Source organism: Nelumbo lutea, chromosome 4, assembly GCF_056320005.1.
Source record: "Nelumbo lutea isolate HS-2025 chromosome 4, American lotus-T2T, whole genome shotgun sequence".
In the NCBI taxonomy this organism is placed as follows: domain Eukaryota; kingdom Viridiplantae; phylum Streptophyta; class Magnoliopsida; order Proteales; family Nelumbonaceae; genus Nelumbo; species Nelumbo lutea.
The window spans coordinates 32,959,012-33,031,100 of NC_142687.1; the positions used below are offsets into that span (position 1 = coordinate 32,959,012).

Sequence of the window (72,089 nt, forward strand, 5' to 3'; positions counted from 1 at the left end):
TAGGTGAGGTTGTCTAACAAATTTGTTTAAAACCTTTTCAAGGGTGTTTAACAATGTGAATGATTTTGTTTTTGAAAATAAACACCTGCTATATCAGTGGCAGTTGTCTTAATTTGTTTTAGAAAACAACATCATTCACATCGTTGAACATCCAGTAGAAAAAACAAATCAATTTTAATGCTTTCATGCTAAAATGTCTGTGGTTGTTTGCAATTTTCAAAGTATTGGTATGAGTGAATGACAGCCTCTCCAAAATCACATGTAAATGTAATTGTGAAATAGAGTCTCGTTCTGTTATTTACGGCCTAGGATTATGATGACACATCGGTCCACTTTGCTAATAAATCACATCTAAAATTGATGGTCGTGCCAATAGAATCATCATATTACAATAATGGGCTTACTTGGACTTTGATACACTTGGACCCTTAAACCATGGAATATATCAAAACATAGACATGGGCCCTGGGCCCATGGAGATTCATATTAATTTGGGAGGTGAGAGGAGTACCCTATAAATTAAGGCGGTGTTCGATATCGTGTTCATCTCATGGACCGTCTACAGGATGAACATTTGTTTAGCTGGCTATGGACAAGTCCCGTCCACACCCCAATTTCTCATGCACGATAAAAATCTCATGGTTAGGGCCCGTCCACAGTCTATTTTTAATTCCCTACTTCACACTCTCCCTAAAAAGTTGAAATCCTATTGTCTGTTTCACATTTTAATATTTCTATCAATAAAATATTAATTATTTTAAATTTTAAATATTTTTATTAATAAAATAATATTTTTAAATATTTAAAATATGTTTTTTATTTTTAATTATTTTAATATTGTTTTTATAAAAAATAATATTTATTGGCTAATATTAATTCATTGATGCATTTTTCAATATATTTATCATATAAAATCTAAAAATTAGAAATTCATGATTAACTGTGTAGATTATTCACAAAATGTATATGAGATACATTGAATAAAAAAGTGTGGTGTGGATTGATCCACATCATGCCTAAAGAACGCCACTATAGGCAAGGTTCAAAGTATCGGAAAGGCGATTTTAAGAAACGTATTGGGATACGCCTTGGATAAGCATGCGTATCGAAGAAAAATTAAGATACACATAGATACGCTTGGAAACACTATAAATACTTTAATAAACCATAAAAATGCATCAATAAAACTAAATATAAGACCTTAATGAGGTGTATTCACATTAAACTAATATATTTTAATGGTTTTATGAAGAAATATATTATAGTTAATTATAATTTCATTAAAAATTATATGCTTAACTATAATTTATAAATTATAATTCTTAAGTTTTAATGTTTTATGGGATGGAAAATCCAACTCTCCTATCAACCATAAAACATGCATTGGCACAACTTCTAAGTGAAAATATAATCGATAATTATTTATTATTTATTTCCAAAAATTATAAAAAATAAATAAACATTATATAATATATTCAAAAAATAGTTATTAAAGAATAAATTTCAATTGCTTTGTGGATATGATAGATCATCCATAGAATTATAATATATTCAATCATTGTGATCAGATGATAAAATATAATTAATTAATTAATTATTTATTTTTTAATTCTAAAAATATAAAAATGAAAAATATTTATTAAATAAGAAATTTCAATTGGTTTGTGGATATGATAGATCATCCATAGAATTATAATATATTCAATTGTTGTGATCAAATGATAAAATATAATTAATTATTACTTATTTCTAATTTTAAAAATAAAAAAAATAAAAAAAATACTAAAGAATAAACTTCAATTGCTCTATGGATATGACAGATAAATCCATAGATCTAAAACATATTTAGTCATTATAGGCAGAGGAAAATTACATTTTCAAAATTTTTATTAATTTATATTTCCCCAAATATCTTTATGAAATTTCCATAAACTTATTAATAACACAAAAAAATTATGATTTTGAATATAAGAAATGTAGACCAACATAAATTTAAACATTCAAGAAAAAAAGAAGTCACAAGATATTATAAAAAATTGAAAAAACTTACCTATTTTTGCTATACTTTTAAAATTTTAAAAATAAAAAAAAAACAATTCACACTTGTTTCTTGCAAATCTAGCACTCTAGGAATGGGGTTTGGAGTTTTAGAGTCATTTGGGGGTGAAATAAGGCTTATTTTAGGGAAATAAAACTTGTTTTTCTCCTTTTTTTTTTTAGCTTTTGGCCATATTTTTTTTGTCGATACTCTAATCGATACGCCCCGATATGGGTCCGATATGCATGAAAAAAGATGAGACATCCGATTTCCATGCATATACGGTATCTATTTTTCAAAGATATCATATGATATGCCTTGTATCGAACATATCATATCGATATTTTATACCTTGACTGTGGGTGTGGCCTGGTCTAATCCACACAAATTGTTCACAATTCATAACAATTGTAGACTGTGGTATGGTGTGGATTGGTCATTGCCATAGGATGTGGTGTGGACCAATCCACACCCACCAATTTCTCATGCACACTAAAAACACCCCTTAAGCCAATTAGTCTCGGTTACAAATTCACATGTAGGGGTGGATTTGAGCCAAGCCAAGTCGAATAGTATGAGGCTCGAGCTTGGCTCGACTCAACTTCTCTATGCTCAACTCGAGTAGATTGTGAAGAGCTCAGCTCGTGGCCACCCCACTGACTATTGACTCAAGGAAGAAGAGGTTTGACGCCCCGATCAATGCAAAACGCACTCAAATCTGGTTGGTGGGTAAGGGCTGACGTGGACGACTTGGCCAAGGGCTGATGTGGACGAGGGGACGCTGACGTGAGTTTGAATTTGTTACTGGCTCCGCTCAAAAATCAGCTACTCTCGGTAGCCCTGGGTTAAAACCGTGAATCACGGCCCTTGATGCATTGATGTGGTCCACCTTGAATTGGACGAAGTGACGTAAAGTAGGGCCACAGAAATACGTCGAAGGTCGTGATTTCACGGTTTTAGCCTAGCGCTACTCCAACGGGAGTAGCTGATTTGTTGAAGTCTCCAGGTAACGAGCTTGTAAGTGTTGGCGCCAGAATACAACGGACATAGGGTTTCTCTGATTCTCCGACTCTGATTCACCATTGCTTCCTTTGCGATGGTGAGGAGTTCTATGGTTTTCTCTTGCTTTCGGCGATGGAGTGGAAGATTTAGGAACAGGTACGTCGCTACGTCTTCTGTCAATGTCAACTAAGGAGACAACCTTCATGCCCTGTGCAACTCTTTCTCTGTCAGTGGAACTTATATCCTGCGTATTCTGTCCCTTCCAGATATCTTCTTTCTGAAAAGCAAGGCACACTATGGGGAAGATGCGATTTTTCTACAAGTTTTTCCGTTAACCACAGTACCCATAACAATAGGTGCGGGTTTTATTTAATCTTCTAGGATATTGTTGTGGGAAATTTGGCGTCAGACTATCAAGATTAGTTATATCTGATGCAATCTCTAGTGTTTCAATTTAGTCTTTGTTTACCTACTGTAAATTAATAAATAATTAAGGTCTTAGAAATTAAGGGCTCCTTCGTTTTGGTTTAATTAGCGTTTGAAATAAGTCCTATATAGGCTGCTGTCTGAGGCGCATGGATATGGGATTTATTTTCCTTTGTAGATATAGACTCGTTGGAGAATAAAATGTCATTTTAGGGTCTGCATCAATTGAACTTACTTTTATCTCTGTTATCCTTTCTGTGGGTGAGTGTGATGAGACTTTCTTAAATGACATTCATATATCCATATCATGCAAAATGAAAAATTTGAGTGCCTTGTGCCTGGGTCTGCGAGACTTGAAGGTGTAGACGGAGGCCGCAGTTTGCATATCCAGAGGATCAAATATCCAACATTCCAACTACGAGCGTCTCCAGAGAAAGTAAAAAGCATTTTTACTTAATTTTAATGGTTTAACCATCTAACTTAGATATTGTTTTTCTAAGCTATCTATAAATGGTAAAAATGAACAGTTGAGATCATATTTCAAGTTGATCCCACTTTCTAATCACGTCTGTCTTAATTGTGTAACAGTAGATAGTAATACTGGAGATCCTTTTTGGCTGTCCTCATCTTGTCCATGTATGAACTAGTGTTTTAAAAGCGCAAGGGGCATTTTGCGCCTCATGCCTTTTCGAAGCAAGGTGCAAAAATGCTAAAAAATTCAAAGAAAAAAAAAAAGAAAAAAAAAACAAATGTTAAACATAATATTAATTAAAAATATGAACTTAGAATAAATGTTTTAAGAAAACCTATTATCTAAAACTAAAATACATAAACATAACATGTAAAACATATTTAAAATGATAATTTACAAATAAAATAAAGAAAAACATATAAAACATATTAAAGCATGTAAAACTCTCAATCTCTTTATATTTTTGTTCCCAATTGCATTACTCCAAATAGCTAATGTGATGTTAAACATTATGCATTCTTCATTCTCTGAGTTGCTTTTGTATCAAGCCCCTTGAGGCAAGCCCAAACAAGCCCATGACAAAGTCTTAAATTCTTAATTTCTATAAAAAGGATTTTATAATTTTAATTGTCTTTTAAAAATATCTTTTAAGGTCATTTACTAAAACACCCCCCACAGTTTCATGAATTTACTAAAACCTACATAGTTTGTGTTTTACAAAAATATCCTCTATAGTTTGCAATCAATTTACTCAATCGACCTTCCATTAGATGAAAGTGGAAAATGACAGTTTTAACTCTAACGTCCATTCAAATAAATTTAATCAAAAGAAACTAAAAACAAAAATACCATTTTTTTCCCTAGCAAAACATGGGCAACCACTCTATTTTTCTCTATTTGGTCAGTTTTGTTTTCTATACAAAAAGTGTTAGGGGTACTTTTGCAATAAACAACCATGGACCCATGCCCTTGAACATTTTCCACTTAGTTTAGGTGATCATGTTACTATTTTCAGATGGAAAAACATATAGTTCTTGATGAAAGGTCGATTAAGTAAATAGGCTACAAACTATAAGGGGTATTTTAGTAAAATACAAACTATAGTGTAGGTTTAAGTAAATCTGTGAAACTATAGGGGGTGTTCTAGTAAATGGCCCTATCTTTTATTATGATGAATGAATGAGCAACAGTATAGGGATTATGAATTTAAGACTCTGATATGGGCTTGTTTGGGCTTTACTTAAGGGGCTTGGTTGGATCTAGGGGCGCTTGGGCTGAAACGCAGTGTGCACCAGGCGCGTGCCTTTTGAAAGTGCTGTGCCTGGGACCTCACCTGTGTGCAGGTGCACCTTTTAAATCATTCATATGAACATTGAAGTTCCAATGTATTTTCAACTGGCATTATAACCATAGGTTTTTCTTGCTAGTTCCTGAAGAATAGAGTTTCTCCTCTCATAAACCTTAATTTGACCCCATAGAGAATACATATTAGTGGTGCATAAAATACCCAAAATATCGCTATATGGATACATTTCACATCTGGTTCACTTTGGGGACGCCATCCCCAAACCACCATAGGCTCCATGCACACACCTTTTTCTCCCAAAGTGGTATGTACAATACACCATTAGAATCAAAGACATCCATAAACATGTATCTTGATTCTCTCAAAATATAGGAATGTGAGAAGCCATAGGACCCTATACTGTTTTCTAGGTCTTGTAACCCCAAATCCAAGCTTGTGTTCCTTCTAAAATTGTCTCTGCTCCAATATTATTTTAGGGATAGAGATGGTGCAGTTTGGGCAGGCGTCTTGCCTCAACGGCCTCTATTTGGGTTTGGGGCAGGTTTCACACACACTGAATAAGTTTAGTAACAGTTTTCTTCAGGACGTGAACTTGTCATAGGTTGGTTACTATGTTTAAAAAGACCACGTAACATAATTAAGTATCTTTCATTCATTTCTCCTCTGTTTATTTTTTTGGTAATAAAAATAAAATTTATTAAACAGAAAAGTAGAGTATAGAAGGGGAGTGACCAGAAGTCAGTCAAGAGAGAAATGAAAAACACACTCATGTAACTATGAGGTTTTGTTAGGCCTAGGTAACTTACTAAAAAGAAATGAGGCTCTGCTGGGAAAGTTGCTATGGAGACTACCTATGGAGAAGGACAAGATTTGGGCTAAGATAGTGATTAGTATTCGTGGGTTTGCAGTTGACGGTTGGGATGTTGGAATTTTGGCTGGGGCTACATTGACTTGGAAATCCATTATTGCTGTCCTTCTTTCCTGCTGTTTATCAGGTATGACCTTTGTTCTGGTAACCTTATAAAATTTTGGGAACAGGTTCAGGTGGGTAATCTATCTTTGAAAAATAAATATCCCGCCATATTTTCCCTATCACAATATAAGGATAAACCTGTGTCATCTTTCTTGATTCCCTCAAGTTTAAGAACTGGTTTTGATTGGGATTTGGGTTTAAGGAGGGGTCTGAGTGATTCAGAATTTAACGAGGTCTTGGATTTGCTTCATATCCTTGATGAGGTTTACCTGGACTCCTCAAAACCTGATAGTTGCATTTGAACTCTTTCCTCCTCCGGTTCCTTCAATTTTCATGTGCTTCTTTCTTCAAGGCCCTCATTCAACTTATTGATTCTTCTGGAATTCCATTTCTAGTGGTTGAGGTTTGGGGTTTTTTGTTGGGAAGTCTTCCTGGAAAGAATTAATACTTGTGATTTACTCCAAAGGAAAAGAACAAATTGGTGCATATCTCCTCACTAGTCTCCCCCGACTAATGTGCAAAGCTTGTTTGGTCCTCTTTCTTGAAGTGGCCAAAGAAAAGGGTACGAGTCTTATGGAGATGTGTTAGGGCGGCTGTATGTTGGACCATATGGGAACTTGGGAAGAGAGGAATGCAAGATTGTTTTCAAAAAGGGAAAGAAGTAGAGAAGCTATCATAGAAACCATTATGGTGAGAGTGGTTCATTGGATTAAATCTATGGATATGTTTGCCAACTTCTCAACAGGTGATATCTTGAACTCATGGATGGAAGTGGCCAGTATGTCCTGTTTGGTCTCCTCCTACGTTTAATTACATCAAACTGAACTTTGATGGGAGTAGTGCTGGAAACCCAGGTCCTTATAGTATCAGAGGGGTTTTTAGAGATGATGAAGTCAGAGTTATTGAATTATATTCGGGCCCTATTGAAGTAGGTGATTCTCTAAGGGCTGGGGTTGTGGCTGTCATGGAAGGAGTGCAAAAGGCAAAGGAGCTGGATGTTAGGAAGTTGATGAAGGTAACTCAAAGTTAGTAGTGGAATGGTTGCAAAAGGAAGATAAGGGTTTCTGGATTTACAACAATGAGAGAAAGAGATTTAAATGGTTGACGAAAGATATGGAAGTGCAATTCAGCTGGGTTAAAAGGATCGCAAATGCCTTTGCTGATGTTTTAACTAAGCAAGGCGTGGAAAGGAATCATTTGTTTTGGGATCTTTTGTAATTGCATAGTTGTGGTGGAGAGGCAAGACAGTTTACCTCTCCTAATCCTGTAATTATTTTTTATTAATCTAATGAAATTCAGTTACTGATAAAAAAAGAAAAAGAAAAACACACTCCAACTCATAAACAAGCAACCAACCCTGCCGAGCCACAAAATCACCAAACCCAAGAGCTCAGAAAAACCACTAAACAAACACAAACTACAACAACCATAGACCAGGCAAAACTCAACCTCAGAGACAGTACACTCAGAACACTTCAAAACCCATGAGAAACAACAGCCTCCCTTGAGCACCAACACTAGACCCACCCTCAAACATTGCAGTCTCTAACCCACTAACCACTAAAAATTTTAGAGGTTTCCTTGATCTTCAAGATCTTCTTGCTTGGTTTAATCCCAGACAGGCCTCCTTTTAGTCTAGCAAAAACCTTTGAGACCAGAACATCTCGATGTTTTCTCCTCTGTTTATTATTTGTCTTGCCTTGCCTTCCCCTCCTTATTTGTGGGCTAAAAGGTTCCAGTTGGCATTATTGGTCAGGCTTGGATGGTTGAATTGAAGCAAAGCCATTTATGCCTATGTATATGTTTATATTTTTTTACATGTCTCAAGCAAAGTTAAAATGAAATAGTTTCTATCGACAACAAGCTTTGGAGGAGGAAATAGTTAACAGAATATGTAGATCCCTTTTCTCATGGATAAGTTTCTTCCCATCTTTTAAAGGAATACCTTTTGAAAAGTTTTTTGATAGTGTTAATCTCTTTTTGTAAAGGCTGAAAGGTTTGTTCAGGCTCAGGGTACAGAATCTTGTGTACAGGGGCTATACATTGTGTCTCTTTTCTTGTACTAATTTCAATGAAATTATAATTATCTTTTTCCAGAAAAAAAATGACTCAAGCACGGTTAGAATGCAACTCCATTCTAACCTTACTCTTAAACAAGATAGACCACTTTGAAATCATTGCTTCATCATATGTACACAGCACTCAAGGTGGTGACCATCTTATAAAGAAGTCACTATAGTGTCAATGCACTCCAATGTTTTAAAACACAGAGGTTTGATGCAAAGTGTTCAACTGTCCTAAGGTATGAGGCTTAAACTAGAATGTAAGAGGTTCAAACCTCTTGAGCATAAAATTTTAAATTAATAAATAATTATAAATAAAATAATAAATAAAAAAGGAAAAATCATGAGAAATTAGAAATTTCATATTTGCAATTTATAACAATAAATTATTGAGAGAAATGAATTGTGCCGAAGGTTTGAGAACATGTGGCTAACACATCCGGACTTTGTGCCAAAGGTTGAGGAATAGTGGAGAGAAGAGATTAGAGGAATGGAGTGGAAAGGGGTGATGTTCCATAAGAAATTAAAAAGTTTGAGATCTAAACTAAAAGATTGGAATAGGGAGGAGTTTGGTAGGGTGGAAGAGCTCAAAGCTAAATTGTCAACTCAAATCGAGGATCTAGACTCAAAGGAGTATCAAAGGATAATGAGTGTACAAGACAGAGAGTTGAGATGGAGGTTGAAGAAAGAATTAGAAGAGGTTCTTTTGAGGAGGAAATCTCTGGAGGCAAAAGTCTAGGCATAAGTGGATCAAGAAAGGGGATGGGAATACCAAGTTTTTCATGATATGGCCAATGGGAGGAGGAAAAAATTTGTGGCTAAGGTTGAGGTCGAGGAGGTGGAAATTGAGTCTCAAGAGGAGATAGCCAACTGTGTTGTAGCCCACTTTAAATCCATTTTGAGTAGACCTTTGGGGAGTCGGGTGAGAGTGGAGGATTTGGATTGGCCAAGTTTATCTACCTTAGAGATGGGCTGGTTGGAAAGAAACTTTGAAGAAGAGGAGATGAGGAAAGCTATTTTCTCAATGAATAGACCCAAGGCGCCTGAACCTTATGGATTTACCATGGCCTTTTATCATGACTATTGGAACATTATCAAAGAAGACTTGTTTGAGGTTTTTAGGGAGTTTGAAAACAACCATGTTATTAGTCGGGGGGACAAATGCTACCTTCCTAGCTCTTATCCCTAAGAGACTAGATGCAAAACATCCTAAGGATTTCAAGCCGATCAGTTTGGTGACCAACATATACAAGATTGTGGCAAAAGTGCTATCATTGAGACTCAAAAAGGTTCTTCCCTCTCTCATTACTCAAACTCAAGGAGCTTTTATACAGGGTAGACAAATTATAGATAAGATCCTCATAGCAAATGAATGTGTGGAGGAGATGAGGAGATCAGACAATCAAGGCTTTGTTTGTAAGTTGGATATTGAAAAAGCCTATGACATGGTGGACTGGAAATGTGGATTTGGGGACAGGTGGTGTAGTTGGGTGAATGGTTGTATAACCTCTTGTCATTTTTCAGTTCTAGTTAATGGAGGGGTCAAGGATTTTTTCCTAGCTTGTAGAGGGTTAAGACAAGGTGATCCACTTTCACCTTTCTTGTTTACACTTGGGGCAGATGTGTTTACCAGAATGATTTCTAAAGCAGACAAGGAGGAGCTAATAAGTGGTTGGAGTGTAGGTAGAAATAATGTCCTGGTGACCCACCTTCAGTTTGCGATTGATATTATCATTTTCTGTGAGGGAAGAGACCTAAGGAGAGTGAAGTACTTGAAATCTCTTATTAAATCCTTTGAGTTTGTCTCCAACTTGTCAATCAACCTTGATAAAAGCTGCACGGTGGGAATCAATTTGGAGGAGGGGGAGATAGAGGCTATTGCAGATTGCTTAGGATGTTCTATGTCCCATTGGCCTTTGACCTATTTAGGGCTTCCTCTAGGAGGTAACCCCAAAGAAAGTCGATTTTGGTATCCAATTGTGGAAAAGTTAGAAAAGAGATTGGCATCCTAGAAGAAGAGCTATATTTCCATAGGGGGTAGAGTGACATTGATTAGGGCTACACTTGCTAGTTTGTCTATTTGTTTTCTATTGGTATTCAGGATACCCTCAAGGGAAGCTAAGAAGTTAGAAAAACTGATGAGGGATTTTTTGTGGGAGCTAGGGGAAGTGAAGAAAGACCATTTCATTAGGTGGGAGATAGTTAGCAGAAGCAAGAAAGAAGGGGGACTAGGACTAGGTAACTTAATTCACAAGAATGAAGCTCTGCTAGGGAAGTGGTTATGGAGATGGCCTTTGGAGAGGGAGAGACTGTGGCACAAGGTAGTGACTAGAATTCATGGCTGTTTAGAGAATGGATGGGATGCTGGGATATCTCGACGGGCGACCTTTACAACACCATGGAAGGCTATACATGGGATTCTTCCCCATTTTCTCAGTCTAGTCAGGTATGATGTCTACTCTAGAAATAATGTTCTTTTTTGGGAAGACCTTTGGATGGCAAACCAACCCCTTAAAGGCTTTTTTCCATCTCTTTACTCTCTGTCCCGTTACAAGAAAGAGCCGATTTCCAAGTTTACCTCTTCCTCGGTTTCTCCTTTGGCATTGAATTGGGATTTTGGGTTTTGAAAAGGGTTAAGTGATGATGAATGTGCTCGTGTTTTGGAACTTTTGTCATCACTCGAGTCCACTTGCTTGGATCCCCCCAATTCTGATTTAAGAATTTGGACCCCTAACCCGAGAGGCCGTTTTACTTGCTCCTCCTTTTTCAAATCCCTTTGCTCTTCTTCTGTACCCTTGGCTTTCCCAGTTAAAGAAGTCTGGATCAGACCTATTCCCCCAAAGATTGCTGTTTTCTGTTGGGAAATCTACTATTGGTAAGATTAATACCTTTGAAAACCTGCAGAGGAAGAGACCAAATAGGTGCTTATCTCTGAATTGGTGTCCTTTGTAAAGCTCAAAGTGAGGACTGTTACCACTTACTGATCTCTTGTTCCTTTGTTGCAGTTCTATGGGATTGGATTTTTGGGCTGTTTGGGAGTAGGTGGAACCTACCATCTGATATTTGTTTGTTGTTTAGCCTGTCTACTTTTGAGTGGCACCCAAAGAGGGGGAAAATTATGTGGAAGGTTATTAGAGCAGCAATCTTGTGGACTGTTTGGGAAGAAAGAAACACCAGATTTTTTTTCTGAAAACGAAAGGAGCGTGCCAGAAGTTAAGGACTGTGTTTTAACAAGGGCAATTCAGCGGTTGAAAACATTAAACCTGTTTGATAGTTATTCCTTCGATGACCTGTGGAGGAACTGGTTAGCAGTAGCAAATACTTCTACCAGGAAAAATAGACTTTTAGTACAATGAGAGCTACCTAGGGAGGAGTTCGTCAAGCTGAATTTTGATGGGAGTAGCAGAGGTAACCCTGGACCCTTGGGTATAGGAGGAGTTTTGAGAAATAAAGACAGTATGATCATATCCTTATATTCAGGGCCTGTGGGTCTGGGCATAAGGGCTGAATTTCTTGCTGCGGTACAAGGTATCCAGCTTGCAAACCAGTTAGGGATAGAGCACTTGCTTATTGAAGGGGACTCTCAGGTGGTGGTGGAATGGCTGTTGAATCTGGACTCTGTGATTTGGGGCTATAGAGACCTCTTTAAAAAAGTCAAATGGATAACAAGAAATATGACAGTTAGAGTCCAGTGGGTAGGCAGATCAGCAAACTCTATGGCTGATTCACTTGCTAAATAGGGGGTTTCTCGGGACTCTTTATTTTGGACTACGGACTACCTTGTAATCATGTTCATCTGATCTTGTAATGCTGTAATTAATCTTAAAGGAAAGGTCACATCTCGTGCCTTTCCTTAGGTTGCCTGTAACTCTTATTTTCTGGGTTAATAAAATATTTATTCATTGATAAAAAATAAAATCATCAAATACAATACAAATATTAAAATCATCACATTTAAATATGAAATTGAATTATGACACTCCATTATTATTTAAGTGTCATCAACCATTAGTGCATCACTTGCAAAGTTGCAAATCACAATTTCAGAATTAGTAATTCACATAAATTGCATAATTGTCTCATCTCATATTCAAATGAATGTAAGAAGTTAATAGCAAGCATTTAGCAATTTTAGGTGAAGCATAAATTACAAATACTAAGTACTAACCACTAACCTTACTAATATTTGAAGATAAAGAAGGGACAGAATCCTCTGTTGCTGACTTTCTGTGGCAGAAGCAGCAGTGGTGGCAGAAGAAGCAGAGGGGGGAACAACTATGTTTTGAAAGTAAATGTAGCAGAGGCAGCAGCAGTTGCTGCAGATGAAGCTTATCTGAGAATGAGAAACTTTGATATACTTGAAGTTTCAAGCAAAGAAAAGCCTTGATGTAAACTTTATATAATACATACTATAATAATATATAAGTTGGGCCTTTATGAGGCATATGGAGTGGATGTCATTCTTGATTCTCCATGAAAGAAGAAGAAATTTTGGTGTACTTGATGTATGGAGCAAATAAAAGCTTCAATATAAACTTTATATATTATATATGACAATAATATACAAGTTGGGCCTTGATGAGTCTTATTTCTCTTGTATAGAATGCAAGAAAAGTGTGCACTTAATACGAGGCATATGCTAGTCTACATTGAAGAAGAAGAAGCTTTGGTGTAATTTATCAAAAAAAAAAAGAAGAAGCTTTGGTGCACTCAATGTATTGAGTAAATAAAAGCCTGGATATAAACTTTATATATTATATATGTTATAATAAATATAAGTTGGGCCTTTATAAGGTGTATGCCCCGAGTTTGTGAGCATTTCTCTTTTGTGCCTAAGAGCATTTTTTTGAAGATCAATAAAGAAAAAATTTTATTCAATCAGGCAGAAAATGCAATGATTTGGTGACAAGAAGTCATCCCAACTCTTACAAAACAGAAGCAGAGAAAAAGCAAAATTACAACTAGAGTTATACATTCAAAGTGTTCAAGAAGTTGTCTCCAAAGTTTCCTTTGCTTAAACCTCTGAATTCTGGCAGAACTAAGACCCACCCTACAATCCTTAAATTGGTGACTGTCCCTAACTCTCTATTGCTTCTCAATTTGCCTTAAAAAAATTCTCTTATTTCTTTCTTTCCAGACATCCGAACATACTGCAAATGGAACACAGCTCAAAATGATTTTTGTTTTGATGCTTCCATTTCCTAGGCCCAAATACTCCTAATGTAACTGCAGCGTACCAGAAGGTGAAGAATAGACTCCTCTTCAGACAAACAAAGTGGGCATCTACTTGGAAATTGATGGCCTTTCTTTTTCAGATTGTCTTGAGTCAGGATACTTCCCATTGAAATGAGCCAAGCAAAAGCCTTCCCCCAAACTCCTTTAACTGAATCAGACTCTACCTGATTTCTGGACAAAGCATTGTACAGAGATTCAACAGTAAATCTTCCATTTTTATTTTCTTTCCACTGTTTATCATCTGGAAATGAAGGACATACTTCCACTTCTTGAAGCTTTGCCAACAGCCCCATACATTCCTCTATTTCCCAATCCAACAAAGGTCTTCTGAATTTAGGACACCACACCACTGCCCCATTGTGGAATTCATAGCATTGAGAAATAGGTATACCCTTCTTGCTTAGACTGTAAAGCCTAGGACATAACTCACACAGATTTCCAACCCCAATCCAGCCATCCTTCCAAAATCTCACACTTGAACCATTCCCCACCTTCCAATTTAAAAAAGGGAAAATTCCCGATAGGTACCCTGTACTTTAGGTCAAGTGTCAATTTAGTACTCGAACTTTAAAATGCGACAATCTAGTACCCGAACTTTCGAAACGCGACAATTTAGTACCTAACATTAATGGACCGCCAGTCATATATTTCACGTGACCTCATGTGCGATTTAATATTTTTGAAAATGTCAAAATTACCCTTAAAATAAAACACTGTTTATTATCTTCTTTCTCACGAAAATAAAACAGATCCCAAGCTCTAACAGTCCGGACGAAAACTCAAGAGTCTGTTCGCCTCTCGCTATCCTCCAAGAGCCCAAAATAAAGGAAGCAAAAAACCCTAACTTCTATTAGAGTTCGGATCTGCTACACCGTATGTAGATGATATATTCCACTTTGACCACATGGAAGAACCGCCCATCATGGGATCTGAGGGTCAAAGCTCCTCTTCTTCTTCTACCTCCTGCACCACCTCTTCTTCTTTCTCTTCTTCTCACACTACGAGCAAAGAATTCTCCATGATCTCATATTTGGCGAGATGCCACACAGAGTTGAAAGCAGGGCAGAACTTATCAAGCATGAATCGTTTTCCTTTGGGAGCCCTTGATTCAGCGGAGGCCCTACAATTTGATCTGGGGTTGTATCGAAAGACTGAAAGGTAACAACGGTTCGTCTCGATTTCTGTTGTTGTTGCATATCGGTGGTGGAGATAGATAATCTTTAATTTTTTTCTCCTTTGTTTTTTAGAGTGAGACTGAAGATTGTTTTGTTGGCTGGGATCGATTCGTAAGAGTTGAGTTAATTCTTTTGGTTTGGCTTGGGAGTTCTTGGCAGAGGTGGGTACAATGGTAGAAGAGATTTCAAGGATGATTTGGATTTATTGGACTGCTTTGTAATTGTATTTTGAAGTATAGATAGATTCTGAGATTTATTGGAATCAATAAATTGGTCCGCATCGGGACTTTGGTGGAGGTTTGTTAAGTTGAATCTTTATTTGGTGGTGATTCGGGAGTTGATTCTGTTCTGTGTAGAAAAGGATTGAGAATTTTGAATGAGAGAGGATTCTGGAAGAAAAGGGAAATGAAAGATAAACTTGTGGTTTTGGAGGGACAATGACTAGAGGGTCATTGGGTCTACATATAGGGAGTTATGGATCATTGCAACAACAACTTCAAACAGTGTTGTGCTGCCGGTTTAGACTACACCCATCCTTGTTCGCAAGCCCCTAAAGATGCTTCTGTCTGGGTCTAGAGAGAAGGAAAAGTTTCTTCACCGGATCTGCAAATTTGCTGGCAGGAGGGTTGGAATGCTGCTTCTGGTGGTCATTTCTGGTGTGGTTTTTATGTATGTTTTATCTGTGATCAGCAAAGGTTTGGCTTCGACCTGCCCGACCTATTATTGGACCTTAGTAGTAATCAAATCAACAGGTTTGGCTTCTGTTCGCCTTTGCTTTTGTTGGGAGAAGCTGAAAGACCGGTCGAAGGACGTGATCATAAGCGGCGGTGAGAACCTGAGCAGCGTGGAGGTGGAATCAGTGCTATACACAAATCCAACCGTGAAGGAAGTGGCAGTGGTAGCTCAGCCGGACGAGTTATGGGGTGAGACTCCATGTGCTTTTATAAGCTCGAAACCTCAGATGCCAAGGCCGTCGGAGAAGGAGACCATAGAATATTGCCGTGGTCGGTTGCCGCACTACATGGTTCCCAAGATGGTGGTGTTTAGAGACGAACTTCCCAAGACACCAGGAAAAATTCAGAAGTTTTTTCTTAGGGAGACATGAATGTGTTAAAAGGATTGGATTCGTCGCAGGAGTGATCATGTGTGAATATTGGTTTTGATTTTATGGATAGGTTGATAAAGAAAATTAGATGATATTTCAAGGGTAGTTTTGTCTTTTCATGTGCCATTTAACGACTAGTTAGCAGCAGGTACTAGATTGTCGCGTTTTGAAAGTTCGGGTACTAGATTGTTGCGTTTTAAAGTACGAGTACTAAATTGGCACTCGGCCTGGAGTACAGGGTACCTATCGGGAATTTTCCCTTTAAAAACGGTTGAATCAAAGAGTTAAACTTCATGATTCCTTTCTAGGCACTCACCCCATATGTGGATAGGATTTACCTCACATCCCACCCAAAATTCACCACTCCATATTCGCAAGCCACCACCCTTCTCCGTTGTGCTTCCCTCTCTCTACCAAACCGCCAAACTCATTTCCCCAACAAGGCCTTATTAAAAGTTCCCACCCTTCTCACTCCCAAACCCCCATCCCTCTTGGCCCTACAAACCAGGTCCCAACTCACCAAATGATAATTTCTTTCTCTCCACCTTTAGATTCCAGAGAAAATCTCTCAGTAACTTTTCAATTTCTTCTTGCACCAAAGCTGGAGCCTTCAGCAAGGACAAGCAGTAAATGGGTACATTATGTGGAACTGTACTTTCCACACCTTTTAAAATATTGATGCATTCTAACAGAAAGCTTTTTTGAGGGGTTAACCTTTTATTTGGAAGAATTCCATCTTATTTTGAAGATAATATATTAGTGTCCTCCTTAGACTCTCTTATCTATTATGAGTGCTGATCAAGAGAACTATCCTTGTTTTAAAAGATTGCTTTGTGGTTATCTTAGTCGGGATATGCTTTTTTCCTGAGTTCAAGGAACTAATTGAAAATATCCCCTTGATTGGCCATCTCCTCATATGTGGTTTTTATGAACTGAGTTGATATACCCTAGATCCACTTAGAGGAATAGTGTTGAGATCATATTAGGAATCAAGAGAAAAGAATCAGAAAGTTGAGCAGGGGACTATCGATTATCTGTGGAAATTGGAGTACTGGACATGATTTTCTTTTTCCTGATGCCAGTGGCTTGAGTTTCTTTATGCTGATTCTTACAATTTATATTATTTTCTTTTCTTCTCTCATTTTTTTTTTATTCTTAAACCTATTTATTCTAATTATTCTTAATCCTATTACTTGGTAATATCTCCAATCTCCCTTAGATTTGAAGGTTTTGACATCTTGTAAATTCTGCATGCTAGTTTAGTCTAAGCATTGAGTAATGCGTATCTAATTCCTGACTTATAATACTTTCTGCAGGTTTTTGACCCAAAGAATGGAGGTACCTTTCATTTATCTTCACCTTATTTTACCAACTCTTACTGATGTTATTAATGCTGTCTCTGTAATTTTTTTGGATTCTTGAGGTGAAAAATATAAAAACAGTCAGCCTTGCAATCTATTCAGGTTAAGTTGACATAATGATTTTATTGTGTGATTTGTGTCCTTTAAAGATTCTACCTGGTTTTGATAATCTTGAATATCAAGAATTGCCACATATCACAAATAAAAGATCAGAAAGAACCTCTAGTGATTTTTGACTGCATGAGGGAAGTGTGGTACTGTGGTGTGGCTTCCAGAATTTGGAATGAATTTAGATGACTATGGGATAGACGCAATGGCGGAAATGTTACATATGTTATAAAGCAGGAAAGTTCACAGTCAAGTTATTCTACAATGCTTTGATCAGTACAGACGAGCAGCTAGTCCCTGCCAACATCATTCAGTAAAAGAATGTGCCTTAAAAAATTGCTTTTTTTTTTTGTTTGGACTGCTTGCCTAAACAGAATCATAACCATGGACAGCCTCTTGCGGAAGGGTCTGCTACTGGACTCATCAGATTGTGTTTTATGTGAAGGACACCTGAAATATGTGAATCACTGCATTGCAGCTTTTCTTATGAAATTTGGTCCAGAATTTTACAACTTTTTGAGGGCAAAACTGCTATCCAAGCTCAGTAGCGGAGTTTATAATAGGTTGGAGGGTGAAGGCCTGAACAAAAGAGGAAAACTGATCTGAAATATAGTCCCAGTGGTGGTGTTTTGGTGCATATGGCAGGAGAGACACAAGGATCTTTTAAATCAAGATTAGCCTTACAGATGTTATTTTTCAGAAAATTTTGGGAAAGATGTTTTCATGGCTCTCTTGTCATAAGATTTTCAAGAATATAGGCTTCAACTCCTTTTTTGTACATGGGAATTTTTTGTAAAGCAGGGTGGAGGGTATAGTGATGCCAGGGCAGTTTTTTTATCAGTCCCTATATACCTCATCAGATTGTACATGCTTTTTGTACTGGCGTGGCTAGTTGCATTATCCATTGGAGGAATGGTTTAATTATTCTAGTTTTGTGATGTATGCTTTGGTATACAAGGGATGGATTTTTGGGGTTATTTGTGGCATATTTCTATCCATGTATTCTCCATTTATTCCTTCCTTTCTTTTTATGTGGTTTTGTGTGTTTTACATGTAGAAATACATACATAAGTATGCATATGCATACATGCATTCATCTGAATGAATCAACTTGGAGTTAAATAAGATTAGCTTAATTTATGTGAGTTTCAACTGAATCAATGAGCTTTATCAAACTTGGCCATTCTTTACATGGATTGGTTTGCTTCATTATTTTTTCTGTGCATCTGCAGGTAGGTTGGATTACTCAATTAGGAATGATTAAACTGTCATTTGGGATTCCTAGCTACAGTACAACAGTACAAGGTCAAATACCCAATGATTGCAGCCGTGGAGCAATAATTTCATCAGAGGTTCTCCATATTAAAGAATGTTTTGATTTTTATATGTAACATATGCATTCTAGGATAAGCTTCAAGAAGTATTTAAAGAATATCCATCATGGGTGCCATTCATTTCTATAAACTAGTGGACATTTTCTTGCCAGAACTACATTAATTTGTTATTAAGAACTTCATTCAAGCCCATTGGTTAGTTTCTAAAGTTGTTATTCGGAACTGCATAAAGAAAGTAGCAAAGGATGTTTTAGGAGAATCTAAGAGGAAATGGAAAAGTGCTGAATAAGCTTGGTGGTGGAACAAAGATGTTCAAAATATAATTAGTTTAAATGAGCATGTTATAAATGCTGGCAAGAATCTAAAAATAGAGAAAACTTGGAAAAATATTATACCATAAGAAAGTTAAAAAGAATGAAAGTGAAGTTAAATTTAAGGCATACAGTAAGTTAAATTTAAGGCATTCAGTGATCCAAACCCATGATTGTAAGTTAACGGAAACATAAGGCAAGGCAGCAAGGCTGCCCAGGGACTTTTGGGGTGCTGGGCACTTACATTATTTTATATAACCACATTTTTTATCATCAATCAGTAAGCTGCAAAGTTACCAATAAAAAAAACCATCACCATTTTGGCCTTCTTTTTCCTTGTATAAAATTTCATTAAGGATTCTATTCATACCTAAGGTGCATTTCTCACGTTTGGAATCTATTATCAGATATGCTTATCTATATGTTGAAGAAACGCTGATAGATTATCCTTACTTTACGGGGTGTTTAAACTGAATTTGACTCTTTTTTTTTTTCTCTCCAGGTACAGCTTGGCAATCAAACCAAGCATGAAGATTTAAGTGACGATAATTTACTCATACACAAGTTTCAAATTGGTGAGAATGTCTCAAAGAAGGATAAGATTAAGTTCCTTGTTAACACAGTAAGTGTGAATTCTGAAGTTTTTCTTTTGAATTGGTAAATTGTGAGGTTTCTTATTTCTTCCTTCTTTAAATATAAGGTGTAAATTGTATGAAGGCCATTACCCACTATTGGTCCCGTTTATCTGGGATCTTGGGACTGGATTCAGACCTAACCTTTGGCTTTTTGCATAGAGTGGCCACTCTCAGACTTGGACATGCATTCTCACGCTTGTCAGCCTGAGGTTTACCATTCCATCAAGCAATGACCCCCGAGGCGTAAATTGTATATGTAAATTATTTTCAGAAGCTGAGGTTGATGAACTTATTCAGATCTCAATGCATACAAATGGAAGGACTCCTTTTATAAATATTGATAAAAAAAGTCTTTGTATAAACTTTTGGAACTGTAAAAGAAAGACATAATGTGTGGATAGACTAAAAAAAACCATAAAATGTTTCATAACAGTGAACAAAGTAAATTGCTATGTTCTTACTAATAAAATGTATACTATAATTAACCAAGTTGTTGCTCCAAATAGTTAATTTGTATCACTTTAAATCTAAAACCATAAGCATTCTCCATAAATGATGCCTTACATTACAAATGGAGATGCAGCTTCTTTTGCTTTCCATTAACGTAGATCTCAATGTATATAAAATGGAAGAACTATTTGTGTAAACATTGATAAAAAAAGGAAATGTTTGTGTAAACAAAATAAATACATAATGTATGACTTTAGGAAAAAGCCAGAAAATGTTTCATAGAGTGAATCCAGTAACAATCTCTATTCATAACTTTGGTTCAGAAAAAAACCCTTAAAAATAATAATTATGGTATGTTCACCATATATTTTGAAGGTTAATCCCCATATTTTATTCTTGGTTTGTTGGCAAAGTTTAATTTGATAAGTAACAATGTAAGGTATTGTGTATCAATTGTATGTTGTAACTAAAAAAAATATTGTATGTTGCAAGTTGTAACTAAAAAAAATATTGTATGTTGCAAGTTGTAACTGCACGATCCATATCCAAGTTTCTGACAATGATAACCTGAATTGTCAAATTTGACTGTAATAAATAGAATGCAAGAGATATCAAAGATCTCCATCCCATATGATTCTCATCCACCAGTTCCAAGGGTCATGTCCTTGGCTTGTTTACAAGTGGATTGTGTATTTTGTTTCATTTTTGGTATTTACTGTAATGCGTCACAATTCAAAATTTCAGATTGGAAAACAAAGGCCTTATTCTTTGGGCATGGGGATCATTATCCCCACAGATCACTTTTGTTTTGTTTTGTTTTTTAAATACTCTTATCGCACTCTATAATATACATGTTTGCCATATGTGGCTCTTTATATCCTTATGCCCATATATGGTGCTTAAAAAGCAAAATACATAGATTAAAAAGGGAGATAAAAACCAAAGTCAGCCTAATGCAAAAATATATTTATTGAAAAATGACATCTTCTGCATCATCTGATAATAGGTTTTTCAAATATTTTTGGAGCTGATGTTGGATATAAATATTATTATTACATGTTTTTTCTGATAGGCTCTTCTATTTGTTAGAGGAAGCATTTTAACTGATGTATGATTTTGTTTCCGAAAAGTGTCTCTAGATGCTAGTTTTGGGTATGATGTTTCATTGATCGACAAACCCTCTCTTGATAGAGATTTGGTCTGAAAAGATTTTTCTGTAATTGATGAAGAGACCCCTTTTTTTTTTATAAAGAGAAAATAAATTAGTGAACTAAAATACATCCTTACGGACTGTGTTTTGTTTTAATCATTGAAACCTGCTTTTTTGGGGGGTCTTGATAATTTTACTTTTACATCATTCTTTTCTCAATAAATATTCAATTACCAAACCCAAAAATGTTGCATCAATTAACAGATAATTTGTTAGTGGTACATTTTTATTGGATATGTATAATTTCAATGTATCTGTATATACTCTATTGACTTGAGGTGTTAGTGGTTTGAATCCAATATCTACCCACATTTCTGTTTCTATTGCTGGTCTCATTAGTATATTTTATTGAGAAACCCCAAAATATTGCAGCTTTCTGACCTCAAGGATTCTAAAGAAGCAATTTATGGTGCTCTTGATGCATGGGTTGCATGGGAGCGAAACTTTCCTATTGCATCACTTAAACAAGTACTATTGGCTCTTGAAAAGGAGCAACAGTGGCATAGAGTCATTCAGGTACTTGGCATTTCTCTTTGTAGTTCTCCACTGCATGTCTGTTACTTGAATACTTTTTTTTTTGATAAATGAATAATGATTCTACTAATGGTAAGAAAGGAAGTGTACATTCACCCTAAGAGGAGGCATGAGGTGTTACCTCCCCCTGGAGGTGAGAGCATAAACAAACTTTTAACAGAATACAATCATAGAGTAGCAGAAAATAATTCAACCCTTGAGACCCCTTGTTTTTCCAAAGAACCAACCCTGGCATTTGCTGATCTGCTGACCCACTGATAGGTGACTAACATATTCCTTGTGAGCCAATTAACTTTCTTAAGAAGATCCCTATAGCCCCATAGAACTGTTTCTGGACTCGACAACCAACCCACTACCACCTTAGAATCTCCCTCAACTATCAGATTTTCCACTCCTAGTTGGTTTGCAACCTGTATTCCTTGCACCACAACCAGTATCTCAGCCCTTGTTGAATTGTCAACTCGCACTGGTCTTGAAAATAGGGATAGGATGTTTCTATCCTTAACTCTTAAGATCCTTCCTATACCTGAAGGCCCTAGGTTGCCTATACCGCTTCCATCAAAGTTCTACTTTACCACACCCTCTCTAGGAGGTCTCCACTCTATCTGTAACCTATTCTTTTTGGGAGCTGTGGAGGCCACCTCTGCCCAACTTTTCTAGAGATCATCAAAAGAATAACCTCTGAACAAATCTGAAGTTTTTAGCCAATGAATTGTTCTTGTCAAAATGCACTTCTTTACTTTATCGATGCTTCTTTTCTTTCTTTGAATATTCTAAAATTCCTTTAAACCCAAATAATACGCAAAATGGTTGCTCTGATGTACTTCCACATTAGTATCCCTCTCCTTGTTGGCTGCCCAAAAGTAGACGGATCAAAAAGCAAGTTTACTTCAGAGGGCAAGATCCGCTTGCACCTAAACAACATAAAGGCCCAATTCCAAAAATTATCAGCAAAAGCACAAGAAAATAGCAAGTGGTGGTAATCCTCATTACGAGCTTTACACAAAATACACCAGTTTGGGGATATACAAGGAAAAAGTCTCTTCTTTTATAGGTTATATCCATAGTATTGATCTTACCATAAAAGGCTTCCCAGTAGAAAACAACTACTTTAGGGGGAATGGGCCTTGACCAGATTTCTTTGACAGGGAACTCCAAAGAGAGAGGGGCATAGCAGAGGGACTTGAGATAAGAAGCAAAAGTAAAGGAACCATTAGGAGTTAGAGTCCAAATTCTTCTATCGGGTTTAGAGAGGTCCAAACAAACAAAGTCCAAAAGAAGCAAAAGCTCAGAGACACAAGCAGATTCCCCATCCCTTAAACCTCTATGAAACCTAAAATTCCAATTCAAAGTCAAGGGGAGAACTGGGGGAGAAAGACATCTTGAAACGTGGTCCTTTTTAAAGAGGGAGATAGAGTACAAGGAGGGGAAGCGATCTTTTAGAGGTCGAGAGCCCACTCAAATATCTTTCCAGAAAAGAACAAATTACCAGAGTAGACATCATACCTTACATACCTGAGGAAATTAGGGAGGGTGCTTGAAATGGCCTTCCAAGGGGTTGTGAGTGAAGCCCATCAAGATACCCTTGCATCCCAACCAGTCTCAGAACAGCCATGAATGGTAGCCACTACCTCATGCCATAACCTCTCTCTTTCCAAGGGCCACCTCCAAAGCCACTTACCTAGAAGAGCTTCGTTCTTCCTAGCTATCTGTCCTAGCCCTAACCCCCCTTCTTTTTTAATTCGGCTCACTACTTTCCAGCTGATCAAATGATCCTTTTTTTTCCCTTCCCCTGGCTTCCATAGGAAGTCCCTCATCAATTTTTCAATCCTCTTAACTTCCCTGTTAGGTATCCTAAACGCTGACAGAAAGTAGATTGGCAGATTGGCAAGTGTAGCTTTTATTAAAGTCACTCTGCCCCCTAAAGAAATGTAGTTCCTCCTTCAAGCCGCCAATCTTTTCTCAAACTTTTCCCCCACGGGGTTCAAAAATCGACTTTGATCTATACCTGTTTGTTATTAAGTCCCTCTCCCCCCCATCCAATATTTGTTTGCATGTTTCCATTACATGCAATGGGTAACTCTAAGACATAAGCAACTACATCATCTGTCATAATGTATGATTATGCATGATTTTAGTCCTAGAGTCATTTAAAGAGCTTTTTTAGGCATAAAAACTGGTTAAGGTGAAGGTTACATCTAACCTGGGGTTACTTTATGGATAGTTTCAAGCATCAATTGAAGCTGGAGACCCTGCATCCAGGTAAGCAAATGCCTGGAGATGTGATTCAGTCCAATAAAATCAGAAAATAAATCTCAGATTATAGAGAGAAAAGAGAGAGAAATAGAAGAGAAACAGTAGTGAAGAAGAGGAAGAAGATGAAGAAGGGAGAAGGAAAAGATGCTTCGATGTTTCTCTCCTTACTCAACTAATCTTTTATTATTCTGATCTTGATAGAAACAATTATAATACTGCCCTTAATGGGGCGGCCAGCTCATAAACATGACTTAAAAGAAGTAAAAAGATGATTAATAGGCCCATAAGGACAAGGCCCATTAACAAGCATAACAAATAAGAGAAGATAAAGAACACAATAAGGCACTAGGGCCCATTCGGCCCAATCTCTCTACACCTGGTTTTGCAAAGTGACCTCCTTAAACATTTGTCATGTCTCGAGTGTTGGAAGTTGAAGGACAAGGTGTGTAAATTCCATTACCCGTCAATTTTTAAAATCCTAGTAGGTGTAGCTAGGACTTTGGAAAAAGTGATGAGGGACTTTCTATGGGAGCCAGGGGAGGAGAAAAAGGATCATAGGGTGAGATGGGATTTGGTGACTACAAGTAAAAATTTTGGAGGGTTGGGTATTGGAAACATCCAGAAAAGAAATGTGGCTCTTTTAGGAAAATGGTTGTGGAGGCTTCCTTTGGAGAAGAACAACCTATGGGCCAAGGTAATTTTCAATATTCATGGGCTTGTGGCAAATGGCTGGGATGCTAGAATATTGGCTAGGGGCTACGAGAGCCTCCCCCTGGAAGGCAATTCAAGCTATCCTACCTTTGTTCTTGCCTTGGATCAGGTATGATTTGTGTTCTGGTGATCATATTAAATCCTGGGAACATCATGGTTGGGGACTCCCCTCTGAAAGATCAATTTCCTTCTTTGTTTTCCCTCTCCAACTACAAAAATGAATTTGTTTCTTCTTTTCTAGTTCCTTCCATTTTCAGATCTGGGTATGGGTGGGACTTGGGCCTCAAGTGAGCTGTTAGGGATACCGGGTTAAACAACTTATGAGTGTTGATTGATATTCTTGATAAAACTTTCCTAGACCCTGATAACTCTGATAGCCGAATTTTGGACCCCTTTGCCCTCTAGTATGTTCTATCGTACTTTTTTTTTTTTTTTTTTTTTTTTTTTCAGATCCTTAACTCAACCTACTAATAGTGGTGAACATTCTTTCCCTGTGAAAGAGGTTTGGAATAGGCCTATTCCTCCTAGGGTTGGGAGTCTATGCTGGGAAGTTTTCTTTGAAAGAATCAATTCATGTGACTTGCTTCAAAGAAAGAGACCTAACAACTGCTTATCCTCTCATTGGTGCATTCTCTGTAAGGCTGATGGTGAGACCAGTTGTGACTGATTAGTCTCTTGCACTTTTACTAAAAGTATTTGGCTCTGGTTTCTTTCTTGATTTGGGTGCAGGTGGTTCCCTCCATCGAATGTGCAAAGCTTATTTGCCTCTACAGCTTTTAGTTGGCCAAAGAAGAGAGGTCAGGTAATGTAGATATGTGTAAGGGCTGCAATAATTTGGACCATTTGGGAAGAAAGGAACTCAAGGCTATTTTCAGATAAAGAGAGAAGCAGAGAAGCTGTTATTGAGGTGCGCAACTAATGGGTTTGTAAAACTGAGTTTTGATGGGAGTAGTGTTGGAAACCCAGGGCAATTGGGTAATTGGTGGAGTTTTTTGGGATGAGGAAAGAAATATAATCGCTCTGTTCTCAGGTCCAATTTGGGTGCGCAATTCATTGAGAGCTAAGATTTTGGCAGCTGTGGAAGGGGCTAAGAGAGCAAAGGAACTGAACATTAGAAAGTTGATTATCGAGGGAGACTCAAAGCTGGTGGTGGACTGGATAAAGAAGAAAACCAACGGTTTCTGGAACTACAACAACGAAAGGAAGCAGTTCAAATGGCTAACAAAAGACATTGAAGTCAAGGTGTCTTGGGTCAGAAGAAGTTCCAACTTCTTTGCTGATGGGCTAGCAAAGCAAGGGGTGAATAGAACCTCCTTTCTTTGGGCTCAATTGTAATAATTTCTTCTCATTGTTGTGGCTTTGGTTAGTTCCATGAGGGTGGTATAAGAAAGTTTATCCCCCTCTGCATTGTACTTGGCTCTTTCTTCTAATAAAGTTTACTCGTTATGATAAAAAAAAGGTATGCAAATTCCTTAACTATTTCAGACTTAATTCTCAAACACCCCAACCATCAAAATGTTCACCAAATAGCCAACATCATTGTTATGATTACTTATGCACACAGTCACTGACACCATTCCATCAGAACTGGTCGCTTTTAGGAGAAATTATCAGATTGTCCAAGTTCTTTAATTTATGGTTTAATGGTGAAGTCCAAGGGTGACAAGCATGAAAAAACTGGTTTAAGTCTGAGAGTGGCCAGGGTGACAAGCATGAAAAAACTGGTTTAAGTCTGAGAGTGGCCACTTTGTGCAAGAAAATGCTAAAGATTATGTCCATATCCAGTCCACCCCTCCAAAGAACCGAGATAGCTGGGACCAACATTGGGTAATGGCCTTTTTTCGGAGCCATTGATTGGTGTAGTCAAGGTTCAAAATTTAGATACATACCGTATAATATCGGTAGCTCCCTGAAAGTCGAAACCTCAAATAAGGGGTGTTTTGAAATTTGGCCACTTTCAGGGGGCAGGCAAGCCTAAAATCGACCCCTTGAAACAATATTGAAAAAAAAACTAAAAAAAATTATGAAGTATCGAAATACCCGATATGCCTGTTCGTGCATATTGGATGTATTGATACTTAAAACCATTGGTGTTGTGGTAAAATTTCATGCTGACAAGCATGAGAAAGTAGGTTCGAGTCTGAGAGTGGCCACTTTGTTAAATTTTTTGGTGTTACGGTAAAATCTTGGGCAGGAAATTGTGTGAACACATGTTCTTTTCCAAGAGGTTAAGTTCATATTTCCAGTCCACCCCTCCCAAGATCCTAGACAGAAGGGACCAACATTGGGGAATGACTTTTTTTATTCTCTTTCTTAAAGTATCTATCTGATAAATTGTGATGTCCATATATGGATACCAACACAAACATGAATACCATAAATGGAGATACAACTCTCCATTACATAAGATCCTGGTGATAGTTACAGGGGTGGTGTCCCATTTAGTATACTTATATCATGGCATCATGCTTTTATATGTAGTTTTTGAAGCCAAATGCCATCTCTAAATTACTTTCTAAATTTAATTAAACTTCAAAGTAAAAATAAAGAAAATTGATAGCCTGATTGGCTAAAAGCACTGCATTACATAGTGTCCATGCAGTATCTGTTGTTGTTAGGTATATATCATGCCCAACACTGGTATGCTATGCATGTATAGGTAACTAGGTATCATGTGATAAATTTGATGTGTGTAAATTCTTATTTAGTTAATTGCATATAACTTAGAAAAGAAAGAAGAAACCACTAGAGTAACCTGAATTGACGTAAAAGATGTTATCTACTAGTCTTGAGGTCCTCTTTTAATTTTACCATTAATAAGTAAGTTAACTGTATAAGATATGAAAGATATACCTGGTTAAGTGGAACAAATGAAGGCAATAGACATAATTTTCAAGGTGCCAAAGTGAACCTAGGTGACAGGGGAGCACTTAGTTGCCTAGGTGCCCGCCTTAGTGTCGCTTAGTATCTCAGAATAGAAAGAAAACAAGAGGCTGTGAGCCCCTATCATATGACAGGGTAAGCTCCTGTCATATGATTATTTGCCCCAAAGTCAATGATCCAAACATGAGACTGAGACAATAACCAAAAAAACTCGCCAAATCATCCAATAGCAAAAAAGGTAAGGAAATAGCGAAGGATACAATTCATAAAAAAAATAGTGAAGGATACTGGTTGTTTTATTTTTTCATCCATAGATGCAGAAGGTTCACCCTTAACAGAGGAATCACCCTTGGTAGAGGAAATGCTAGTGGTTTGTCCCTCAGTCATCTAATACTCACGTGGCTGGTTCTTTTGAGCACCCTTAGATGGTCTAACTAAACAATTTGGAATGATATGACCTTGTTGCTTACAATAAGTGAAAACATTCCTTTTCTTGCAGTGAGAAGGAATGTGTCTAAACCCCTTGCACTCGTAACACTGAGTTTTGGAGAAATCCTTAGCACTTCACTTCCTTGAACAATAAAAGTAGTGTCAGCCCCAACAGTTAGGAGTCTAGTCTCCTCCCTCGTAGTTCACCCATCATTGAATCCAAATCTGGAAGAGTACCTCTACTCAAAACATTAGACCTAATTATCTCATATTCAGGTCTAAGTCTTCACCTTTCTTTTCTCAAAATGTTGTTGGAGATACTTACACATTCTACAGTGTTTGAAGGATCTATATGGACAAGTTCATATTCTGCCAACAAGTCAAGAAAAGCGGCATAGTATTCCTAGATCTTCCTGTCTCCCTGACAATAAGTAAAAATCTCAAACTCAATCTGATACTGTCTTGACATATTAGATTGATGGTAAACTTTCTTCAAGTATGCATACATCTCATAGGCAGTTTGCATTCTCCTCATGGATACTGCAATATGAGATACTATTGAACTAAATATCCAGGAAACTATTTTCCCATTATCCAACTTCCATTATGAATAAGCCTTGTATCATTTTCATCCAGTTTAGTAACTTTTCCATTCAAATATCCTCCCAGACCTTTTCCTTCAACAAAGAAATCAAATCGGAACTTCCACATGTTGTAGTTAGTTTTGTCAAACTTCACAGGAATGACAACAGGCTGATTGGATCAGCCGATTTGAAGAAATCAAAAGAATACTAACCTTCTGGCATCTTTTCGAACAAAAAAAAAACCTATCACTTTCGGCTGATTAGAACAACCTTCAAACGGACTTCAAATAGGGCTTGATGATAGTCAAAAGACTTCCCAAAAAATCTTTTTAACAACCAAAGAATCAAATTGAATCAATAGCCGATAGAATTCCCGATAGGTACCCTGTACTTTAGGCCGGGTGCCAATTTAGTACCCGAACTTTAAAACGCGGCAATCTAGCATCCAAACTTTCATTTTGCGACAATCTAGTACCCGGCGTTAACCAGCTATTAAATAGCATGCAAAAAGACAAAAATGCCCTTCAAGTGTAAACTTCCAAGGTTGCACAACATGTTGACTGCAACAAGTTGAAATGCGGTAGCAGTGGCAGCAAGGGTGGTGCTACTCCTTTCCCTGCACTGGGAGCAATGACATGCCGCAACCCCCACCGCCAAGTTCGGCCCACTCGCCTAGATTCTTCAAGCCTCCTCCGCCATAGTCAACCATGTCGAAAGGAGTGTCACCAAAGACAAAGCAGCCTATTATACCACAACCTCCATCTCCACATCCAACTAACCAGACTAAGCAAAAGCCTCCTATTAGACATTACCTGCCATCACCACCAACCCATCATTATCCTTACGCATCACCACTACCACCACCACCAACTCATCATTCTGGTTACGCCTCACCTCCTCCCCATCTTCTCCTCCAACCCATCACCTTTATACACCACCATCGCCACCTCCACCACATATTGGGGCGCCGCCACCAACCCATCATTATACAACGCCTCCACCCCTAGAAGAATTCTACCCACCTCCAACCAGTGCTCCACCACCACAAGTTTCTATTTCTCTCTCACCTCCATTTGGGTGCATCATAGAATCACCTCCTTTGTCACCAAGTCATGCTTCCCGACCACCATCACCACCACCAGAAGCCTGGCCCGAGTTGCCTTATGTAACCGGTGAACATGGGAGTAAGTAGGATTCTGGAAGTGATTTCAAATTGCCGAGATCAGCTAGGATCGATCCGTTGAATTCGTTTGTTACTGGAGAGAACAAGCCTCTTCAGCGAATCGAGGACAATAGCTTACCCAACTTCTCTTTTAAGCATAAGCCGCAAATGCCACCTAGATTGTTTTTGTAAGGATGGTCACTGCACTGCATCCCCTCCCCTGTGTCGTCCACTGTTGCTCCACCACCACCACCCTTGTCCATCACTATCATCTTAATCCCAATCTCAGCAGCTAAAACACTACCGCCAGTACAACTCCAGTAAACATATTGTAAGCCACGTTGAACTGCTCCAAGCTCTTCGTCTACCCAATGGTGGGCGGAAGCAGGCCTTGGGGATGTAACCGCTGAGGTTGTTGTTGGACAACAAGATGATGGAGATGGGGGAGTTTTCGAGGTTGTTCAAAATGCCGAATCGGAAGCGGTTGTTCAAGTCCTTATCAAAGAGCCAGATCCGCAAAAATGGTATCTGGGAAGATGCCGCAGAAACGGTTGGAGTTGAGGTGGAAAAGAGCCAGTCAGCCAGATCCATTAAGATGCCAAGCTTGGGTATGAGATACCCAGCAATGTCAGTGTGGTTGAGATCGATGCTGGAGACTTATTGTTTATGGTGTAAGTTGCTAAGGCAACAGGGAGCCACCTATGCACTCAGCCATTGCTGCAAGCATTCTTCGGTGCGGCGAAGAATGTTTGGTTGGTGGTGGATGGAGGCTTAACCTCCATCAAGAGATTTGGGTTCCCAGAACCTGATCTTCATTTTCTTGAGAAAGAAGATAATGAATAGTGTGTTTGGGCTCTATTTCATTTTCTTGAGAAAGAAGACGATGAACAGTGTCCAAGGGTAATTTTGACATTTTTAAGTCTTAAATCGCACATGAGGTCACGTGATATACATAACTGACGGCCCATTAATGGTAGGTACTAGATTGTTGCAAAATGAAAGTTTAGGTACTAGTTTGTCGCGTTTTAAAGTTCAGGTACTAAATTGGCACTTGGCCTAAAGTACAGGGCACCTATCGGGAGTTTTCCCAAAAAAATAAGACTATTAGTACAATAGGGACTATAGTACTACAATACATCAAGAGTCTCGACACGTCCAACACCTCTAACCACAACCATAGCTGACCTATCCCCATGAGTAGTAGCAATGACATTTGTACTCATTGGAGGAGCTCTCCTAACTTGAGAAAATACATTTATCATAGGGAGTTCACTGCTTCCTAAATTTGTGCTCGAATAGGTTCGAACTCTACCTTGAGTTCAAACAAAAACCTTGCCATTATCTAGATGATCATGATGCTATTGTTGCCTTGCTAAATTAAGTGTAAGTAGGGGTGTCAATGAACCGGTTTTGGGTTGGACCTCGTCCAAATCAAAATCAATTTGAACATCTTAGATGGACCAATAAAATATATCGAATTGGACCAGTCCAGAGTTAATGGTCCAAAGTATTTATTGCATTGGATTGGACCTGATCCATGGATTTATATTGGATTGGGTCAGATTAAGCCAATATCTGATCCATTGATAGAAGATAAGAATATAAGTGTCAATGGACCAGATTCGGATTGGAACAAATCTAAATTAAAACCAATTTGAGCAGATTGGATGGTCCAAACATTGAATTGGACCAGTCCAAAATGGTCTAAAATATTCATCAGATTGGATTGGACCTTCTCCATTTGTAAGACTTATATTGGACCGGATTGGATTGGACCAAATCTGGTCCAGTCGACACCCCTAAGTGTAAGGGGCTGATTATTCATCTAATTCTGAATATTTTTGAGAGTGGAATGGTACTTTACGCTTTCACCTTCTTGCTGTAATTGGAAGTAATCTCGATAAAGTTGATAAATTCGGGGAACATTTTTTGTCCTGAATACAACTATTTACAGTGATTCCATATATCCTTTATTGTGTCTAAGAACTTAAGATTGGTACTAATCTTGACCTCCATACTGTTCCATAACCAGGTCAATTATTTGGGCATTTCCAGTATCCATTCACTGTACTTAGATGAGGTTGAATCTGGTTTGTCTTCAAGAATATATTTGTCTGTCATTAGCAGTGGAAAAAACCTCAACTGAGTTTGACCAAGGGACATAATTCTCTTCATTTAGTTTAATAGAAGTCATTTGTCCTATGAACATTGATGAACTGATAACCAGTCCAGATTTAGCCTCACCACTTGGATGTTGTCATTGCCAAAGACTCTGATTGACACAAGCTCCAAGAATATTGCTGGCTGAAACAAACACCTTCAATTCAAGGAAACGCTACAAGATTGCTACTGCTGATAACAATATCACTTACTCAAATAAAAACATAGACCTATTACCAAAAAAATAAAAATAAAAACATAGACCAAGATTCTCACAGCCCCAAACACAAAACATACCATTCATATCAACCAAAAAACAGCACGGGTTTAAGGACCTGCCTTGTTGGAAACCTTCTTTGAATTCTCAAATAGAAGGTGCTCAATCACAAACACACCACCACCATACATGGCCACAAGATGTGGCCATAAACAACTGAAACCAAGGCTGAGAAAAACCCCTACCTGCTGTGATTCAAGAAATATGAGAGAGATTACGACAAAATAATAAGAGACAACACTTGAAACCTTAATTGTCCTCTTGAGTTTTCCCTAAATATGCTATGATACCATGTGAATAGTATCAGTTATTAGAGAGGAAGAGAAGAAAAAAGAATGAGCAAACTGACCTAGGGAGAGAAAAAGAAGAGAATCAATCCCCAGTCCTGTCAACTAACAGAGTACTTAAGGTGCAAAAAAAGGAGAGGTAAACTCAAAATCTTAAACAAAGTTACAATTATTCCCCCGATCACAATAATTGTGTCCTTATAACAAAGCTTAAAATGATATAATTGTCCAGCTGCTCAAATACTTCAAGAATAAAGAGCAATTCCAACACCCCTCACACCGTAAGGTGCTTCTCTACCTTCCTTGGAGCCCAGTGTAACAGCTGAGGCTCTTTTTTATTTTTTATTTTTTTATCTCAGCTGCTTGGTATATATGCAGAAGTGATGTTACAGAAAAATAGTCTAGTATTCAGGAATTTTGTCTGGAGCTTTCTACTTGATTTAGACTTGGGTTATCTATGAGCCTAGCTTCTCCCATACCCAGCAAAAATGGAAAAATAAGGAAAAGAGAAAAAGAGTAATCATCTAGAAAATAACCCGGTACCAGTGGAATTCATGTAAAAAATTGTGATACAGATAAGGGACCTTGGTTATGAAGGGAATGATGTAGAGGTCTACCCTTTTAATTGCTATTTCAGCATGCCTGATTCTGAGCTGTCTAATTGCATTATCTACTTGTGCTTAACTATGCCTTTTGGGACTCTGCAGGTTATAAAATGGATGTTAAGCAAGGGCCAAGGGAACACATTGGGAACATATAGACAGTTGATACGTGCTCTAGATATGGACCACAGGGCAGAAGAAGCACACAACTTTTGGATGAAGAAAATTGGTACTGATCTACATTCAGTACCATGGCAATTATGCAATTTGATGATATCTATATATTATCGGAATAACATGCTGGATAGGCTTGTAAAGGTACTCGTATTGCACTATCTTGTGTAAGGATATCTGAGTTGTACATTTCATTTTGCTTTCCTCATCATTGAAATGCTTCTTTGTCTGCAACCTGCATTTCCAAGAAAAATGATTTTTGTTTCATTTTCCTTTTATGGTCATAGCGGCTAAAGAATAATCATAAATGATATTTAAAATTCACTCAAACAACCAAGACAAAGGAGTTGCTTTAGTTAGTACTTCCTAGCCTCTTAAGGCAATTGGGTTTAGTTGAAAATTAGAAAAAAAAATGTATTAATGTATCCAAATGAGAGAAGGAAAGAAAATAGAAAAGAAAGGGAGAAAGAAAAGAAAAGAAAGATTTTTTTTAGGAGAGTGTTGAGCCATTGCATCCTCTCTACTGTTTCTCTACCTTTCAGGAAAAAAATAAAAGAGATCAAAGGGAAAATTTACACTCTTTGCCTTAACTTTTGATTTCCTTTGTTATTCAAACTAAGAAATGAACATTATTTTAGATTTTTTTTTCCTTCTTCCATTTTCCTTACATCAAAGTGCAACATAAATTTCTGAGTTTATGCTTATGCTTTTCAGTTTTTATAATCTATAAAGTGAATTCAATTGGCGACTTAGTAAGGTTTTACGGTCTTGAGATTAATGTACAACAAAATTTGAAATTTTATAAAGACCATAGATTTAAAAAAAAGGGCTATTACCCAATATTTGGGAGGACTGGATACAGACCTATGTTTTTGCATTTTTTGCACAAAGTTGCTGCTCTCAGATTTGAACCTGTGTTCTTATGCATCTGTCCAATATTTTACCATTACACCAATTTTTTTTCACAAAGATCATAGCTTTCTGCAAAATATTTAGTCTTATTACTTTAATGTCTGCTATTTTTATATACAATTATGATGTATGCTAACAATTAAAGAAAATTATGATGTATAGGTTCAAAGTAGCTAAGCCCTATGCCAAACAAATAACTCATTAGTGCGGATAAAATTAGAGTTAAGGATAATTTGGTGAAATTCTTTGATTACGGTGATAGAATATTCCCAAGACTTAAATATTTCTGTTGGTATAAGTTGCAGGGTTCTGAATGATTTGGGTTTGGATGATGCCAAGTCAGTTAAAGAATATCTAGCCCAGGGAAATCCTCAATCTGCTAAAATGGGGAATGGAGATACAGTACAAGCTAATATCAAGAGATCAAGGAGCAGAAGTTTGGTTGAGCTTTCAAGATTGTTTGGTGGTGGGATGGAGGTTTTTTTTTGATAGATAACATTGGTGGTGGGATGCAGTTAGGTTCATCTGTCCTGTTGTCTGCTTTAAGGTTCTATTTGGTGGCTTTTGTGCTCATGTTGGAATCATGGGGGTGGGAATCTCAGTGCATTGGGCCCTTTTTTTTCCTGAAAGGTTGGTTTAGATGTCTTAACTTGAGAGGCTTCACCTCGTAACTTTGGAGGTTGTGTTAGGGTTTTGTGATTGATCTGAGTCTCTCTTGCCTGATTCATGTATATTTTATTGCAGTAATGTTTCTTTTATTGCTTTTGTTTTCATTGATTTTTTCTTCTCCTAAAATAGATAACTATGGAAGTATATTAAAGGAGAAAAAGGAAGAAGGTAGACAAGAGGCATACAAGGGCAAAAACCTAAAGCAAAAAAGTAGCAAAAGAAATTACCATGCCTTGCAAACCAAAAACTTTTCATGGAACTTTAATAAGTGCATCCCAACAAGAAAGAAGAAATATTGAGCCAATAAACAAGAGCATCCAATAAAGACTTCATCAACAAGCAGTTCATTACACTCTTACTTTGTTGACAAGAAATCCTTCAGAAATATCTACACTATCTTCAGAAATTGGACTTAGTTGGACTCCAAGTGCTAATCACCTGGTGGATGGCTTGGCAAAATCTGGGGTACATGGAAATTTCTTATATTGGGGTACAATACCAATACAAGTGAAAGGGGGGAGGGGGTTAGCTAAGACTAGCTAATTGAAGATGGGTGCATGGCACTTTAAATTGTAATGTAATTCTTTTCTATAAAGTAATAGAGTTTGTTGTTTCCAATAGGCAATCCACCTCACTTTGTCAGCAACCAATCCTCAAAACTGTGTCATGGACTTTACTGCCAACACACCAGGCAAGGCAACAACCATAGTGTCTCTACAATCATCAAATAGTGCTCCCTTCCTCCTTAGTTTGGGCACAGTGTCCCCAACTCTTAGTCATCAGCCCAATAGGACCCCAACAATGATCTGAAACAAAATGTTCCAGTCAGAAAATCCTTTCCTCCCCTTGGATGTTGACATTTAGCATAAGGTATCCATCCATATAAGGGTGCTTTCTCCTCTAAAACTCACTTTTGCTCAACTTAAGCATCCATTGCTGCTAGCATCAATTACCTCTACTATGATCCCTAGTACCAGCTTTAACTAAATTAATGTTTTTTTTTTTTTTTTTTTTATAATTGAAAATGTTTTCATTAATCAAGAGAAATAAGACATTACAAGAATCCCTTGGAGTACTAATTGATTTCATCCTTCTAATTTTCTTGAATGTCTTTAACTCCAATCCCTAGTACCAAGTATGGCTGCATATTGTTATTGGAGCTGATAGCATTTCCAGAAACTACTATATTTGGTTTATCATTCTAGATTTGTTTCTTAGAATCCAAATATGTTAGACACATGTTCACCTCCAATTTGTGATTGCTGACCTTTGCACATGATTTTATTACCCAATATGGATTCTGAAGCTTTTCAAGGGCCTTGAAGCATTTGATCGGAAACCACCGGATAAAGCAATAGTGCAGAAAGTGGCAGATGCTTATGAGATTTTAGGTCGACCAGAAGAGAAAGAGAGAATATTGGACAAGTACAACCATCTTTTTACTGAGACATGGAAGGGAAAGCCCAAGCAATCTCAGAAGGCCTCACAGAAAAAGACAAGGAAATCGGGTATGCTTTCTGCCTTCATGGTAGTTTGAAATCTGGGTTGGACCCTCTAATACCTATAAAATTAAAAATAAATAAATAAATAGATAAATAAATAAAAAGGGATGCCCATTTGATTGTATCGGGTGTACTGATATTTTAATACTTGAATGTATCCAAGCATATCTGTCTTTCCACTGTATCCATGTGTTTTCAAAGCATATCTGTATCCGTATTGGAATCCAAACTTAATATAATACTCAATACTGACATTTTGAACCTTCCACTGAAGGTAATTTTGTGCTAGGTTTGGGTGAGAAGGTCCATTAATGTGGTTAGCGGAATAAGATAGAACAATAGGATGAAAAATCGAAGTAGCATCTTCTGATTTGGATTACTTTACAGGTGAGAGAAAGAATACAGACACTTCAGACAATTTAAAGCCTGCTGAGGATGACCTACAAGCAAGTTGATAATAATGAGACCAACATGGTAAATATTTTCCTTTTCTACAAAATAACTAGATATCGTAACTGTTTTCTTGTATCTTCCATTGGATGGCTTATGTTTTTTGTAGTAAAATGGTACAAGCAAGGGAAATGAATGTTATCCTTTACTTCCCAAAATATTGTCTTCAAATCAATTGTCTTTATTTTCTAGCATTGCAGGCAGAGTGCTTTGGGAAGCAATCCTGGTCTATGTAGCCTCAGTTGTCACAAATGAGAACTCTTTCCTTTCCAATTTTCATTGGTGATGCATGCATGCCATATCATGTTTGAAAAGGTTCAGGAGAAGATTGAAGGGTTATTGCTTTCAAAAGGATTGAATCTTTTTGCTTTATGTCCTTGTCAGATTCTGTTGTTACCCGCCTTACAAGCAGATTCTGGGTGGGGCAGGGAAAGGATCTTGGAATTTGTAATTGTTGCTTATTCTGTTTGTCATTCATTCAGCATCTCATAGAAGTAAAGTCAATTGAAGAGAGTGACCGTGCACCTGCAGACATGGGGCAACACTTGAGCTTGCATTTCTTATTGAGTTTGACGGATTGGAAGCAATAAGCGAGATGATGCACGCGAGGAGATGCTTGGTCGTGATTTTGGGGGAAGGAATTGCCTTAAACCCTGGGAGCACTGGCTGTATTTGGATCTCTGGAATAAATTTCGAAGCATGCCTTTCAATTCTTCAAAATTCAAATGACTAGTCTCCCTACACATTTTCAATTCATTTCCAGTTCTGTAAAAACGTAGAATTAAAATGCTTTAAATGTTACAGGATCTAGGGGTGCAACTTGGGCGGGCCCAATCTGCAATTTTGCACGGGCTGGGCTTGAATTTTTAGTCCTTGGGCCCAAGAGTTTGGGCTTTTTTATTTTTCAAACTGGGTTCAGGCTTAGCCCTTAACCTGAGCCTGGTTCAACCTTATTCCAGTCCAAGTCTAACCTGACTATGTACGTGCATTAATGCATATATACATATGTATGCATACTTTTGGTAAACCATGCATGATGCATACGTATACATTTATATCAAATTTTAGTTTGGACTGATTGATCAACATGACCCCAGCCCGGGCCCAATACCAATTCGAGTGCATCAAATTTCAATATGGATTAGGCCCGGATTTGACTGGGCCTGAGTCTTAGGTCTAATTCTTAGGATTGGGCCTGGATTGAGCTTAAACCTATCCTAGCCCACCTGACAATTAGCTCCCCAAACTTTCATTTGTGACAGACTCCCTGAACTTTCAGATTCCAGCACTTTGCACCTACGGTATACCAGATGGTATACTATTTTCTGTTAATAATTATTTAATTATGATAATGATTTGAGTTTTGACCCAAAAATGATTTGGGCATACCACTTCAAGGGTGATTTAATTTGATATGGCCACACCACATTTTGCATCTCCATATGTGCATAGGGTATTGATGGAAACATGAAAATTTTATTATTTGGGGTAGAGCTGCAAATGGATGAAGACTTTATTGTATAGGTAGATCCAAATTTAATTGCTTAATATTCAAAATTGAATAGGGTCTTATCTACATTGTGATTACAACCCAAGAAAAACTCCTTTCTTCTTAATGTAATCTAAAGGGATAGCTCTATGCATAAAACGCCAAATAAAAAAAAGAGAGTTTAGTAGGCAGTTTAGAATCCCAAAACGTTCTTGTACCTCAGGATAAGCTCTCAAGCTGTACTAGTGCTAGAATCACTACTCACTATTACTACTATACCTCCATTAATCCTCATGTTGATCCAAAGATACATTTGAACTAAGCGCCAAATCCTTGATGAAAGCTGGAATTACTTCAATGGGCTCAAAGTTCCACGTTCCATCTTGTCTTGAGATTTGATTTAAATGAACATTGGATCAATTCTGGAGATTGATTCCTGATTTCCTGTTGCTTCCCTCAGAACGAACTATAGAAACAAGTGAGCTAAGCTAATATGGATATTTATAGATGAGTCATAATGTGCCTGGGCTAACATATAAGAGCACTCATCTGGGGTTCAAACCACAGTTTTCCATTGCCTTTTGGCATCTGCATTTCAAGATGTGCTATGAGATGATTGCACCCAGCTTCAAAAGAGGTGATGATTCACCGAGTTATGCTTTAGGGGGTGTTCTTTTCTTGGATTTGGAGAAGGGGGAAAGTTGGTCAATGGGATTTTGGTTCCCATTGACCAAGAATTCCATGTTTTTTTTTTCAGCTTTATGTGGGAACAAGGGAAAGTTTATTTTCCTAGGTATCACTTACCTAGGAAAGTGATAACCATCTTCTAGGTTATAAAATTTTCACATAAGAGAAAAGTTTCTAACACTTGAATGGGATAAAAATGCCTCTTTTAATAATGTATTTCTATGGCTAAAATGGTCATTGCCTTATTTACCTGAGAAATAAAAGAACATGGGTAAATGCACTTACTTGGATAAATGTTTCCTATGAAAAACTTACCCAGGTAATTGCATTTATCCGAGAAAGTAACTTACTGAAAAGCGAATGGGGCCTTAGAGTAGGTGTGGGCATGATTAAGAGCTCACATGAGGATGGGCACAAGTATGGGCTCACATAGGTGGACAGCATGTGATTGGTTGGTCTAGTTGTAGTGATTAACAATATAAACTTTCATTTATAAACATCAGTGCAAAATTTTTAGTGCTTTGATTGATAACAGGGCATTTGTAAAAAAAATTGAAAATTTATAAAGGTTATATGCTACTGTATATAGAGGAATACTTATCTTTGTCTTACAATTTCATTTGAGAAATGTTTGTTAAAATCTCGAATCCAAGGTGTTTTCTAAGGGCTATAGATCACCTTTTTTTTTTTTTTTGGTATTTAACACAATACACCAACTTTTCAATATAGATAGAAATAGCGGGACTCGAATCTACGTTTTGGCAAGGGCTATGAGTCACTGACGGGTCCAAACGGCCAGAAAAGGGTTGGAGTTTGTCATAAGAACTGTAAGGTTCTCCCATCATTTTAACTCGACCAAATTCAGAATCAAGACTTCATTAGTAGGATTGGATCAGACGTTGCCGAATCCGACCCAATTATAGACCTACTCCACAATTCAACACCTACATGCTACAATGTAAGCCTACCTACAATGACAAAAGAAAGACTCAGCCCTAATAGTCTTCTCGTCTAACTAGTCAATAGACTCAATACTCGTGTTATGCATGGCTTCTAACTCCTAAGCTGCTAAATAGTATTTTCTCATTGTTAGAATACCATTGCACGTAGAGGCTGAATAATAACAGAGTCTGTGATTGATAGAGAGGGAGAGAGAGATTATAAGGGTCCATTTGGTTTGTAGGAATAGGGGATATAGAACTGAGCCGTTAATTAATTAGTTGGGTGGAATGGAATTGTAATATATCATGTTGGCATATCAGTGTTTTGGACAACCCTTGGATTGAAGGGTGGACCCAGAAATGGTTAGGGATTGAGGCCGGTATTAACCCCAATTGTCGAGTATCACACCACACCTATTAGTCCACACCACCTTCTACGAATTGTCGATTATAATAATAATAATAATAATAATAATAATAATAATAATAATTATTATTATTATTATTATTATTATTATTATTATTATTATTATTTTGTATTAGTCATGATTGAAGTTATATTAATTTTTTATATTTGTATTGTTTAAAAAACACAAAATAGTTTTATTCTTAATTAACAGCATAGATCATCTCACATATTATAGATGAGATGCATGAAATCAAAACACAAAATGTGGGATAAACTACACCACACCTTACATAATGCCTATGGGGTGTGGTGTGGTTTAATTCATCCATTTTGTCCAAAATGCATGACAACTTTGCTACTATGGAATGTTGTGGGTTCATCTATGCCACGGGTGTAGTGTGGATGAGAACACGCCACCTAGTTTCTCATCCATACTATATAACACCCTTTTAATGAGTGAGAATTGAATGGAGTGAAAAGTAATAATTCAAATTACATTTTTGCCCTCATAGTTTAAAATGACTAAATTCAAAGGGTGTTTTAGTTAAGAAAAAGTATATGAATCTCTTTCATTTAATATATCTTAAATAGATGATTTAATGAGAGGGAATTAGAGTTAATACCTTAATTAAAAGGCTTAGTGGCAAGAATTGTAATAAACTTAAAAGTAGTTGTTCAAATTACAATTTTTACCCTCATAATAAAGAAGGAACAAATTCAAAGATAGGGGTATTTTGGTCAATAAAAAATAGAATCTAGACCTTATCCTCAATTTTAATAGTAGTATAGATATAAATATGAATTTTTAGAAAATTTTCACTATAATAAAATCCCAATCAGATATCTGCAAAAATTGTCAGTTGAATACTAACAGTTTACAAATCCATGGGTTTCTCATCAAATTCAATTTTCTTATTGAATCAAATCTGAATATAGCGCTATCCTAATTCTATTCAATCCATTTGCTTCCCTTACATCTTTGTCCTTATATGATTTAGGCCATGTTTGAGAGTGCTTAAGTAAAAAATAAGTGCTTATTTAAATAAGCACATATTTGCATTTGGCACCTAACTTTTTCAAGTGCTTATTTAAATAAGCACATATTTGCATTTGGCACCTAACTTTTTCAAGTGCTCGACCCAATCATGGACCAAGTACAACAAAAGAAAAAAATATGCTTGGACTGACCCAACCCATAATTTTATATATGTTGGGTTTGGACTTTCAATCCTTAGGTTGGACTTAGAAATGGCAATTTGACCTGTTAATCTCAGGGGTTCCGCCCCCACCTCTACCTGGTTGGGGTAGGTTTTTGACCACTGATCAGGTTTGGGGCAGGTTTCGAAAAAACCCAAAACTTTGAGGAGACGGAGTGGGATGGACAAAAGTGTATTTGTGCGTCTTTATATATATTATAGCTATAAGTAGGTTTCAAACAAAATAATAATAATAATAATAATAATAATAATAATAATAATAATAATAATAATAATAATAATTTGCAAGTAGGAATGATTGGGGTGATGCAAGGCAAATTCAACAATCCCCGTTCCTCGTGGGGATGAGGATGAGATTAGAATTTCTAGTCCCAATGGGGTATGGTATACAAGGTAGTGTATTTGAGTTCAGGATCCGGGACAAGGCATACAAAATCCCGCCCCACCCCATTGCCATTTCTAATTGGACTGGGCCAAAGATTTCAGCTTTTTCTTTTTATTTTTTGGGCTGAGCCTGAGCCTAACCTTTAGGTAGGTCAAACCCTGATTTACACTTTCCCAATTCGAACCCATTTTAATTATAAACATACACCCAGATACATATATTTGCATAAATACACACATATATGCATACGTATTGGTCAATTTTTTTGGAAAGAACAGACTTGACCTTGGGATTGATCCGGACTCGGGCCTTAGGCTACGTTGTCCATAAATCCGGCCCAGCCCGCCCGAGTTGCACCCCTTACTTTTTAGACCAACTGACCAAGGCAGAGGGCGAGACGGCGAGTGGCTCTGTGGCGGGAACTGCAGTCCTACCGTTATTTTTTTTCCCGCTCAAAAACCTGCGTAACGTGGTTTCACTTTGTTTTCTTCTCGGTTGCTGGTGAAGTTGCATCTTTTCTGAGTTTTTGCTAGTAGAAACAAAAACAAAGAAAAGAAATCTGTGAAGGTGGAGAAAACTGATGAGATTCGATCAGGGGGATATTCCACACCTCGGAAAAGGCGATTGAGATCTGGAGCAAGCCATGACAGTCCAGTCTCAATTCCTTCCACTTCCTGCTCGCCGGATAAATGGAAATCGCCTCGTAGATGCATCGATAGCAGCCCAAATAGCGTTTCAAACGTGAGTTCCAATTGATGGTTCTATATAACTACATTTGGATTTTATTGATTTTCAACTTCTAATCTGATGAGGGCAGATTTGGTGCAAGAGTGGAATTGTGACATGTGGCATCTCGTGACAACTAGGTAAACACCCGGCCAACAAACTTACGAAGTTGGTGACCCACCCGGGCACTAGTCTGGCCGGCCTGGCGCGACTTGCGCGCGGAAACGACCTGCGCGCTGCCTACACGACCTGATGACTTGGCACGTGGCTTGCGCGACCTGACGACCTGAACCAGCCTAGCACATGATCCGGCCAAGCCGCCCATAAAACGCCCACCGATAAACTCGGCGGCATACATACCCCACGAGCTCGGTAGCTCACCAGGGAGCTTGCCAAAGAGCCAGGCAGCTCGGTAGAGCTCGCCACCGGCAGCTCGCCACAGGGAGTTCGCCCCCAGGCAGTTCGCCCTCAGACAGCTCGTTGTAGGTAGCTCGCCACTTGTAGAGAAGTTTGGTACAAGAGTAGTTTGGCGTATCGCAGGAAGATCTCTTGCCTGATGACCTGGCCTAGACACTGACCCGCCGACTGACACAGGCGCCAACCTAACGACCTGGCCCAGACACCGACTCGCCGACTGACGCAGGCGCCGCCCTGACAACCCGGCCCAGGCGCCGACCTGGCCGCCTGACACAAGCGCCAAGCTGACGACCTCGAGGAGTTCACCACTGTACCTCGGTTCTGACAGGATGTGACGAGTCTTACCGTTTGGAGGCTTTTCACCCACCTAACCCGCGAGGACTCCGGTATATAAAGACTTCACCCCCCAAAGGGGAGGAGGATGAAGGAAAAAAGGGAAGTAACCCCTAGTCTCTAGCTCTCTCATATTATCTTCAAAGCTCTCTACAATCAAGGTGCTAACTTAAGCGTTGGAGAGCCTCCGCCGGGAAAATACCCCCAGGACCTCTTATTCAATTCTCACAGGTCTCTCAGCTCCCGCCGCCTACAAAGAGGAGGAAAAGATGGAGTTCTCGCATGTCCCTCAGCTTCCGTTGCCTACAAAGAGGAGGAAAAGATGGAGTTCTCGCAGGTCCCTCAGCTCCCGCCGCATACAAAGAGGAGGAAAAGATGGAGTTCTCACAGGTCCCTCAGCTCCCACTGCCTAAGGAAAGAAGACCACCTCGTGCTGAGGGCAGTCGGATTGCGCCGCACCAGGGAGCTCCACCATTCTCTAAGTCATCGGCCGCCTAGTAGGGAGTTCGCCACCAGGTAGCTCTCCGCCAGGCAGTTCGCCACCAAGCAGTTCGCCACCAGGCAGTTCGCTACTAGGCAGTTTGCCACCAGGCAGTTCGCTACCAGGCAGTTTGCCACCAGACAGTTCGCCATCGGGCAGTTCGCCACCAGGCAGTTCGCCCCTAAGCAGTTCTCCACCAAGCAGTTCGCCAGTAGGCACTTCACCACCAAGTAGCTCATTACTAAGGCACCCCACCACCGGGTCAAATGACGAGGTAATTAGCCAAAAAATTTTACATCACAAAACATTGGTACGTGGCCGAAAACGGTTACATCATAATCTAATTTTCTCCTTCATTAACGTTGGCATTATCTCTAATTATTTCAGGAAATTCGCAAAAAATCTGGTAATAAGCTAGTCAAATTACAGAAAACTGGCAAAGGATCTGATAATAAGCTTGCCGAATCACCCAAAACTGTCAAAGGGTCCGGTGACAAGCTTGCTCGATCACCCAAATCCACTCGGAGAAGATTGTATGATAGTCTTCCTCAGATACCAACATGGAATCCCAAAGGTAAGCTTTTAATTTTTGTAGATATTCTACTAATACCCTACTTAAAAATAAAGTAGGATCTGGCTTGAGTTCATTAAGAGTATCTGTAAATGATCTTGATTTGTTCTCTTCTCATTACCCCTCTTAGAAACCCGAACTGCTTTAGGATGTTTCTTTTTTTTTTTTTTTTCTTCTTGGTGTTGATTCTAATCTGTGGTGCATGTTCAGTTGACCTTGATCCAATTTTATACTTTGATCTATATCAAGATTCTGAGCAGATGAGTGCCGTGAAAAAAGCATTGCATGTATCAACAGCACCTTGTGCTATCGTGTGCCGGGAGGAGGAACAGAAAAGAATATTGGATTTCTGCAAATCATGCATAGACCAGAAGAAAGGTGGGAATTTATATATCTCTGGGTGTCCAGGGACGGGAAAAACATTAACAATAAACAAAGTTAAAGAGCAACTGGTTGAATGGACAAAAGAGGTATTCTATTCATTTTTCATTTGGTTGTTTAGGCTGTGGAGACGCTGATAGCTATCATCTTGGAAACTAAATATGAATTAAATTTGCTGGGACTCTTGCCCAAAAAAAAAATGCTGGGTCAAGCTTTTCTTTCTTTTTTTTTTTTTTTTTTCTTTGATCAACAACAGAACCTTTTATTAAGAAATTTAAGAGAAAAATACAAAGGAAAGCAAAGGGGATAGGTAAGTTCTCTTAACCCTCCCCGGGCAAAACATAAAAAAAAAATTACAACACAGAACATTTGGTCCCTTCCCACCCCTTGTGGAGCAAGAGCATCCGCAAAGGAGTTAGCACTTCTCTTTACCCATTGCATCTGAATCTCTACATCCTGAGTTAACCATCTGAACTTTCTCTTTTCATTGGCAAACTTCCATAATCCATTTTCCTCCTTTTGCAACGACCTTATAACCAATTTTGAGTCTCCTTCAACAATTGACTTTCTAATATTTAATTCTTTAGCCTTCTTTAACCCTTCCATTACTTCCATAACCTCAGCTTTAAGTGACTCACTTACACCAATAGGACCAGAAAATACAGCAATAACCTTCCCTTCCTCATCTCTGAAAATTCCTCCAATGCCTGAAGGCCCCAGATTACTTTCACTGCTTCCATCAAAGTTCAACTTAATAAATCCAGAAGCTGGTGGAGACCAGAGGGGACTAATTTTCGTGGGGCTAAATTAGCCACTTCCTTCCAATTCCTCAACAACATTATCTGTAGTGACACCCTCAAACAAATATCCACAGATTCACCCAATGTACCACCCTAATGGCAACTACTTCAATGATGGCATCTTACTCCTTTCCTTTTCAGACAAAATGCATGGATTTCTTTCTTCCCAAATTGCCCAGTAGACAGCAACTCTAGCACATTTCCACATAATTGATGACTTCTTAATATTCGTTTCTTCTTCTGTCTTTGTGTGAGGTATGGGAGGTGTGTTTTCCATGTACTCTGACAGCCCAAGAGTACATAATTGATTGGATAATTAAGGTTATCCAATGGTCAGATTTTTTCCTTGACTTATAAGACATCTCCATTAAAATGGACCAATTAATTGTGAGTCTCAATGCCCAGCTATGTCAGATGTGTATGCATAGGTCCTTCTAGATGAAAGTTGGGTGCTTTGTGCATGTATATGTTTCTCCTGCTCGACAGTATGTTCTAAATTCCTTTTTAGACTAAACCAGGTTCCTACGTTGACTTCATTGCCAGGCAGGATTTCAACCACCAGATGTATTGAGTATAAATTGTACTTCTCTTACAAACACAAGTGAAATTTTCCTTAAGGTACACATACCATGAGTTGTTCCTATGTATTATGGAAACCTACATGTTGAATGTACTAATTTTCTGTGGCTGCCTTAGATATTTGAAAAGCTTCATTCCCGGAAGAAGACAAATGGAACTTCACCACTTCAGCACCTCCATAGATTGTTTTCTAACAAGCAACCCTCACCCTCCTATACTTTCATTGTATTTGTTTCATATTCTAGCATGCTTTTGGAGATTTTAATACATATATCATATCTGTAATTCATATATCATATTCTAGCTATGCTTTTTGAGATTTTATTACAGTACCTTCTTTTTTGTATGTATGAATTGCTTTACTGCTTACTTTCCAATTTGAATGGTTGTAAATATTTGGCTTCATTCATCAACTTCTCCTTGTTCCAGGCTGTTAATTGTTGATGAATTGGATTATTTGATAACCAAAGATCGTGCTGTGCTTCATGATCTTTTCATGCTTGCAACTCTTCCATCTTCCAATTGCATTTTAATAGGTATAGTTCCGAATTTAAGGTAACAACTGTAAGTGAATAAAATTTCTTTCATTTTAATAGGTATAGTCCTAATTCCTAAATAATATAACATCCATGTTGAAACTCTGAAAGCTGTTTGTGTATAACACATCATAAGCGCTGGAGAAGCTGATTTCTTTCTTGCTTTTTCAGGAATAGCAAATGCTATAGACCTGGCTGATCGCTTTCTGCCAAAGCTTCAACCGTTGAATTGTGAGCTTACTAACTTTGTTCTATTTTATTATCCAACTACTTATGAAAGAAATTTTATTCCTTTCGGTAGCCAAATTACCATGTCATTCTTTTATTGGACTTTATTTTTTTCAAAGTATTATTTTCTCAAAACCTGCTAACATACATAGTTTCGGTCTATGATTGACCAGCTGCTGAAACAGTTTGGATTCTCTATCATCTTATTCATCCCTATTTTATCATCAATAACAGTTGACCTTTTATCAAGTATTACGGGAAATGTTGTACAAGTATACACAGTGGCAAAACATCCCAAGTTTATGGGTCAGCTTCTACTACCCACCTTTGTATTCTTTCCTTCTTCCAATGTTATAAATTCCCCCCTTGGGGAATCAATCCCCAGCACAACTGGTCTCTGCCTGCTCCCTGCCTTGCCAAAGCATCAGCTACACTATTAGCTGATCTTATTCAAAACTATTGCCCTTCACTTATATTTCTATCAAGAAGGGTTTTAGGAAACAATTAATTTTTTTCCTTCTTGAATATATAAACTGTAGTTACCAGTAAAAAGTAACTAAAATGGATTTGATTTCTTTATTTTCTTTTTAATAGAATATTAATAACCTGTAGGACCAGTTTCTTGGTAAATGCTATTCTTTCATAGCAGGAAGGAAAAGTGACACTGCATGCTGTGTACTGCTTTCTAGTACTCCTCTTCCAGTAGATTTCCGTCAAGCATCATCAATAACTTTACTAGTAGGTCTTAAAGTGAAACCAGGAAATTGAATTTCTAGTTTTTTTGCCTATTCAGTATCCATGTTATTTTCCTAGGCCTTCTGCTAAACCAATTTGGGTACTGAAATAAATTCCAAGAGGATCTGCCTTTTAATTTACTGGATAATGCTCTCAGCCTCATCCTTTATTGCAGTTCATAAACATGTGCATATTATTTTAAAAGAGCATTTGAGTGTCCCTCTCCTGATACTCGGATGCCATACAAGCTTACAAGTGTTGTTTTTTGTTTATTCTAAGGCAATTCTTGAACTTTAGTGGAACATTGCTTTCTCATTGTACCTTATAGCTACATTTAAATTAGTTTCTCTCTATGCCAAACTTGGTACTTAGTTACTCTTTCATCTCTTCATTCCCATACTAGGTGAAATCATGCTTATAACTTTTCGGGCCTACTCTAAGGATCAGATCCTCAGGATTCTTCAACAAAGACTCATGGTACTTCATATTTTCTACCTGCCCTTTTTGTCTTTTAGCTACAGATATTTTTTCTAAAGGTAAATAGTATTGATATGTCAACTCAAGAGGTAAATAGTTTCATTGCTATTTTTAGGGTTTTTAAAAATATATCTAATATATACCATTCTTCCTACAAAATTACCATATTAATAGGTTTCTTTAAAATCACTAATATCTTGGGCTTTTTGGTAATAAGTCCAGATAAACTCCAGATATTGTGATCCTGAGCTCTTGGAGTGTCAGTTCAATGTGATTTTATTAGTATCAAACTTTTGTGCATGTTTTATATAGATTCTATGGTTAACAAATAACACAACAGACTTGTGATCCTGAGCTCTTGGAGTATCAGTTCAATGTGATTTTATTAGTATCAAACTTTTGTGCATGTTTTATATAGATTCTATGGTTAACAAATAACACAACAGACTTGTGATTGTTTGCAAATATTGATTAGGTTGAGGTCGAGTTTGTTCCTTGAATTTTGAGTGAATTTTTGTACCATGCTTCTCAGCTTCTGTTTTGTATTGTCTTTCTTTTTCATTTCTAGTGTAATTTACCTTTTCCAAAGAATTATATAAGGAGCAAAAATAACTTCTCCAGTATTACCTGACTTTTTTTGCTGTTTTATTAGTCTCTTCCATATGATGTCTTTCAACCTCAAGCATTGGAGATTTGTGCAAGAGTATGTCCAGTTTCACTTCTAATGCTTCATCTTTTCTCTCCTATGCATGCTTGACTGTATTTGAAGACTTGATTGCTAAGTTCATATTGGATCTTTTGCATTGGATACATGATAAAACCATGATCTCTCCTATCTCTCTCATGCATACACTGCCCTTGCCCCTTCATTATGTCGATCTCATGGTTGAAGTGCAATAGTTCAAACACAGACCAGATGACGGTCCATGACTTACCATTTTAGATGGTATCATTGGTCTCATCATATCATTCTGAAGTAATACAACCTAGCAATTTATTTCAATATAGTTAAAATTTGTAATATTTTGGACTGCATTGTTCAAAAGATCAAACACCTTAATAAAGTGGGTCATGGATTTCTTGACTTACTCTCATATGTGTTTTCCCGTATGTGATATATTAAGTAGGATTTTGTATATCGTGGATTTCTTGATTTGATTCCAGCCTGCATGTGGAAAAAAATACCAGTTATCTTTGGAGCATAGGCCTTAAAATTTGTGACTTGAATGGTAAAATCTTCAGTATAGAAATTTCTTCAATGGTATAGGATTTCTTTTTTTTTTTTTACTTTTTTTTATATAACCAAGCGAAGCCTTATAACTTGTCTTCTGCTGGTAGCTTCTTTACACCATTGAAGTAATTACACTTTATAATATTGCATTTTACTTTGAAAAGTTTCTAACTATATTGCCATATGATAAGAGAGTTGCAGCTGCATCTGGAGATACGATGAAAGCTCTCTGTGTTTGTAGGTCAGTGTTCTATTGTAATTGATGCATTGTTGGCGTTTGTGGTTGCACCAATTTTCATTGCTGCATTCTATATTGTTTTCTCTCTTTTCTCTTGGCTTTTTGTTTTCTTCTTTTATCTCCATCCTGTAAGCATGAGTAAATTGGTTCAACTTTTCTGAGTCTCAATGTTTCTTATTTCCATTTCATAATCTTTTCTGTAATTGGAAATGTTTTTGAAAGATCATACGAAAATTGCATGTAACATCAATGTTAGGACATGATTAAGTTTTATGTACATTGATTTTCAACCTTCAGCATATAGATGCATGCCTACATTTGGAGAAACATCTAAAAAACCATGTCTGCCCTAGGAAAAGCATTTCCTGGTGCAGTAGTTGGATCAAATAGAATATTCCTGTCATTTCACTTGAAATCATGTTGCTCAAATGGTGCCAAAGTTAAGGTTCTGTTGTGCTTCAGGAATGCTATTGAGATGCTAGAAGAAGAGTTGAAAAATAAAAGTGGTAGTACAGGATTGTTACAGGTTGAGCAGGCATCACCTCATCAACTGATATCTCCTGTAGCAGAATTATTGAAGCAAGAAATTAACATTGTAAGTGATCAATCTTCTAGTACTTTATTATCTCATCAAGTTGACATTATTATTACTCTAGACACTTATCCTTTTTCATCTCAATCAAGTCTTCAAATAATGAAAACTTAAAAAGGGAATGCCACCAGAGCTTTAATATTATTGACTTTTATAATGGTTATAATAACTATTTAAATGTTGGGTACTTCCAAATTGTTAAACCATCTTGGCATGTTCTTATACTAGAACCTGGTATACACACATTTGATCTGGAAAATTTGTTTCATTAATAGTATTAGAGTGTTATAATGCTTCAAACTGACTGGTAAATCGTTGTGATGGACACAGTGGCTGTTATGAAGAGAATTATTTACTTATTGAATCTAGTAGTTCATGGTCCTCTATGCCAATGATGTCCTTTGTTGGGAACCATTATCTTAGTCATTTTAAACACATGTAGGTGAGGGTTGATTATATGGCCATTGCTTTATCAAGGACATTCAAATCAGCAATAGTGGACACTATACAGTCTCTTCCACAGCATCAACAGGTAAGTTAAAATTGGACTCCGGGGTGATCAATCCCAGCTAAATTTTCAACACTAGAACTTTTCAATTGCTATCAGTTGCTTGAAATATTTAGCTATTTTAAGTTGCTGGTTTCTATTGGCTTAGTAACCTTGATTTAATGTAGAATTTTTGCACCCTGCCAGATTCTGCATTAAAAAATATCTATTTATAACTAAACTTGAGAAAATAAGACTTGTCATTTGACAGAAAAATGATGCCGTATATATCTTCTATTCATAGCCTTAGTACCTTTCTTAAGGAAGGGTTGAATTCTTATACATCAATTTAAAACTGTTGTACTGCAGATGATACTTTGCTCTTTGGTGAAACTTTTCCGCAAGGGAAAGAAAGATACTACTATCGGAGATGTATGTTCCCTTCCCCCAAGTTTTATATTTAGATGATTAAGAAGCTGTCTTAAATATGTTCACAGCTGATGGTTCAAGTTGTTTATCTGGTGCAGCTGAATAAATCTTACTCCGAAATCTGTAAATCAGCACTAATCCTCCATTCTGGCATTCTGGAATTCTCAAATATGTGTAAAGTGCTCGGTGACCAGGTCAAAAATACAATAGCTCTAAAGCTCTATTTGAGTTAATTTTCTTTTTCCAAATAATTAACAAGTACTCTCTTGCAATCTTACCAGTTTAATTATTAAAAGGACCTGTAGAGCAAGTTAGGGCTGACAGACTTTGATCTATTTCATAATGCAGGGTCTTCTCAAACTTGGCCAATCTCGAGAGGATAGATTAAGGAGAGTAACATTAAAAATTGATGAAGCAGATATTACTTTTGCCTTGCAGGTGCGGACATGAAATTTGAATATTTGCATTATATTTCCAGGTTTCTCTCTCTCGAGTTCAGATCTCCTGCCCACACAAACTCTGCCCACATCTACCCACATAACATCGCAGCCATACATGGAGAACATCTCATCCTCCTACATAGTATTATGCACAGGGAGTTGTTCCCAATTCATGGGGGTAGTGTGTTGTGGGTAGACCTGGGCAGAGTTCTTGTGGGCAGGAGATCCGGAGTCCTTTCGCTCTCTGGTACAACTTTGTATCCTTAATGGAATCTTTGTTTGGTACAGGGGATACGATTCTTTCGGAATTGTCTTAACAATGCTAGTCCTAAGACTAAGCAAGGAAAACCAGATTCTAGTAAGTATTAATCTAGCATACAAGCAGTCGAAGTTTCTCAACTGAATAAGGGTTCGAGCAGTTGTTCCCCAAGTAATTGAAAATGTTCTTCTGCCTCCTAAATCCTAATTGTTGTGTATTATAATTATCATTCATTGTTTATTAAATGAAATTTACATTTTCCATCATGGAAATATGTAGCCTTTGAATAATTGAATTTCAAAGTTGCTTTCAGGAGGCTGCACTGTCCAAGCATGAAGCATCGATTGTTAAATCTATTTTGGGGGGGTATACAAAACAAAAATGCTCCAAGCCCAAGCAAAGTCAAAGCCCTAATAGTCAATGCAAGCATAAGCTTGAGTAAAACCTAGCATCAATTGGGCTGGGCTTGGTCTTATAAATTGCTTGGGTTTAGAATCCTTCTTACTCATAGGGATGGCAATTTTCCCCATCCCCGACAGGTACCCGGGCTCTCTGATCCAGTGGGGTTGGGGTCGGGGATGGGGCTAAAACTGAATCCCTAATTGTGTTCGGGGATGGGATGGGGAATGCAATCCCCACCCCACCCCGGCCCCGGCCCCGGCCCCGATTAATATATAATATTATATATATATATATATAATATAATATTATTTTATATAATATTTATATTATAATATTATAATATTATAATTACACAAATAATAAAAACTAAAAAAGAGTAAAATACAAACTTAAAACTCTCAACTCTCTCGAGTCACTCTCTTCTACTACCTACACACAACAAAGAAAGAAGAAAGAACAAAGGGCGGCGCCTGAAACTCAAAACCCTTCCCTTCTTCCGTTCTTCGTCTATCCTATCGTCTTCAGTATCAGTAGTCGCCGTCAGTGCTCTTTTTCTCTCAGGTGAGGCAACGTTGCAAGCCCGCAACAGTCCTTTCTTTCTCTTTCTATCAACTCAGTGCTCACAAGTTGCAGATTTGAAACTTTGCAACTCGTCGAATTCATCCCAGGTGGCGTCGGGGATGGAGGAGCATTTCTTTCCTGGCGGAGATCGGGGACGGGGATGGGGAATGATTTGGAAATTGGGGTCGGAGAGGAGAATGTAAGCCCTGCCCCAAACCCGCCCCGTTGCCCTTCCTACCTACTCATTCATTCTCTCTTTCCTCCTTTTCTTCAACCCAAACCTCCTATTGAGCCACCACATGGCAAAACTCTAATTACCACTAACCCAAATCATGTTAAAGTGGGAGACTTACTCCTTAAGTCTCTCTCTCCTCTTTATCATTCCTAAATACCTCCAACCCAAATCATGTTTAAGTGGGAAACTTACTCCTTAACTCTCTCTCTCTCCTCTTTATCATTCCTAAATACCTCTTAACCCACGTCATTATCCTCTCATTGCTCCTTGCAACTATTTAACGTCAATATAAAAGACTTAAACCTCCCTGTTGTTTGTGATAAATACTTGTACCTCCCTCTACTATTTTATAGGACTTAAATCTCCCAAGAAAATGCCTTTATATTTGGCCGTATCCATTAGAAGACATTTTTACCCTCTATCACTCTTTAAATTTTCAAATAAAACCACATAACATAAACTCAGGGAAGAAATAAGATAGGATGCCTTGCGAAATTCTCCCTTGCAAGCTATCTACCATTCTTTGCAAATCCTGCTTAATTTCCAAAAGACAATCATTTTGAAGGCACCTCTCTCGAAAAGAAACAAACTTGTAAGTTTTAATTAATTACAAACGATACAAGAGAAGCCCAAACTTTCAACTTCCCAGGTTTGAACTCCTACTCATTTATTTAATGGAGGAATCCAATGAAAACCCAACAGATTTTTAAAATTGGAGAGAAAGTGAATCCGCTACTTCTTGATAACTCATCGGTTATGAAGTGGATTGACAATGCTTGTGGTTGTTTTATTCTATTTCGCAGAGGCATCATGCCCAATCTTTCTTCCCAAACCATATTTATAGAATCTCCTGTAGTTGAAGCTAGTATACCTTGACTCATGAGGAAAACAAAGATTATCACTAATAAACTAATTTAAAACAAAACACAACACAAATACTGAATAAGGAGTAATGGAAAGGGATTTTTTTTCTGGTCATAAGGTGGATCATGATAGATTTGTTAGAGGGGAGATTTTTGTCCAGTGATCTCATCCAGTAAGGGAGGTCTTAGTCCAATTTCAAAACAGAGGAAATGTTTCAGTATTTATGAGAAACGTGAAAGGAGGTTTAAGTCTTTAACCCATCTTCTTATGATAGCTATTCCATTTTCCTAAGAACAAAGGCATGCCAGGAATTCAGTTATCTTCTTTAAAAGGCATGCTGAATCTAGAATATTTGGTTTTCAATGAATGGATTGGTGTTCCATCAATAACTTAATTAATTATATTATAATTTTAATTGAACATAATATAATCTAATTAAATTATAAAATCAGTTTATTTAATTAAAATTTCCACTATGAAACTAATATTAAAAATTAACTTGCTTCTTGATAAAATTAATAAAAAATGATAAAATAATACGAGTTAGTATTTTTTTAGTTTTGATGTTTATTTTCAATAAATTGTAACCTTTAAATAATTAAGATGAAAAAAATTAAAAATTAAAAATTACAATTAAGTACAAAAAATACTAAATATAAAAAATGAATAATTATAATAAAAGTAATAAAATCCGTTTCTCTTAACAAACAGTTAAGCTAATAATTTTAAATTAAGTAGAATTTCAAAATATAATTAATAAAATGTAAAAAATAAAATTAATGGAATAACCCTGAGAATCAATAAACCTTAATTAATTATTTATTAGCTTCCAAGCCTTAGCTAGTTCTTATTGCATCCACGGGACAGGTTTGGGAAGGGTCTTGTAAATTCTACTCTATCCGCCTCCCTAAACCTCTTAACTCACACCCACCCCAAAACCCATAGTGGATTGGATTTTGAGAATTCAAATCCTTCCCATACATGAAAAAGCAAAACCCTCCCTAACCATACCCTCTCCGTATTCAAGGGTAGGGGCAGATTGGGTTTAGAATCCATCCACATCTAATTTCTTATTATTTCTTGTAATATATAAACAATAAATAAGTAAAATAACACAAAAAATAACAAATTTTCTAATTATTTGATTAAGATATGTAAAAAACACATAAACCACCAATTATCACATAAAATTTAAAATATTATTAAATTCAACACTTAATACATAAAATTTATATGCTTTACAACAATATGTGGATTGGGGACCTAGGGTTTAGTCTAGTACCGCATCCTATTCCATACCCATACAGGTTGTAGAATCGTAAAACCCATACCCACACCAAAACCCGTTCTTTAAGCAAAACAGAAAAAAAAAGAGCCCCGTTAGAACTCTCTAAATAGAGTAGAAATTAACATCCCTATGCATAGAACATGCAAACAGATTCACTGGATCAGCCAACAACTCAGCTAAGGCCTATTTGGGAGGAGTAGGACTGAACTGAAGATTTAGCTAAAATGGGTCAGCAGCTTTCAAGCGCTTCAAATAAGCTATTCAAAGGGGGCAAAGTAGACAGCTCTTCAAATGACTGATTATTGATAGTTGATCTGGGATTTTCACCAAACATGACTTATAGGCTGTTTGTGTGGGGCCTACCTCAGAAAATGTGAAGCCTGAGCACTTCCATAAACAACCTTTAAGCTATATTTGGTGAGAAATCTGGAAAACCCAAATTGACTGTCAGTCGGTCATTTTTTGATACAGCCACTTTAACCTCTTCGTATAGCTTATCCAGAGTGCCTCAAAGTAGCTAAACCAGCCTAGCTAAATATTCAACTCAGACCTCCCAGGCACGCAGTCAACTAAGCTAGCTCATCTGTTTTGAAGTTCTCCGGATAAGGTAGAGACATATTCCCGCCCGTTTACAAGAAAATTGATTAATACAAATACATCAATTTGGGGTAGGGAGCAATGTATTAAAAAACGACTCAGAATTGGCACCGTTCAGACCACTGGTTTCTAGGTCAATGGTACGATTATCTGGTCTGAATGGATGGACTGTCCTGTCAAAATAAATTTCAAAAAATAATTAAATTTAAAAAACGGCCAAAAAATCGTTGAACGGGTTAATGGTTTGACCATCTGAATCAATGTATGGTTGATTGATTCAATAATTTTTTGCCAGGGATCAAGTTTGGAGTAAAATGGAACCGGTTGCTTGAATGACTCCCAGGCCAAATGGTCTGATTGTCCGAATCAACGACAGTTAAAAAACCATGATAAGTAATATAACAAATGTATAGGATAGGTGTCAGGAATCTTCTGTATGTGGAAGTTCAGGTGGCAGTCCAAAAGAGGTCCATGCATTGCATTCCCTACATCCCGTTGTTCTCGTGGTAACACTCATTGTTTTGAACTCATCGTTGACCTACCCCTGCCGAACTGTCCAAATTGCCACTCTGCCCTGATTTTGGATTCAGTTTTACTAAAACCCGGGAATTGGTCAAAAGTCATTCGATCGAAGCAGTTAGACAGTTGACCCATTTGATTCGGTGGTCACGGGTTGCATATTAAATATGTATGTAACTTTGCGCTCAGATATCTGATTAGAATGATTTTTTTTTTGAAATTTGAATAACTTTTTAAGATTTGCCCCTTACCCCATTATTATTGTGGAAAAAATAACTTCAAATTACATTTTTTTAATATTTTTACAAAAAAATAAAAAATATAAATTATATATATATATATATATATATATATATATATATATATATATATATATATAAAATAGGCCTGTCAATCATACCCGAAAACCAATACCTCATTAATTCATGCAATGGATAATGCCTTTAATACTAGATATTTAGATTGTTCATCCACCATGATCTAGCATGAGTTATTGATGTTGTGGTATTGATATACCATTTGAACCTTACGGACTGTTCAGTCCATTTGATTTTATTGGATATTTATCTGTTAACACTTAACAGTGGTATAGGTTTAGGGTGTTTGGCTTATTTAATGGCAAGTGTTTAATTTTCAAGTAATGATTATCGTTTCCATGACAATTGATTTGAATATTTCTCTTTTCGCATTGATTAATTAAATAATTCTCTTATTTTCTATTCAATATTTTTAAATTGATAAATCTCATGCATTTGTATTTGCCTCGGATTTTTCCCTCATGTGGGCCCCATTTATTGAAATGGGAGCAAGGTGTCTAACCTCTTTTCTCTTCCATCTAATACGTCTTACTTGGATCAGTTTAATTAGTGTCTTGGACTTTAGAGTCATTATTAAGTCAAAAAGATTACTACTGATTCCCCATCACCTCTAATTCACTTGATTGATGAGTGGCGATTCTAATTCAGCCTAAGTAAATTATCTTGTGATACCCAAAATGACGAATTCAAATATCAACATTTCGCAATCTATATCGCTTTGGTGCTTTGTTTACTAAAGATTTCACTATGACAATGGCATCATTATTGAAGTTCCAAGGACCATTCTTTAGCGCATCCCATTTGCTCTAGTGTTGAAACGAAGTAGAAACAAGTCAACCCCAAACTCCAATATATTGGATTTATCATTTAACTTCCAAGCCTTCACAAAGTACTCCTTCAGCGGCTAGGGGTGTCAATTGGACTGGATTTGGTCCAATCCAATCCAGTCCAATGTGAGTCCATTACAAATGGACCGGGTCTAATCTTATTCAATAAATATTTTGGACCATTTTGGACTGGTCCAGTTCAATGTTTAGACCATTCAATCTGTTAAAATTTGTTTTAATTTAGATTAGTTGTAACTCAAACATGATCCATTGACACCTATGTTCTTATCTTTTATCAATGGATCAGATATTGTCTCAATCCAATCTAATCCAATTCAATATAAATTCATTACGGATGGACCAGGTCCAATCCAATATGGTAAGTACTTTAGACCATTAAGTCTGGATTGGTCCAATTCAATATGTTTTGTTTGCCCGTCCCATCTGTTCAAATTGATTTTGGATTGGGCGGGTCCAAACCAAAACCAGTCCATTGACACCCCTACTTCAGCCCTGTAAGTCTCCCACTCTATTAGTAAGACTCTGAAAACTAGGTGCTTCCTCCGGTTAGGGAGTCCTTGAATATCCTCCCCCTTAGCTTCAAGGACTTTATTATCATCTATCTCAAGCAAAGCCAAAAATTGATCAACCACAGATTTCCCTATCATCTTCTTTCTTTGTTCCGCCATGGTCACTTCTAAAGCCTAGCTTCGAGGGACAGGCCCAAAACACTCATAAGGTTGCATTTGAAATCAATGTAAAATGTCATCGGTGTAAATATTTATGCCAATTTGATTTTGTCGGCATTTGGAAGGAGAGTACAATAATAATCGATGCAAAACTCCACTTTGATTCAGTTTTGTGTACATTTGGATGGAGTGGAGTTTTACATTATAAATCGATATAAAAGTTCATTAAAGCAAAGCTTTACATCGATTTTACATCTTTTATCATGCACATTTTCGAAATTCAAATGTTTACTTTTTAATAGATCGATGTATACACCGACGACGTTTTACATCAGTTCTAAACGCAGCCTAAGGAACAAGGGAAACACACACTAAACAAGAGAAAATTATTGTATTATTTTCCCATTTGCACAATTTATATGAATTTCTCTTTCCTATGTGTATCCTAAGGCTCAGTTGGTAAAAGTACAAACACAAATATATATAGTGCAAAACTTTGCATTTTGTATTATTTTGTATGTATTTGCACTTTATATCTGTATTTGTACTCTTTCCAAATTGAACCTAAGGCTGAGTTTAGAAGGAGTACAAATGCAAATATGTAGAGTGAAAAACCTTATATTTTGTATGTATTTATACTGTACATATTTGCATTTGTACTCTTTCCAAACTGAGACTAAAGCTGTATTTGATTGCAACGCAAATAAATTTGCATTGGTGTAAAACTATGGCAGTGCAAATGAGTATAAATTCTGACTTATTTCTATTTCAAAATTTAACTTATTTTGTTCGATTGCAGTGCAAATGAAGTAAAAACCAAAACGAAATTAAACAAAAATTTACATTTCTTTCATTTGCACTCCCATGCATTTATACTAGTATAAATAAAATTGCTGTTCAACAAAAAACGTAGCATAAGACTCAGTTTAAAAGGAGTACAAATACAAATTTATAGAGCGTAAAACCTTGCATTTTATATTATTTTGTATGTATTTGCACTAAACGTATTTATATTTGTACTCTTTCTAAACTGAGCCTAAATTTCAAATATGAATCTCCAAATTGACTCTCCAATACTATTGCGATGCCAATACTTCGAAACCTGTATCAATCGATTGTTGAGCCACCACCCTCAGGCCTCAGCCCCAAAAAAGGATACATCTTAATTGGCCCATATCAACCATATCGTGTGCATACTTGAATCTTGGGAATAGTCTCTAGACCATGCTATGTCGTCGCATATATATATATATATATATATGTGTGTGTGTGTGTGTGTGTGTGTGTAAATATATATTTTAGTAATAAATAATGTTTTAGATATGTTATGTTTAATTTATATTTTTTAATTCAGTTTTTATTTTTTTTACTTATAAAAATATTAAATATTGCAATTTGAGGCCAATAGAGGTTTTTTTTTTTCAAAAATAGCGGGGCAAGGTGCCTACTGCCCCTTGGGACGCATAGATTTTGAAAAGTTACCCAAAATATAAAAAAAACCATCCCAATCGGACATTGGAGTGCAAAGTTATGGCCTCTGAAAGTTTGTATGCATTGAGTATGCAACCTGCGACCTAATCACTGGGTTGAATGGGTCAATGATTGAACTGGCCAGATTGAACGATGTTGTGCAAACTGGTGGTTCGGTTGATAAATTCTTTTGTTGGTTGTTGTGCAAACTGGGATCAAACTGCCATCCCCTCCCAAAAAAATAATAAAAACATAATGTAGTTATGATTAATGTTTAAAGTATCGATATCGGCTCTTTTTTTTTTTAATTTTCACTTTTTTTTTGGTTCAAAGGGGCCGGTTTAAGTCCTGGCCATCCTCTGAAGCAGGCCCTGACCTGATACAACCCTTGTAGAGGCGTATCAGGAATGGTCTGATACGATATGTATCAATCGATATGGGCTGATACATAACAATTTTTTGAACCTTAGCTATGATTATATTATCCTTGTTTGATCAGCACCATACTAGCTCTCACATTATGTTTGAAGTTTTTACCCCTTTGGTTTAAAGAACTATCATTGTTGGAAATTACTCTTTGCACATTACAATGGTTAGAATTCAAATTCCACACCATGGTATAAAGTATAAACAATGGAATTTGGAAACGTGCTGAATTAGGCCATTGAATTATATATCTTTCTACCCCAAAATTCCCTAAGGGGGCGTTCTTTTGTCAGATTTTGAGAGGGGGGAAAGTTGGTCAATGTGATTTTGATTTTCATTGACTTAGAACCCCATGTTCTTTTTTTTCAGATTTATGTTGGGACTAGGGAAAGTTTATTTTCCTGAGTAAATGGTACCCATCTCCTAGGTGGATAAATAACTTTCCCTGGTCCCCACATAAATCTAAAAAAAGAACATGAAGTGATACCCATCTCCTAGGTGGATATGTGGATAAATAACTTTCCCACCTAGGGGGAAGTTGCCAATATTTGAATGGGATAAAAATGCCCATTTTAATAATAGATTTTTATGGCTAAAATGGTTATTACCTTATTTACATGAAAAATAAAAGAACATGGTTAAATGCACTTACTTGGGCAAGTGTTTCTCAGGAAAAATTTATTCATGTAAACTGCATTTACTCGGATAAGTGACTTACCAAAAAGCAAATGGGGCCTAAATGCTATGGCCAGACGCCTGAATGGATAAGCAACCTTGTTTCTCCTGCCTGCCCAGTTAGGTTCATATGGTTGAGAATGTGATTGTTAAGTCATTTGAATATTCTGGTCCGATCTAGGGCCTTGCCTCTATTAAAAATGAAGCGTTACCTTTGTTTATTTGAATCAAATACAAACTCAAAGCTGCAGAATTTAGGGTCTGTTTGGTTTGGAGTTGAAATCTCTTGGAATTGGAATTAAAATGGTCTATTTTCATAGTGTATTTAGTTCAGATAGGAATCAAAATGAGAATTAAAATCAATTAGATTGAGATTTCATTCCCAAGAAAGGGGTGAGGAAAGCCACTCCACCAAGAATAGGAATGGGATTCTGATTTACTCAACCAAATAATTCAAATGGGAATAGCCTATTCTAATTCCGATTCCAAACTCCTATTCCAGTGAACCACACAGGCCTTTATTAACTATTAAGCGTAAGAGATTCAGAAATAGTGAATTTTGTCTTGATGATTGGCCAATCTATCACGACCGACATGGTTAGCAGTTTAGCTTGGGGTAAGTCCTTTGTACTACAAAGACTTCCTATTTCCATCAAGCTCCCTCGGCCTAGCGATCAATTCAACCAATTTGCTGGTTCTGACTCTTAATTGGAATCAACCAAAACAAATTTGTCCCTCAATCAGTCCCTTTCTTTGTATTTTCAGTTGGATCAAATGTATAATGCATTTAGGGTCTGTTTGATTTGCTGTTAGAATTAAAATTGGAATCAGAATCAAAATTCGGAATCAGTTGGAATAAAATTTCATTCTCAAGGGGAGGGAATGGGATTCCAATTCCGCCCAATCAAATAATTTATTCAGACTCCAATTCAAGACTCTTGTTCCCACGAACCGAACAGGACCTTAAAAGCCTATAAGTTATATTCACGGTTCATCAAGGGAGCCCTAAGGAGGGGAACTCGAACTACCCAGCAAATCAAGTGATGGGATCTTTTGAAATAAAAAATCCTGTAAATATTCTTGAAGCATAGCATCCATCCACACACCGTCAATATCCATGTATCAGAGATATTCCCAATGTGTTGTTGGTTTCGATGCTATAGAGTTTTTTCTTGCAAATCAAGCCGTTGAAACTTCAACGACTTATTTGGGTACATGGATCTTCTATGTAGGGGTTCAATTTGTGTGGGCTCAGATTCGGCTTATGTCAAAATCTGAATGAACCTGGTCGAAAGCCCAGGCTCGAAGTAATGTAAAAGGCTAATTCGGCCCAACCCGAGTTTCACCCCTAAGAGGCTAAGAGGTTAAAGCCCCATTCGATTCATGGGAATAGGGGTCTGGAATCGGAATTGGAATCCCATTCTCATTTTTATTCCTGCTGGAATGACATTCTCCCATTTGAAGGAATGGCCATTCCCTGCCCCTCCCTTGGAAATTAAATCTCAAAGTCCATTTGGTTCATAGTCAGAATCGGAATCAGACTGGTCCATTCCCATAGTTTGTTTGGTTCAGGAATGTGAATGAGAATTAAAATCAGCAGGAATGAGATTTCATTCCCAAGGGAGGGGTAGGGAATGGCCATTCCCTCAAATGGGGGAATGCCATTCCAGCAGGAATGGGAATGAGATTTTGATTCCGCCCAACCAAACAGTTGGAATGGGAATAGTCGATTCCGATTCCGATTCCGGACCCCTATTCCTACAAATCAAACAAACCCCAATTCCTGCTGATTTTAATTCTCATTCTCATTCCTATCTGAACCAAACAGACTATGGGAATAAACCATTCTAATTCCGATTATGAAGAGTTTAAATTCTAATTTCGATTCCAATTCTGACTGCAATCCAAACAGACCGTGAGACCTATTTCATAGAAAAGCTTTATCATCTTCATTTCCTGACTGGCTGGCTTCACATGGGTTTACCATACAAGACAAGACAATGCCGTCCAACTACTAAAACCCACAACTTATTTAAATTTAAATATCTTACATGACTCGAACAACCGACTTTTTCTTTCATTTGTTTCTGCCCTGCCCCAGCGGGTAGAATGTCAACGTCGAACATTTAAACTAATTAACCATTAGAACATAGACTAGTAAACAAACCACAAATCCCTAGAAATATTTGGTGGGTTTCTTTGTTCCAATGAAGTTCATTCAGGTTGGCCTTAGTTAAACTTTTAAGGCCTACTCTGCACTGAAAACAGACATGATCATCATTCATCAGTCCCCAGGACACCTCAACTGTCCAGTTCTTTCCTTTGATTTGTCAGCATATAAGCATTACTAGAGGCAAATTTGAGGCACAAATGACTAGGGCTGATGATATGTTAGAGATGGTACAGTTCTTGAACTTTGAGACATTCAAATTGATGGTCCATATGCTGAATGCGCATGTATGTATCCAATGCATATCACATGTGCATGTGCACGGTGATGTAATCAAAGGGGCTAGAAAATTGACAACTCTTTGTGCCTTCATCCAGAAATTAAGATGAAACTAGCAAAGTACATTACCCAGCTCAACTAACAAGAGAAAAAGGAGGAAAAAGGGTACATTACCCAATAAATATTGTTGACAGTATGAATATATGATATTATGATTCTTACACTGTTGATCTTTCTAAGTTCTGAACCTGACCTGATTTTTCTCTTCATCAACATTGATATCTCTTTCTGCAACTTGTACAAAGCAAAGCATCTGTAGATAGTTCCTAACTCCTCCAACTAATGAATTACATTGAAGAAATGATAACTAAGGAACAAACCCAACAAAATCTGGTTCACAACCAAGATCGTGGAGCCTCTCAGGCTCAGAGTGGTTGCCAAATTGTAATTTGGCGGAGGAGGGTGTCTGAAATAAAATGGGAAATAGGGTAAAATTGGGTCAGGAGGGGGAGGGGCATAGTAATTAACGTACGGGGGAGGGAAAGGAAAGATTCCGGCAGGTGGAGGATAGACCCCAGTTGGAGGTGGATAGGAGCCTGACCCAGAAGGTGGTGATTGAGTTTCTGGTGGTGCTGGTGGTGGTGGGCAATTGGTGGAAGGGTTGGAAGGGGTGGTGGGGGTGGAAGGGGGTAATGGTGGAGGAAGACAAGGATAGGGGCACACAGAAGGATAGTTTGGAATTTGATCGGAAATTGTGGTCTCCGGCATTACCGTCCCAGGAAACTTCATCATGACTATGGTGGCAAAAAGAAGAACACATAGAATCTGGCTGAACTTTCCGGCCATTCTCCGAGAAATTGCTTGAAGATGAAGAGGAAAATAGAGATAAAGAAGGGAATAGGAAGACGAAGGGACGGAGGGAATGGATGGGTATCAACTGTGAAGTGTGTGAGTGTGACGAACTGGGGGCGGGGATGACCTATTAGAAGACCTGGAATAATTGAATTATTGAAGAAATGAAGACTTCTCAAATCAACGTCAAGTCTCTATATTTTTCTAAACCACAAAAGGGGTGTTGTAAATTGTAATTGTAAATGCTCTTTCAAAAAATTAAAATTAAAAAAAAAAAAACTAAAACTTTTTTTGGGAGTACTACAGGATGGGCTTATTTGGCCCATGGGTACATCAATGTGAGCTTTTGATTGGAGGAGATGGGCCGGAGCAAGATGACATTAGGGTGATTTAATTTGTCATATCAGCAATAGTGGAAAGAGAAATATTTGGATGAGACACGTGCCCATATTTTCATGAAAACAATAGGGGTACGTGGACATAATAATGAATTGAACGTCAAACACCAACTTACCACTTGTGACTTGTGACTTGTGAGGCTGCAGCTTAAGGACCAAGAGAGGAAATGAATCAGGTTGGGCCTGAAGTTCAAAATCACGTCCCCCCAATAAAACCCAGTTGGATTAATTGGGCCTGTTTGAGAAATCACTGGTGGACACAAAGCCCATTTACCTAATGAAGTAAAAGGGTGGGCAATTTGGGCAATTGCGTAGCGTATGGACATGAACTCGGCAAATAAACAATCTCTTACCAGATTTTGACTTTTGAGATTCCGTCTTTTTAGTGAAGGTGGTAATTAGTGAGCACTAAAAAGACTCAAAACGTAGAAATCAAAGTACTTTTATAAAATAGTTTTTAAGTTTTTATCCAATTATTGCTAATTGACTGAACCCAACCACTTTGGGTTCAGTCTTCAGTCACAGACTTGTTGACGTATGATAAGTCTTACGTGAGGAAGTAAATGACGGTAATACCCATGTTAAGTTGGAAAAACTGCAGGGTCAGCCACACGGCATGTACGGAATTGGTATGTGAATATGATGTGTATGAGCAGGAAATTTCTGTTGAAACGTCTATTTTTGCCGACTTGTTGACGTATGATAGCGGAGAGAGGATTCCATACGTCAGGGCGAAAAGTGTCCATAAAAAATAACTCATTGCAAATAAAATAATAATGATAATAAAGAGCTTGGATGGGTTTCTTGTCTATCATTTTTCACTTTGTTCTATTATAAGGCAGGAGGTGTTGATTAGGGGAATGGGTTGCTCTACATTATTGCTTCATAGGAGTTTGTCCTATCTTCAGTTTTTTAGGTTTAATTTCTCTTGCTGATTGCTTGCGTCTTGCGTTATAATCTAATTAAGCATTTATCAATGAATTTTGCTTTTTAAGGCCTAAAAAACAGAAACTATTTGATAACTGTTATATTTTATCATTAGCAAATAATAAATAAGTCTATTTAGCAATTAAGTAGGTCTTAATTGTAGATATATTGAATGGTCAATCCACTCAATGTCAAGTTGGTCGTAAGACATTCTTCATATTGAGGAGGTGAGAATTCAAAGAGTGGAAGATAAGATCTCTACATTGTATGGTAGTGAGACTCATGCATCCGTCACTAACCCATTAATGATATGTACTAGATGTTATTCTATTAACAATTACAGTATTTTGAGTCATTTTATTTTTGGTATTTTGAGGGTACAAGTTGGGTAATATAGTCCGAAGTCTCTAATTTGGATATAGGAATCTAATGAGTTTTTTCTTTTTCTATCGAGTAACACTTAAGGCTCATTTGTTTTTTGGATTTTGAGAGGGGAAAGTTGGTTAATGGGGACTAATGTTCTTTTTTTAGATTTATGTGGGGTTTATAAAAAATTTATTTTTTATGAACACATCTCCGGGATGAATAACTTTCTCACCTGGGGAAAAAGAGTTGCCAACACTTATATGGGACAAAATTCCCCCTCCTAATAATGATTTCTTATGGAAAAAACAATCATTATTTTATTTACCTGAAAAATAAAGAATATGGATAAGTATATTTACCCGGATATGTATTTCTTAAGAAATACTCATCCGAATAAATAGCTTCCTGAAAAGCAAACAAATTCTTAAGGAATTATTGTATGTTATATAAATTTGTTTTATGTTATACGTAAGGTTGCAGACAATTTCCGCTTGGAAGTTACCAAACACCATCTTAGCAAAGTACGTGATCAAACAAGGCCGCCCATTGACTCATTCAATAATCGTCAGAAATGGGAGTCAAGAAGGACCCAGATCAAGTGGAATTCCACTCCTCAAGTTTGGTTTCAATATAATATCAGCCGAACCAGCTGGTATAATCTGATTTTTCATCTAATCCACTCCTCTAACTACCACATACTGTCAAAGTGCCAATGTAGCGTTCTAAGGTTTATTGGTTCGATTTGGGTTGTGGGTTTATGGCAGAACTAGTGGGTGTTTTAGTTGGACGAATTAATTTGTCAAAACCATTTCCTCTACAATCAGTGATTTAGATGGGTGGGAAAGGGTTCGATTATGATGCCAAAAAGATATAATACTGGAAAAATTTATAGCTAATTCATCGGAATCATAAAAATAGTAATCAATCAGGTGGATTTTCATAAAAATTTACAGGGAGTTTTGATTGGTCAAATTCACTCTTTTCACTCTTTCCATGAATGATAAAAAAGATAGGTGGTCGCAGAGTGTCAAATTCACTCTTTTACTGATATTTTTCACTCTTTTACTGATTTTTATGATAAAAGAGTGATTCAAATTCATTCTTTCCATGAATGATAAAAAAGATATTCCCGATATACAGCCATAATATCATGTGGTAGAGATGTGGGAACAACTTATGGATAGCAGATCTGAGCCTGAAACAATGTTGATAACGTAATTTCTAAAAAAAAATCTTACAATTGTCACAACATTATTGGGTTTGCATATTATTGGCATGGCGCCATATATATCACTGCCATGAAACCAGTTTGAGTGGACATCACCCAAAATCACAAAAATTGGGAGTGGCTGTTTTTTAAGGAATCAATCTTATAATCAAATGAGATTTTTCATATGATTTAGGGAATCGACTGATGTGGTAACTTTATAAATTCAAATTCCATAAGCATAAATTTGAAATAGTCTAACTAAGAGTCTAAGAATGGTGATCATGTACATACGTCAAAATTTCAACTGTCTCATTCCACATCTCTCCTCAGACCCTCCTGATGTGTCGGTGGATGCTCTCATATTCTTTTTTAAAGATGTCTCTCTTTTTTATATTTGATGTGTATATATTATTCTTTACAACCATACAAAACGTCTTTTGTTTTCATGTATTAATATTTGCAGTTGTCAATGACCTAAAAGAAGCTCATCAAGCCAACAGAGAATTCTAAATAAATATATCCTACAAAAGCAATTGCTAGAGAGAGAGAATATCTTTTCTATGTCCTTTCTAAAAGATAAACTTTCTTGCTTCAGGATGAAAAGAGTGAATTTGACACTCTGCGACCACCTATATTTATCACTGAAGGATGTAAAGAAAAAGGGAGAGGGAGAGAGTGACACTCTGTACCTTTTTTTCTCTTAATTAGAATAACCTTTTTCAAGTTCAAAAAAAAAAAAAGGAATAAAGTCATGTATTTTATTCTTAAGTTGTTATCTTTAACTTTATTCCATAAGTGTCTTACTTTTCAATTGATTTCTCTGTAGTTCTTCTGGTCTTGGTTCAAAGTATCGATATAAAAAATTCAGTGTTGAGAGTTTTTAAACATCGGTACTCTTGCATTAGTTTCAGTCTGTGCCTATTAGTCTACCACTGTTACTAATCCTATTATTAAGCTTCAGTTTAATAAGGCTCTGTTTGGCACATCTTTTCGTATAGTTTTCGATTATTTATAAGTTTGGTAGATCGTGATTCGGTCTTTTCCCATTTGATTTGTAGTAGGTCCATTGATAGTGGGCTCACCCAACTCTGAGTTCTTACATTTTTTTCTATTCATTTTCATGCAAAAAGACATACCTTAACCAAATGGACTTCAGGCTACTCAAATCTTAATACAAAAGCTCAATCCATCTTTTAACTGTTAGAGCTAACAGACAATTTTCTTAAAAGAATCTTTCCAAACGGCCCCTTAGTCTTTTTTAAGATCTTGTGCCAAAAGAAGTGTTATTTTGAAGATCAAGACCGTTTGGTAACATCTACTGGGCTTTTAAAGCTTATATTTAAAGGCTATTTATCACATGAAAAGACCCAAAAACTTCCCTAAAATTCACCGATTTCAATGTTTTTAGGTCTTTATGGTCCCACGTTTTTTGATCTTCTTGATTTTTTATTATCAAACGACAAAAAAAGGACTGAAAATCAGTCTTCTAAGCTTGCCAAAGCCTAAGAGACCATGAAGAAAGACACGCCAAACGCTGTCTAAATTAAGAGGTTAATTTACCATGCAACATGGAGATATATGCTTATTTTTTATGGTATTTAAGTAGTTAGCATGATTTGTTGAAAATTATTTCATCTCCATTTTGAAGCTTAATGGACTCATTTTAATTTTCTCACTATTGTATCAATTAAGCAAAAGGGCAGGTCATACGATATGGGCCCACATTTGGGTTGTTTTGGGTAATATTTGTTTCTCATACAGAGCCTGAGACACCATACATGTCCTTTCTTAGGCCTTGGATTTCTAAAGTGCAATCCACCAAAAGGACGGTTCAGGAACCTGGTAATCAAGTACTGAACTACTGATGTCAGGTCCATTGATAGTTGTTATATGAACCAGAGAGGGATAAAACCCAGAGTTGGGTGAGCCCAAAATAGAAATCGTGAAGTGGGCCAACTTCATCAGTAGCAGCCTAGTAGAACATTCTTATCAACTTGTGGTTGTGGTCCATCCATTGCGTAAACCAACCGTGTTCCTTCTGAAACGATTAATTTCATGTGGATGCGTGACCGGCAACCAGCATGAGGATATGTGATAGAGTTAAACAGATAAATAATAAACTAGTATTAAAGTACAATTATGGGCTAATGAACACTTGGATTAATATATGTTGGTAGGCGAGTAAGTGGTGAGAAGAAGCAGAGAAGGGAAACCTGCTATAATGAGTCAATGAGAAATTTGACTGATTACACTCCATCTGCTTGGAAGAAATTAAGTTCGGCTTGCCACCTGGCAATCTCATGACATACCTTTCGTTTCTTCTTCTTTTTTTCTTCTTCTTTCTAATAATAATATATCAAAAGAAGGCTTAAACCTTAAATTTTGACTAGAAAAGAAACAACTCAGACTCACTCATGGTTATGGAAGGCATCTCCTATGTTAAGTAATTAAGTTGAGTGGTTTCTCATTTATCTGATTCGATGAAAACAATATTCAGAGAGGTCTCATTTTATTCCACATGAGCAATGCTTCTGTTCTAAGTATAAATGTCTAATAATGATCTTCTCCATGTGGCGCGCCTCTAAGCAAATTCCTTTTAATTTCCCAAGAAGCTAGATCAGTTTTCATTTCTCTGTTAAGTAATCCAGAAGAAAAAAAAGCAATTAAGGAATCATATTGCAGTTAATCTAAACTTCACAATTTTGATCTTTGATTTCCATGGATCACAAAAAACAAATGGGACTCGTAACAGGAATTGAAGCCTAAAGATACAAGGACAAATTTGAGAAGAATGACATGACTGTTATTCAGGTTAACAACTGATGAGAGAAAAGCAATAAGCCAATTACCAACCTAAAGATCACAGTTCTCCAAACACCCACGTCCTAAACTCCAACCTTGAAACCGGCCGGCTCTTAGAATTAATGTTCAGAACGTCAAGAGTCCCAACAACCAACAAAGCACCAAGATCAACACCCCCGCAGCAGAATTCCGGCCGGCACTCGAAAAGAAAGGATCGAAAGGATAAAGGTTTCCAGGCGGACCCGTTATGTAGAAAAACGGAGGCGGCGGCGGTGGAGGGCAGTAACTTGAAGGAGTCGTCGGAGGGGGAGGCGGAGGTGGCGGAGGATGCTGGTTACATGGGTTCTCACAAGAGGAGCAGGCGGTACACTTGATTCCCAAATCAGGTGTCTGAGGCACTATGGTCTGGTCCACCTTCTCAGTGGAGCCGCCGACGGTGGCCGGAGGTGTGACTGCAACGATCACAAGAACCACCACTAGTAACATTGCAGGAGACCATCGACGTACAGGCCACGGCATCTCTGGTTAAAAGGACCCTCCTGCCTCCTGGTGGTGTTAGGTGATGTGGATCCAATGAATTTATGAAGGTGAGGAGAGAGAGAGAGAGAGAGAGAGAGAGAGAGAGAGGGTAATTCACTACTAGAAGGAGAGGGCGAGAACGCCGAGAAGCAACATGGAAGGTTAAGCGTTTGGGCTACGTTATTGTTCAGTTGCATGGAAGATAAGAAAGGGAAAGGCTGGACAGGCTTTTTGATTTTATGGATATCTTTCTATGGTCTTACGGTGGTGCCTGAAAGCGAAGCGCATGTGGATGATGTGGATGTTGAGGGCCCACTTACACCCTTTTCCAATTTCGGTCCTCTGATTTATCATTATTTTATTTCTATTTTATTCCTCCAATTATTGCCCTGTTTTTAATGTTTAGCTAATGGCACCGCAACTAAGCTTGCAAATGATGGCTCCACGTGTTGGAATCTCCTTTTCTAGATGGGTTTCAAATCGTTGGATCGGAACATTTTACAGGGTAGGCGCAGGGGCTAGAGATAAATGGACCTCCTGGTGGCGTCCACGTAGAGAGACTATCCTCCTCGGTTCAAAACCGTCTGATTGTAAGTTTTGATATCTATGATTGATGTGATAAGTTTTTTTGGTAGAAAAAACAATTCAGATAATTTCCAATGGAAAAATACCGATAGGTCAATGCAGATTTCTGATTTGCACAAAAAACACCATTCTATACACCAATTCTCGCCCGTGTATTGGCATCACTCATAGGCCTGTAAACGAATTGAATTCGAATCAAATCAGGCTTGATTCGAATTCGAAACCGATTATAAATATCAATATTCGAATTTGATTCGATATCTGACGAATATCAAATATATCAATTTGAATTTGATTTCGATTATTAAATCAAATATTCGATTCGAATTCGATCGATTAATTTTTTGAATATAAATTCGAATCTGATTCGAAGCAGATATTAATAAACACAGTGCATACATTTTGAACTGTGGTGTAAAGCAAAAGCAAGCACCATGACATTTCATTACATATAAACATATACAATTCCATTTATACACCGATTTATCTATATTTATATATAATGCCTCTAATTAAGAAATAAAATGGAACAACCACAAGTCTATAACCACTAATCAGGAGGAATAGGAGGAGAGATACACAGACAATTCCAATTCCAATGAGCGGACCCATGATTGGATGGTTAAGAGGAAAATTACAATGCCATAGTCATAGTTTTCTTTATATATGGAAAGAACCTTATGTATGTAGCTGAAGCACCTGTACAAGTTCAAACTCTTCTCTTAGTTTGGAAAGGTTATGAGAGGGAGTAAAAGTGAGAAGCTCAGATAGTGAACCAGCATTAAATAAATGAAAATCACTGTATATTTATTCTAAACAGAATTCAAGAATCAAAATTTCCTTCTGTAAAATTAAGCAGATGGAGATAAAAGTAGTACCAATCAAAAAGACAGCAAATGCAATAAAAATAGCTCGAAATATGTGACCCAACTCATTTTCAATATACTCAATGAAAAATGCCAGTGACCCAGCACATAGAGTCCCGACTCCTCTATTCAATCCTCTTTGCATAGAGTTGCCCTTGAAATACCAGCAAATATGAGTAAGTGAAAAAGAGGAACCATCAGCTCATATATTTCTTCAATGAAAAGCTTGTGGTTATGCACACCATTGTCTCCTATGCCCATTTAGGACCAGTAAAGCTATCTGAGGGAGACTCTTACCTATAGTAAACTCAAGCACCACAACCACCGCCATGACAACCCAAATGACATTTTGTCCAATTCCTTGAAAGAGTGGCTCCATCA

At 37.2% G+C, this 72,089-nt stretch overlaps 2 protein-coding genes across 8 annotated transcripts; both read left to right on the forward strand.

Annotated features, from left to right (window-relative positions):
• The first annotated feature begins 2,980 nt into the window (after nt 1-2,980).
• LOC148855063 (PPR containing-like protein) lies at nt 2,981-37,858 on the forward strand. 7 transcript variants are annotated; one of them, XR_016113256.1, is made up of 11 exons: nt 2,981-3,196; nt 3,307-3,396; nt 17,112-17,133; nt 18,497-18,616; nt 19,412-19,531; nt 21,577-21,720; nt 33,195-33,407; nt 34,481-34,805; nt 36,151-36,352; nt 36,734-36,820; nt 36,989-37,858. XR_016113256.1 is itself a non-coding variant. In XM_088986234.1 (10 exons), the coding sequence occupies exons 1-9, from the start codon at nt 3,135-3,137 to the stop codon at nt 36,799-36,801; spliced, it is 1,041 nt and encodes a 346-aa protein (XP_088842360.1). In that variant the 5' UTR covers nt 2,981-3,134; the 3' UTR covers nt 36,802-36,820; nt 36,989-37,858. The 7 variants fall into 7 exon arrangements, 5 of the variants coding, with proteins under 5 accessions (XP_088842360.1, XP_088842362.1, XP_088842363.1 ...); XR_016113257.1 differs by having other exon boundaries at nt 37,181-37,858; XM_088986234.1 differs by lacking the exon at nt 34,481-34,805.
• Nucleotides 37,859-41,913: 4,055 nt separating this feature from the next.
• On the forward strand, nt 41,914-52,130 carry LOC148855064 (DNA replication factor CDC6B-like). Its single transcript, XM_088984876.1, has 17 exons — nt 41,914-41,923; nt 43,884-44,155; nt 44,269-44,455; nt 44,663-44,922; nt 46,177-46,251; nt 46,330-46,397; nt 46,642-46,748; nt 46,920-46,979; nt 48,115-48,188; nt 48,841-48,891; nt 49,611-49,660; nt 50,120-50,252; nt 50,692-50,781; nt 51,106-51,168; nt 51,264-51,359; nt 51,514-51,603; nt 51,894-52,130. The coding sequence occupies exons 1-17, from the start codon at nt 41,914-41,916 to the stop codon at nt 51,972-51,974; spliced, it is 1,767 nt and encodes a 588-aa protein (XP_088841002.1). The 3' UTR covers nt 51,975-52,130.
• Nucleotides 52,131-72,089: the final 19,959 nt, after the last annotated feature.

What these genes read in the sequence shown, in the direction of transcription:
- LOC148855063 (XM_088986234.1), top strand. Translation starts at nt 3,135, where the DNA reads ATGGTGAGGAGTTCTATGGTTTTCTCTTGCTTTCGGCGATGGAGTGGA. An exon ending in AGTGGCATAGAGTCATTCAG is followed by an intron (nt 21,721 to 33,194) that starts GTACTTGGCATT and finishes GGGACTCTGCAG; the next exon opens with GTTATAAAATGGATGTTAAG. An exon ending in TGCTGGATAGGCTTGTAAAG is followed by an intron (nt 33,408 to 36,150) that starts GTACTCGTATTG and finishes TGGATTCTGAAG; the next exon opens with CTTTTCAAGGGCCTTGAAGC.
- LOC148855064 (XM_088984876.1), top strand. An exon ending in CTTCAGCACCTCCATAGATT is followed by an intron (nt 46,398 to 46,641) that starts GTTTTCTAACAA and finishes TCCTTGTTCCAG; the next exon opens with GCTGTTAATTGTTGATGAAT. An exon ending in AAAGCTCTCTGTGTTTGTAG is followed by an intron (nt 49,661 to 50,119) that starts GTCAGTGTTCTA and finishes GTTGTGCTTCAG; the next exon opens with GAATGCTATTGAGATGCTAG.